The sequence below is a fragment of the Gymnogyps californianus genome, chromosome 1 (genome assembly GCF_018139145.2).
Source record: "Gymnogyps californianus isolate 813 chromosome 1, ASM1813914v2, whole genome shotgun sequence".
NCBI lineage: Eukaryota > Metazoa > Chordata > Aves > Accipitriformes > Cathartidae > Gymnogyps > Gymnogyps californianus.
Window position 1 is genome coordinate 157265378 of NC_059471.1, and position 71334 is coordinate 157336711.

Genomic DNA, 71334 nt, shown 5'->3' on the forward strand with positions numbered 1-71334 from the left:
TAAGTGGAGATCGCTTTTACTAGAATTTCCAGAAGTTAGTTGAAAGTAGCAGGAAGATGAGCTTATGATGGCTTTATGCTCATCATAAAATGGATCCTCTTGCTCCATGAATGAGTCTTTAGGATACCGGACCTCCAATGCTTCTTCCAGAGAGAGGAAATCCCCACGGCGTGCCGTGGGGCAGGTGGGGGTAGGCCGGGCACGCAGCTGGATCCCAGCGTGAATGAATGGTGTCAGGTCTCAGCCAGAGAATTTCTCTGTTGCACCTGCAGACCCCTGCTGTGGCCTCACACAGGCCTGGCTTGAGAAATACCGCTAGGATAAAAATCACAAACCAAGCCCAGGTGTGTTGCCTGGCCCAAGGACGAGCGATAGGGCAGGGTCCATGAGGCTGAATCCTCCCGTCTTTCCCCAAACCAAGGGGCAGTGGTTGAACCCACTTACAAACAGCCTCTGGCCAAGTGTCAGCCCCCAGCCTGGGTCTGGGGGGAGCCTCGGCTGCGAACAGCGTGGGTGCCCAGGACTGTGGGGCTCGGTGCTGGAGACACAGCCCCCTCTGCCCCCTTCTCCCTCGCTTTCCTTGCCCGGACATCCCCCAGTCAAGCGCAAAAGCTATCGTTTGGCCGTGCTGCTGTTGACGGCAGTGGGAATTGCTGCGCAGAGGAAAAGAACGGATAACGGGAGACTTGCATCTGGAGAGCATGAGGCAGAGGGATGCTGATGTGTTTTAGGCACCCAGTTTAATTTCAGATTATATGAGATGGTATGAGTTTGCTCTGCTGGGCTCATCAGCTCAGCAAAGAGGCAGAAGCAGCGGTGCAAAAGAAAGGGAGGGGCTGGGCTGCATGGGTGGGAGATGGGGAAGGAAGAGGAGGGCTGGGATGGGAGGAAGGCCCAAGGGATCTCTGTGAGCTAGTGGGCTCATTTGTCTAACTGCATCCATATGTGCCTAACATTAGGTCGTGAAAATCTGGCATCTGAAAAAATGGTAAGTGGCTCCTTAGTCTGCTCCCAAAATCCTTCAAAAGCCTGAAGTACTTCACATGACTTGTTGAACTTATAGCCCTGCCAATAACAAAAAAAAATATCTACCGAATTGGGGCTGGGCTTAGTTTGCTGTCACTGTTTTATTGTAGGGGGTTCTTGCCTCTCACAAGCATCTGCTTTTAATATATGACGTAATTGCTAAGCTGGTACAGCAGCTCCTTAAAATTAAGGTTCAGATATGGTATCTTCAAAGAGAAAAAGAGACGAAGCATTTCAGTGTGTGCCAAATGGTAAGTAGTGTTCAGAGAGTTATTTCTGCATCTGATTAAATTATAAAATAGTTATCCACACATGAAAGTTATCAATATACAATTATTTCCAAGTGATTCTTAAAAGAGGCACACTGGGTATGTGCCATCTTAGGAGGTTCAAAACCATCAGTTCCTTGGTTTTGTTTGCATCCTCTTTTTTTTTTTTTGCATTCTCTCATTTAAATGGTTTTTGCCAGGGAGTCTTAACTGCCTTTTCAGGTAACCACCTCTCTCTTATATGCACTGCTGAAAATTCTCCTTTAACAAAAAGTTACTAGGTACAAGTAGTAGCTCGTAACTTTGAGCAGCATTAAGAAGTATCCCAAATTTTTCTTTTTAGTAGCAGCTTTGTAATTGTTTCTTCATTGCACTTTGCCTGAGTAGGGAGGAAACTTTTATATGTTGAATTCATATGCTGTCTGCTCCGGAAGGAAAATTTTCGGAGCCTGGGAGCAACTCTCTGAAATTACTGTCTTGGAAAAAAATGACTTGAAATTTCAATCTAACAGATTGAGGTGTCACCTACTTATGTTACAGCATAAATGTTTTAGTATAAATGCAGACTATTTATGTAGTTATTAAAATATTAGTTACTGAGGTCAGTTTCTTGTATTTGTGCTGCTATTAGAAGGTTATGAAGATGAAGTTGCTGTAGAAAGGTGCTGCTGAGCCATCTGAAGCAACATGGGAGCTGTCAAGCCAGACAACACAAAATTGCCAGTTATTGTCAATATTTCCTTTTCTGGTGGGTACAGAACTTGATCTCACTGCATCCACTCAAGAGACATTTTGGACGAGTTTCAGCTGCTTGGCTTGTAAAACGTGGCTGTTGCTGCTGGTTTTGAATAGAGTAAGAGCAGACTCGTTCTCTGATGCAGCACTCCCCAGGCCCCGCAGTCTCCACGTTCTCATCCCGAAGCGACGGAGCCTGTTCCCCCGTAGCAGAAATGCTTTCCAGCTGGCTAGAGGTGAGATTTCGGATCACTTTCCCTTCTCCTCCAGTGCTCAGCTTTTCCTACCGGCTGGCTCCAGGCAGCTTCCTGCTCACCAGGTTGCTTTTCCCGGTGTTTTACATCACACAGGGAACTCGGGCATCTGGGTGGGTTTGGATTTCATGGCCGGGGCCAAGGAGTCAGATGCTGCAGAAACAAACCTGTGCATCCCGGAGTCCTTTATCTGCGCTACGCTCTTCTCGCCCGTGATGGGAGATAAGCTCTGATGGGGTTGACTATTTGTCTTCACACGGTGCAGAGAGGAGTAAGAATAGTATATACTCCTCCTAATTTGCTGTTGCATAAAATAGTGACCACGTTTTAGCTGCAGTTGTATTTCGAGTGACACAGCATTTATATCTGAACTGTGAGTCTTAGGTGTGCTGCTGGAAGTTGCTTTTATTTGCTGTTACTGTGCCCTTTTGGGTGGGAGATCTTGTCATCGCAGTCGTGTCATTTCAGACAGATTCCCTGCCCTTGTTTACTGAATTATTTTGTTGATTTAAAAAGGGGTCTTCTGTAGTTCTGCCTCTTGTTTCTGCCATGCTAAAGACACACCCGAAGCAAATACATCTAAGAAATTAGTTTTCTGCTGTAGTTGTCACTGGGCGAGCTACAACCAGTGGCTAGGTCCATCCCCTCAATTTGGGGAGAGCTGTGTACAGAGGCAGGGCAGGGAACTGCTTTAAGTTGTAAACCACCCTTTCCTGTCCTTTTATTGCGCACACTGAAGATGTACAGTGACAACAGTTTAGGAGCAGCAGGAAAGTACTTTAGTCGCTGTTACCCCAATGGCAGGGGAGGCCTCACGCTGCACCCAGTGATTTCTGGAGAAAAGTGGTCTGCACCCCTGAAGAGGACCAAAAACCTGGGCCGATTCAGACTGGGAGTAAATTGCTGCTAAAACTTTGTTTGCAATGCACTGTTGTCGATGTGCCTTCTGCAGGTGAGCACGGAGCCACGTATTACTGCAGTTTGTTAGCCAGAAACCAAACCCTTTCAGGCAGCTCTGTCCTAAAAGTCAGCTGCTGTCTCTGATACTGTACAGGCTGGGCCAGATTAAGTATTATTAGGCATGCACAGATTAGATTAGCAGCCTGAAGAATGCTCCTCTGCCCAGCAGATTTAAACCCCTCAATAGTTTTCTTTCATACAAAAGCAAATCCGGTGCCATTGCTCCTGATAAATGGATCCTCTGGCCCAGTGTGCCGCAATAAGATATTCCAGGAAATAACCCTGGCAAGTTGCCTGGAAGATTTCCTAAACCGGTGTAGCTGACTCCCTCCGAGCTGCTGCGCACTGCCTCACCTCTCTCCCTGCCTCGGCAGCCATCCTTGGAAACTGCAACTTAAGAAACTCGGTGCAGCTGGCACCAATTTGGAAACTGTCGTGCATAGGGGCAAACTGCCCTCACTCCCAAGGGCGTTTGGCCTTGGATGTCAGCGCAAGCTGAACCAGCACTGAGTTTCTAGAGAGCTTTCCATTAAATGTTTACATACTGAGGGTCAGAGGTGATGTTGCAGTCCATTATCACACCAATTTCACAAATCAATAGGTAAACAGATCAATATTCGGTTGCTGAATTTTTTCAGCCTTTTAAAGGGTGGAAGTGTGAATGATTACGCCACAATAACCTCTCTTATTTTCAAAGAGGAGAAATTGGTCCATGTTTTAAACTAGGCACATGTCTTTAACTGTACCACAGCCAAAAGGCATCCTTCCACCACTGCTCTCTTCACCAAACCAATTTGAAAGGGGAATGTAAGAGTAACCATTGTCCACATTATCAATATTTAACTTCTTCCTATAGGACTGCTTGGACCCTACATAAAATATAGTCTCCCTTGTCCTGGTTTCGTCTGGGATAGAGTTAATTTTCTTCTTAGTAGCTGGTACAGTGCTGTGTTTTGGATTTAGTGTGAGAATAATGTTGATAACACACTGATGTTTTAGTTGTTGCTAAGTAGCGCTTATCCTAAGTCAAGGATTTTTCAGTTTCCCATGCTCTGCCAGCAAGCAGGTGTGCAAGAAGCTGGGAGGGAGCATAGCCAGGACAGCTGACCCGAACTAGCCAAAGGGATATTCCATACCGTAGAAGGTCATGCTCAGTATATAAACTGGGGGGAGTTGGCCGGGAGGGGCAGATCGCTGCTTGGGCATCGGTCAGTGGGTGGCGAGCAACTGCATTGTGCATCACTTGTCTTTTCTTGGGTTTTTTTTTTTGTTATATTCCTTTTCATTACAAGTATTATTATATTTTTATTATTATTAGTTAGTATTATATTTTAGTTATTAAACTGCTCTTATCTCAACCCACGAGTTTTACCTTTTTTTTTTTTCCCCAATCCTCCTCCCCATCCCACTGGGAGGCGGGAACGGGGAGCGAGCAGCTGCATGGTGCTTAGTTGCTGGCTAGGGTTAAACCACGACACCCTATAGCATTATTCATCTTCCAGTCTACATACAGGTGTTTTTTTCATCTATAAACGTAAGAAAATTCACTTCAAATTTAAGTGAAAAACTTCCTTTCTTCTACTTTACTCAGTACAAATCAAAACTGAAAAAAGTCTAGCCTGCACCATCTGGGAACGCAGTGACTTAAAAGCAAATTGTCTTATCACTGTAAATATAACGGAAGCAGCAAGTCTATGTGACTTAACTAGAACATTAATCACATTCAAAGCTCTGCAGAATGAATTTTATAGCTATAAGCAAGGCTGCTGCCATCTCTTATCATGACAGCAAGGTGCTGGGGAAAACACTAGCCCTTGGCTCTCCCCTTTGCTCTCCGTGTTGCTTTGCATTGAGGAGTCTCCTGTGTGCATGCAGTTGCCCATATGCTTCCTCTCCTCCCAAAGGCAAGAGAGAAATCACCTATCTATGCTTACAACATATTAATGAGCATCATCTTGAAACTCTGCAACAGGGACCATCTACTAATCTGACATGATTCACAGTGTATCCAGGGTGCAGTTCAAGGAAGACAGCTATTTAAAGTACAGCCCACCTAATTCAGACTGATTTCTAGCTACAGGCAGGTAAGCATGGGTCAGTAGGTATTTTAGGATGTACTGCCTCATGCCAAGACTCCCTCTGGGTTCTGGCTATACCACCCAGCCATATATTTTAGTGTTCAGTAGAGATCAGAACAGAGGAATAAATGAAATAGTAAAGATGCATACATACATCAGCAAGACTGGTAAAGGCAGAGCCTCAGCTCCCATTAAGCCTGTAACAAAAATGGGATGTAGAAGAATGCCGTCTAAATTAGCTTTTCTTATAACTGCATCTTGACTAGGGATAACAGTGTTTCTGTGCTTTTAAAGACACCACGAGCACTCTATGAGGAAAGATCAGAAGGATCAAGTCACACAGAAACTAATTTAAAAAATTAATGTAGTAAAATTTGCTTGTGTCATGGAAAGACACCTAAAAAAAGTCACTGTGCTTGGAAAAAGGTCTTTGAACATCACTGCTATTTCAAGCAGCCCTTCTCAAAGTTTTAGCATAGGCTGCCAGAGCTGTCTCGAGCTCAAGTTCAATTTGGAGTTCTGTTAGTTCAAACAACACATTCAGAGAACCAAAGACAGCAGTTTTGTAAAAGCAGATGGGATACAGCAGGAACGGTCGCTCTTGGTTTGGGTCTAAGCTACTTCTAAACTTTGAGTACTTACAAACAGAAAGGTGAGAACACATATCAGTTGTTAAACAAAAATAAAGACTCCACAGTAGTTGTGCTACTACTAATATAAATTAGGCAAGTGTTTCCTCAGACATATTTTACCAGCACTACAGTACCCTGCAAACTTTATTAGGTGAATGGTTTCAGAGAGATATCAAAGAAAGTGTTGTACTATTACTTCTACATGTGTGTTTTCAGGAAGTGAATGAGCAAGTTGGTTGCAGTTTTGTCCCTGGACCTCGGCAGGTGAGGTGGAGAAGAAAGAAAAAATAAAAACAAAGCAGCATCAGCTCCTTCGCTCACACGATGGTGTGTAAACTACAAACCCAAAACACTTTAACCTAAACTCACAGAAGAGACAGTGGACTGAAAAATGTAGCTGGTTTCAAGCAAATGTGATGGGTGACCTCAGCCCCCTTTCTGCACATCCAACCGCCAAATCTCTCCTAGCTTCTCCTTAGCTGAGATCACAGCTTTTTCCATTGCAAATCTGGGAACATCAAGAAGAGGGTATGACGGCCTGAAATAAATGGAATACAAACAGAAGGGGCTCATGTAGGGATTGTGTTATTCATTTTTACATTTAATGAAAAACTTCATTTGTTTAGTCACAGCTGCTGAAGAACGACAGACTGCCACAAAACCTAGAACATCCGTCCAGATCGCCACAGAATACACTGGATTGCCTCCAGAGGCTCTGCCAGCATGTAAGAAACACTGTTCAAATCTGCACGTACATAAAATTTTTGTTTAGCAAGGAACTGGCTATTTTGGGCTTCCAGGATGTCTTAGTTTAAGCTATTTTCCCAATATTAAACTGTTACTTTAAAAAAAAAAAAAGACAAAACCAGCAAGAAATTATATGGCAACAGATTCAAGGTGTGGTTTGCTTAAATTAATGACAGGTATGTGGAAAGATAATTATATTACATTTCAGTCCACTGCAAACAGTAAAAATATCAAAGGTCCCAAAATTCAGTCTGCATAAGATATATTACTAAAACCACCACCCCTATCCTAACAGGCTAAGACACTGCATCTAACAAAATTACCCACCCGATTATTAAAGAAACAGCAATGTTACTAAGAACAGCTCACTAAATATACAGAACTACATTATGTAGGTAGAGTTTATTGCAAAACCAGGAAAGAGACAGCAAACTAGAAGTCTGTCTTCCATTTCAGATTTGTACCACTTGTTCAAGTTTCAGTCACTCGCACACACGCGCGCACACACACGCAGCCTGTACACAGAAAGTCACTAACACATTTGAGTTCCCACAGTCTCACAAGAAACCTCAAAACATTTCAGTAAAAAGTTAAAATGAGATCTTTTACCACAAGGACTATAAAATCCCCCCCACCCTCACTACCCTTATATTTCTAAGTTTTGGATTCTAAAAACCATACCTAAAAAGGAAGAGTTATTTCAGTAGCACAAAGACTACCTCAAATATATCAAAGTAAGTCTAAGGAGAGATAATGCAACTGAAAAAAAATAAATGAAGACCTGCATCGCACACAGTCAGTGTTTTCATCAACACTGTTGATAAGCTCTAAGTCTCTAAATGTAGTAGAGCACTGTTTGTTTTTGATTAATAATTAATAATTTTAATTCTGAAGTTACATTAAAAAAAAAACCAGTTGTAGGAATTCTTTTGAGCTGCTAGTTTCATGAAGAAAAAGTCCCTTTCAAAATTTCAATAAATATGCTGACATGTAAAGTTAGTGAGGTTGTCATGCAAGACAAGTTACATAACCAAGACCGACTCAATCTTTATAATAAAGGGAACTTGCATTCAAAAATGAACTTTACCCTTACAATTTTATTCAAAGGGTAAACATGAATTAACCCAGCTGTTTACCTGAATTACAAAAGTAACATGATTCAATATGAAAATAAGAAACTGTCTACAAATCTCTGACAGTAATAAATTGCAATATACAATGCATACAGGAGTTATACAGAGCAACAAACTCTTGTACAAAACAAAAATACTTTAATACCTTTAAAATCCAATTTTTTTTTTTTTTTTAAAATCATCATGAAAAAGATTTGAGTCAGAACTCACACCTCAATTAGTCAAGCTTCTGGTAGCTACATTACAGCTATTTAATATACAAAGAGATAAATCTCTTCACCAGTCATTAAAACTGCCTCTTCGTTAGAGTTGCACAGCTTTTCCGTCTCGTGTTCCCACATACAAAGTTTTCTTCAAATCATGAGAACTGAATTTGTTGAACACCAGAGATCTAGAGAAAGAAAATGCAAGGTTACATTCAAATGCACCTTTTCTGAAACTGCATCGCAGCTAGCAGCCTTGAATTGTCACAGTGTTGGAATGTCATGACAGCCACCACTGAAGGACTAAATAAAATTCATTCTCATTTTTCAGAACAGGGCAGCTGAATTAGCATTTGAATTTTAGCAGCAGAAGGGAGAGTAGGGGACGGGATACAGTACCTGTTGATATGATGTTGTGTAGACCATAACGTTCTGCTGTTGGCCGTCTGTAGTTATTAAGCCTGCTGGCAACTGGTTAGCTGAAAGAGCGAGCATTTTAAGAAAGTCAGATGGGAACTACAGGATACACAGAGCCTTGTTTGATGTGTCTGTCACCATTAAATAACCTTTAATTGTGGTCTACTCCAGGACTATGGAGCCATTCCTCTCCTGACAGCTACCATCCTACACTGTGTATAGACACACTTGTTACTGAGTGTTACAAGTAAACAAGTTTATTCCCATTAAGAAGAAACACTTAAACAAAATTCAACTTAATTTTGCATCAGATAATCTAAAAGTAAGACTGCGTCTTGTTCTTCCCCTGTACGTATCTGAAGCAGAACACACAGCTGTACGCTAGCAAATGGAGTGGAGTTTGCTTTTTCAGTGGTCAGGATGGCAAACTCCAGCATCCAATATCCCAAGAAACCTGGAGAATTCAGTTTGTTTTGTTTAGACATAAGGTTAGCACTTGAGCATACACATGCGTGAGGAACTCAATGAAATTGTTGCGCTTCTTTATAACAGGATCCATCAGGGACTCTGTAATGTGGAAGCCCCATGGAAGGCAGAGATGAACAGAAGACAGGCAGTGACAAAAAAAAAAAAAAAAAAGGCACTGCCAGAGCCTCAGATTACGCTGGTTAACTTCAGCATGCCCTTCAAGGTACTCACGAGAGCTCTGAATTTCATACACGAGAGAGGAGGCCAATGAACAGAGTAAAAAGTACTTCTGAGATTTAGAGAGAAAACACAGGGAGTGATGCTCTAAGATAAACCTTTACAATAACATGTACGTTGAGCTCTCTGACATTCAGAGTAGGTATGTTACAACTGCTACTTGGAAGCAAAGCAGCAAAAGTTGTAAGTTAAGTCACTGTAGCATAACATTCTCCGCTAGAAGACAAACAATGGGGCCTTTTTCTTTATGAAGTATGGCTGTTACTATGTATACATAAGACGTATAAACCCATAAAAAAATTCTGAAAACACAGTATAATCCTAACAGCTTTCATTTGAAAGCTGATGCTTGGGTGTTTTTGAATTGGGTTTTTGGCTGGGTTGTTTTTTTTTTTCTCTACCTTCATTGTACTAATTTTCAAATACTTAAGTTGCAAGTTAAGAGTTGCATTAAGATCATGGTGAGAAGTGGCTCTGGCAGGTCCAAAATTTTACTGCCCTTCGATGCGTATGTTCCACATCCAACGCAGTTTAATGCCAAGCCTCTGACCCAGCCCTGGTATTAGGCTAAGACAAAGAGCTAAGGGTTATGCCACAGTAGCACAGGTATTACTGCTACTGCTGCAGCGAGACCATTGTTCTGAACAGACCTATAGCTGCCCCTATGGTTCTCCTTCTTCTACTACTACTGTAACATCTCCTTTGCATCCTGCCAAGACTTAATATTCGCCTCCAAAGCTGCTCTTTGCAAATCACAGCAAATTAAGGCTTATTTCGTAGAGCACTCTGAGGCTCCCAGGCCTGAGATATTTGAACAAGTGACTAGGAGCAGATCTTCAGCTTTCTGCTGTTTAACAGGGACCATATCAAATTTGGGAAGGGGACAGAGGATGCACAGATGTAAGGGGATTCCTTTTTTCTGGTTTCCATTTTCTGGTGGGCATTGTACTCAGGCTAAGCAGAGCACGAGCATCCAGAGGAGAAACTTTTTGTGAATTTGCCTCTTTGCCCATACAAAACAAGATACTGGACGCAGACACCATCAGAAGTTTCCAACTATATATTCTCCCTCAAGTCTTGAGCTGCAGTTTACATGCTTGAAGTGCAAATCAGAATATATGCAAAATAAAGCTTTTAGAACAACTTCTATATATTGATTTGAGAAGCTTCCAAGCTGGACAGACTCCCAACAGCTGCAACCTAGAAACCATTAGCAACATACACAAGGTAAATAAGTTGGGCCTATAGCTGTGCTAGTGTCTTACTAGTTTTTAACCAACAGAGCTATTACGTATGAGTGAGTATGGATAAGAGTTTACTATTTGCATTGCCTAATCTTTAATTATAAAATTACAATAGTCATATTAAAAAAAAAAGCTTTCTGTAAGTCCCCTGCAGTATTTAGGTTTAGATTCTTAATTTCCAGCCAGTTTTACGAGTGTATCTTCCAGGCCAGAAGAGACCCGAAGAGTTGGTATGTTTTACAGAGCCAAGTCATCATACTGGGAGAAAAGTGTGTTTCAGACCCTGAATACATCATTTCACTCCTCAGGCTTTGAATTTTTGCTAGTTCAGTAGTTTACCAGTGATTTTAAACAGAAGATTTATCAGGTACTTGAAAAACTCATCAGTAGATACAGAGCTGCGCCTCCTAATTCTTGTATCAGCTTCAAGATTACCAGTCCATAACATTTAAAAGCCAAGGTGACGACTACATCCAAGAATCTAGCATTAACAAAACCAAGGCAAAGTCCCAACAACTGTCAGGCTTTAATTCAGAGTATAAGGAAGAAAAACTACAGTGAATGCATATGATGCTCCTTGCCCTACACCTCTTAGTTGCCAACCTGTGCATTCGTTTCAATATAAGAAATACTGAGTGTTTAGAATTATACGAAGATGATGTTCTTCTCTGGCTCATTTCTCAAAGACGAGCTCCTCAAGTCATCAAGTGGAGTTTATTTTACTTTTTCCCCAGCAGTCTTGCAAGTAGAACGAATGTGGCCTAAATATGTAGCTGGGGGGGGGCGGAGAAAAAAAAATGTTTGCACCTTTCATTACAGTCTGCGTTTAAGCGTGGAGAAAAATACTGGCACTAATGTATGCATTTAAAAATATTCCACAGTTGACATTAGCTGTTACTAGAGTGTCATCATTTGTCACTGTATTACTTCATTCCAACCATAAATTCTACTGACTGGGAGGAGTTTATCTGAGCACAGGTTATCCTCCAGACATCTCAAATGAAAATCTCAATGGATCACAGGTGTAACATGTGGCCAGTCCAGGATGTATTCCTCAAGTAAGAATTCTGATGTCTAAAGGAAGTGCCGTTTTTAGAAAAGCCATAGTAATAATATAATAAATTAAAAAGTATTACTTACTAAATGCTTCCTCTGTGAGCTCCTCACTTAGACCGTCTCCAGTTGTAACTGTTCCCCCAATTCCCTTTTCTCCTTTCATTGCCTGGAAGGGCGCGGGGGGCAGGGGGGAGGGAGGGGGGGGTGTGGTGTGGAGAGGGAGAAGAATTTGTGTTAGAGTACAGTTGGCTTGAGATTGTTTCAAGACCCCAGGAGCTCTAGCCAAGGTTTGGAACTTGCAGAAGAGTCACTGTGCAGCAGCTGCAGTTTGAAATCCAAGACCTATAAAACTCTATGGGATTTAAGAACGTGTATAGAACAAGAATATATGAAGGGTGTTTTTCATCTTAGCCATACTCCTCAAACAAAAACTGCAAACTAGGATTGTGTAGTTTTAAGAAAGGCTTTCACTTTCTGCAGAAAGTCAAAGATCTGCAGTAATCCAGGAGCAGTTAAGAGCATTTACAAGAAATCACAGAATCTCAGAACTACCAAGCATGTGCAACATTTGCTTACCAACCACACACAAGTGCCATCATCATACAACTAAGAGTTGACATCTAAAACCAAGACACTGGATTTCTTTTCCCACATCAAGGACTACAGCCAGAAAGGGTATCAGCACAGAAAGCCAAGGCTCCCAGTCATCTGCATGCAGTTTTACAAGTTTGATGCTCTATGCTATTACTTAAGAACATCTAAGAAAATAATATAGGTATAAAAAGTATTCTCTGCAACTGTTTGATGTAGACTAAATACTAAGCTACAAAAAATATTTCACTATATATGGTACCCTGAAGACAGAACTAGCTGGAATGGAGGTTTAAAACTAATGAGCAAAACCATCCATTCCATCCATACAATTAAAACCCAATCCCACTACTCTGCTACCACAGCATATGTGTCTGCAAAAATGGACACTTCAGAATGAAAGTAGCATGGACCCACTTCAGACTTCTCCAGAAGTACTGAAACTAGCTAGGCACTACTTGCATTTTTAATTAAAGCACATACAGTACTTTGATGGCATGTGCAACTGCTACACAGAACTGGAAAAATACAGCACACAGCGGTACGTCAACTTGTAGATTATACCTCCTGTTACTCAGTTATCACAGCAAATGACCTTCTGGGAAGGGGAAGCTTCAAGTGCTATCAGCAAATTAAATATCATTAGCAAGCCTGACCCCATTAATTATAAAATTTAGGTTTACAGAACAAAGAAAGTCTGAAGAGCATCTCTATCTACAGCGCTGCCGATTTAGACATACCTGCTTCACTCATGCCAATAAAACCAAGCAGCCATATCAACAGAGGGATCCACATTTAAAAAAAAAAAAAAAAAGAATTTGAGTTTTTTTCCCCAGGATTATTTTAATCCTGAACAACTTCTTCATTCAGAACTATGAGGAAGAGAGGTCACTGGATAAAAATACCTTTGATTTGTTTGGTTAAATCTGGTATTCTGAGGTAAAAGAACACCAAAGTAAAGAAGCAAGCAAGCATAATTCTCTTCGGTCTCCAGACAGGAGGCGAGGGGCAGACCAGAATAAAAAACCCAAGCAGAAACAACTTCTTTTTCAAAAAGTTTAAATTGCTGAAAGGAAACAAAAAAAGTCACTTTCTGCTACAGAAGGGATAAATTAAACTGCTTGGATCACATACCTAGCATGTACTATGAATCAAAAGCAAACTGAGGGACAGGCTAAAAAAAAAAACAAACCACAAACATTTAAAAAAAAACCATTAGAGCAGATAGGCTTCCATGTGAATCATTATTCCAACGTGAGAAAAACAACTTTTTCTTTTGCAGATCTGAAGCCCAAACAAACAATAGGCATTAGGCTAGTTCCTCAGAGGATGCAGTCTAGTACAGTTTTATTGACTGAACCCAAAGATCGAATTAAGTATTCTTAATAGGCACCTTTAAAGAACAGAGTGATTTACTACTAGCAATATATTAGAGAATTTATTCAGTTGAAAGCTTTAACTACTTTGAATCAGCAAGTCCAATCAAAATGCTTGCTTACTTCTTTTTTCTCTTGATATCCTCTGGAATGCTTTTAAACATTACCTTAGTCCCTGACAATAGCTGTGAGATACTGTGCAAGTTATCCATTAAATAATCACAATGACAGGGAGCTAAGGATAAACACAACCAGGTTAAATAAATGAGGAAATACTGAAGTATATACCAACCTCTCTGAATTTTTGGAGGTATAACTTCAAAGGTTCAACATAGCTATCAAACCCCAAGGTAGACATGGCAAAGAGAATATCCTCTCCATTGATGGTCTTTCTTTTCTCTTGGTGACACCGCTCACTTGCTTCTGACGTTATAAAGCTGATGAATTCACTTACACACTCTTGCACGCATTCCTTTGCGTCCTTAGCAATCTAGTAAGGAAAAAGTATCATAAAATGACTAATCAAAACACAAGAAGATTAAACAAAAAATACACTACATAATAAAGGAAACATCCCAAAACCTGATGATAATACCCATTTAGGCAACACCTATATGTAAGGGAACCACTGGATGTCATCACTGCTCTATGTAAGCACAGCTGCAACATGACTTTAACTTAAGTTTTACTATTTCAAGCAGCACAGCCGACTGCCAGGATCTCCTGAAGTTGCAACTATGTTCTGTACAAGCTTTTACATGTAGATGCATCTCAGTACTGCTTACTTTGTAATGAACAGGTTTAAAGAGAAGGCGTAGTTAAGCAATGTCATAGCCCACTTCCATCTTCCTTTTAATAGACCCAGCAGTTCCAACCCCACTGCAGGACATTGCCACAAATTTGGCAATGACAAATATTTTTATCCTGACCAGATTCAGGGACTAGAATATATGCCTAGCAGCAAGCCTCATTAATGCTTTAATATTCTGGTATAAATTTTCCAAATGAGAATTCACATGAACAAACATATGCCCCTGGCAAGAATGACATAAGTAAATTTGATTATGGTTTTCAGCTGGACAAAAGTAATTTACCTGACTTAAAATAACAGCAAGCATTACTCATGATTATTTGGGAAGCCGACAGGAGCCAACTGAAAGATGATAATAATTAAGATTCTTATTCTTCACATGAGAAGAACCTGTTTGTATTCAAAAAAATAATGAAGCAATAACCGTATGTAGAATCTTCACTAGTTCCTCTGATATTTTCAGGCACATAGGGTGAGATTTTCAGAAGTACTCATCAGCCAGCAGCTTCCCTTGCAGTTTTTCACAAAAACCTCCCTGATTTTTCAAGATAGCTCGACATCCCATATGCTAAATTCTTGCAGAAAAATCTCATCTTGATCACTAAAAATTTATGACAATATGGACTACTGAAGAGATTTTCGCAGCAAAGATATAAATGTAACACCCAGATCTCCAGAAAGCCCTGAACACTATGAAAGTACAAGCAGATGCAAGTAAATTATGTCTTGCTTCTATTTAGAGTGATCTCAAAAAAAGAAAAGAAATCAGCTTTAGCTAGAGGAAATGTTACGGGGCAGGAATTGTATTGGCATACAATAGAGAAACAGCAAGTAACAGGAGCCCTGCAAAGGTTTAAGATAAACAGGTGGAACGGTCAAACACTTATACAATCACCAGCTCAACAGAATGGATTAAAAAGTCTATTCTTAGAAGAAATAAAATAAATCTTTCAATATCTGGCCTTATCTATGACATGGTATAAGGCAGACTTCTTAGGTCATTTTGGCATTTGGATATGTGAAGATTTGGGCAATGGAAGACTAACCATTCTCTTTCCTTCAGGATGAGGACTGGATTTTTATTTCGTCCAAAATGGTTCACTTATTCCAAATCTTATGCACCTCAATAAAAGCAGATTACATTTTGTAAGAGAGAACTGCATAGAAAATATTCTTACCGATACGGGATTGTCACCAAGTCTGACCTGTTATGACAATTTCAGAGAACACATCTTAGAAAAAGAAAGTTCTTGAAAGCCCTATGAAGAGCACTGTTCTGGATACTCTAATTACAGCAGTTACTAAAAGCTTTCAGAAATCTAAAAATGGACTTGGTCTCAATCACCTCCTGCTCAGATTTTTTTTCCTCTTCTTTTATAAGGCTTTTCTCCAATAAACCAGGATCATTTGGAAAAACACATTGTTCTACCAGCTCAAGTTCACTCAGAGGAAGGAATAAAACTTATTAACACACTTTCTTTACCGGACAAGGGTATTACCTTTCCTGTTTGCGGTATGGCATTTTTCATTATCCTTGCCACATTTGCAATTGGAAGATATATATCTTGTTCTCTGAAACTCTCTTTTGAGCCATTTGTATCTTCGTGATCATTCATGCTGTCCTCTGTGTCTAATGAAATACAGAAAAGTTAACAGAAATTGTATTTGATAGACAGCAGGCAATAATTAAGTCAGTTTAAAATCTTACACTGAAGGATGAAGACCTTTGAAAGCACAGTGTATTAACAATGTAAAAACAATTAAAAAAACAGATGCAAAACCAAGGTACCTTTATGGTTGTTTGATATCATCTTTATCACATTATGCACAGAAATGTACGTGGCTGCTGAACACCAAGTGTTCTTAATGCCATGTCAAAATACAAATTGTTTCCTAGAACATCAATTTTTTTGTCATCACCTCAAAGGACTCAGTGTCAACATTGAAAAATCCAACCCCCACCTTCAGACTGCAGAAAAAACGCTTTATACAGTGAGGCATTATGAATACAAACAATTGCAAATTATTAGCTTGAGAGAAGAGAGCGGAGAACTATACAAGAACTGGAAGGAAATATATATACACACACAACGTATACATACACACAGAGAAATAGTAGTATTTACTGTAACATTTCTTACCATCATGAGGCTGTATCACATAATGACTGCCACCAATGTAATCTCCAGTAATTCCTAACTGAGAAGCATCCGTTGTGGAGCTATCACCATCCATCTACAACCAGAAGAAGGAAACCTTTCAGGTATGTTTGTTAAACCGTTAAGTGCAGCTATTGCTGAAACACAGCACTTTCATCAGCTTAGAACTATGAGACCAATTTATACAAAGCATAAATATTTTGTCATTTGAGAACAGTGTCCCCTCTCTCATTACTGAGCTTTCTTGACAGTGGAAATAGTGAAACTGTTTCGTGAAGCTTCCCCAAAAACTCAGCCAGAGGCACAGGCCATGCACAGAAACATTTGGTTCACGCAGCACATATATAGCCACCTTGTGTCATGCCCATGAGAGTCCGACCAGAACAGGTCAAGGCATCTGAACAACCCTCCAAACCTACGCCAGCCCCCTGCTCACTGAATGCTTTACCTACAATTATTACACAGAGTGCATCCTTCACTCACCATTACCCTCCACCCAAACAGCTTGTGTCAAGCCCACTGACAAACTTCTCCTAGCCAGACCTCAGAACCAGCTCTGCACCCTCATCCTCCCTGAGACACCAGTCACTCCTAGGTGCCTTCTGAGTCGTGTTTTCCTTTGCCTTCCCTGGTCCTGCCCTGCCTCGCTCCTCTGGGCATCCTTCAGTGCTCCTCTCACAATGTTCTGATGTGCTGGCCAACAAGAAGTCTTCTCCTTAAGGCTTTAGAGACGGGGTCACAGTTTAATAGGTAATTTGAATGCCAGGAGAAAGAGGGAAGCCAGAAGAGCCAGCACTTCCCTCCCTGGCTAGGGACCTTTGTCCCGGGAGGCACCAACCATGTTTCAGCTGGAGGAGTCTGGGAGAAGCCTGACTTCACCCTTCCAAATGGGACAAAACTACCGAGATCATCAGCAGCCATTTGCTGGCAAGTCTCAACATCTACTAGGAAACCTACTTTGTGAACAAGTAAAGAGGTCTCACAGGGCTGCTCCGAACGGAGGCTGTGGCCCAGAGGCTCCTCAGCAGCCTGCTGTCTCACCACTCGGAGACATCGCATATATTGTGCTTCCTCGTTCTGCAGAAGAGGTGAAGATGCCTCCCACATCCCTTGGAAGTTCACACCTCTTTAGTGAGGACTTGCCACAACAGCAATGCAACACATCAGTGCCTTTTCCATCCACATTTTGCTACCACACACAACATGCAGATATACGTGCATTCTTGCAACAGCAAATGCTTCAGCCCATGTAACCTGTTACCGTATTATGTTTTGCCTTTTTACAGGAATAACTAATTTCCTTAAACACGATCAGCAGGTGCTCAGTAGAAAGCTTAGACCTATAAAAAATCATGGCAGACAACAGTTCCACTTCCGAAGGGGCTATTTTTGCAGTGCCAAATGTAAGTTTGAATTCAAGTCTCCAGCTTTTTAAAATTTTTGGACAATCCTGACTTTTTTTTCCACTTGCAGGTGCCTTGAAAATTAGTATATTAAAAATAAACTTCTGCAGAACGTTTAGCTCCCGTGCTTCTTCTCATGTAAGGTGGTATTTTTGCAGTCACATGCTTTAATAATGCTTCTTTTGGAGAGAGGAAACAATGCAAAAATTAGGGCGTGAGAAGGGGTTCCCAGCACATGCGAACTCTTTCAACACTGGCACACAAATCCAAAGATATTTTTGAACATGTTTAGATGCACAGCACCAGATTCACCTTTGCCCTGAATTTTCTTGGCTATGTTTAACGTCAAACAACTCTGTTAGCATTTGTTTATCTACCCGTTTGCTAGAAAATCAGCTCTTCCATTCCTATTCTACACTTCATACAGTTCCTTCTCTGGACCAGCACTTCCCATCCTTCCCTCTTCCTACCCCAGCTGCTTCCAACGGGAGCAGCCGGCCTTACTGACGAGATACACACACAGCCCCGTGGGAGGCAGAACCCAGCTCGATTCACTCGCTGACCTACACCAGCTGCGCAGGTACCCTGGTGTCTTTGGAAAACCACCTTTGCCCCAAAGGGTCGTGTGGTCATTGCCAGTGAGACCATGCAGCTCACTTCTTTACAGAGCCATCAGCCTGAAGAGGAAGGGAGAAGCAGTCTTGTGCTATTTTTATACCTACCCAGAAATATGAGCAATTTAACCTCTCTCTAATCTGCACTTTGCCTGTGGCCACAGGGCTGGGTTTTGCTTTCAAACCTTTACGCAATGTCCAGTGCTACGCTTGGCCACAGATGCACAAGTAACCCGAGCACTGCTCACATTCACAGCAATACTACAACAGCTGGAAGTAGCCTTAGGAGCTGCTTAAGAGGGAAAAAAAACCTTCTACCTCTTCATTGTACAGAATATTACACACACACTGCTTTTTTAAAAGCACTTCTGGTCCCTTTTGATGGGCTTTTGTAAAACAGTTTCACTTCTTACACAGCAGCTCTGCCCAAAGGAAGGGTAGCGTTTTAGGCATTAGCCTTCCATGTGCCAACTTCCACGTAAATTCGCTTTGTCTGCATTTTGCAGATTCTTTGTTGGAAGATTTAACATTGCTTTTCAATTTTCCAAAGGGTCTGCAGTTTGCTTACTCAGCTCGCTGTAATGACAATGCAAGGATATCACAATCCTGCACGTCAAGATCACCAAAATCGACATCACCCATCATTAGAGAGTCGTGTCTCTCTTTTCCTTCTGCAATTTGAAGCAATTAACATTCTGCAGTTTGGTAAATCCCAAAAGCTACCTCCAAAATTAAGTTAGGATTTTCTGGCAGTCTTGTTCTCAGTTTCGGCTCTCTGATCCCTACTAGAATTTGGGTCTCCACAAAATTTAAGCATTAAGTTTACTCAGCCTCAGTACTATTTTAAAATGCCTTGATGTTTCTTCCCCTCTCCTTTTTCAGTCTTCTATGAAACATATCTTCTAAAATGCTTCCTTCTTCCAGGATTGCAATATTCTTCAAATTTCTGCAGTGATGTGATAATTCACTGGTTTTTGCTCACCTGTCCTGCAGGCTACCCCATCTGAATCTTTATTGCCAAGACCCAGCAATATTATTTAAGAAACCATCTTGCTTTCATTAGCCCAGCTTACCTTCAAAAGACAATTCCTGCTTGAATCTCTTTTAAACCTCCGCTGCATCTGTAGACAGTTTTGGCCATATTAGACTAATGCATCCTCAAGGTACTATCTTTGCTTTTATTCTTTTCTGTGTGCACATCTCCATATCTACTTACAGTATGTATTACTTCACAATTAGTGAGAATTTGAGTGGAAGCTTATCAACGTTATGAATCTAAAACAGCGATTAGCAAAACTGACAGCAAACGGCTTACAAAAGAAGAAGGCAGATCTGTCTCAGATAAAGAAAACAGGCACTGACAGCTTAACATCAACTGAAATTACTTCTGTGGGTATTACTTTAGGAAAGACTTTTAGCTGCCAGGACAACCTTGGGACAGGGGATTACAGACAGCGCAACACCCTTCTGCATAACGCTTAGCATAACCAGGTCCTAATCCAGGATCACAGGATAATTCAGGTTGGAAGGGGCCTCGGGAGGACTCTAGTCCAACCCCTGCTCAAAGCAGGGTCAGCTCCAAGTTCAGAGCAGGTTGCTCAGGGCTCTATCCAGCCACATCTTGAAGACCTCCATGGACAGAGCCTGCCCAGCGAGCCTCTTCCACAGCTTGGCTGGCCTCACGGTGAGAAAAGGAGTGGCACCTCTACACACTCCTTCAATCCAAGTAAGTTTGGTGGAAGAATTTCAGTCAGATTTGTCATTTAATTCAAATCTAGATCTAGGCATCTGAATATAGCAACTGTAATTAATATACCATCTAGTCACCCTACTAGCATTTCTTTGAACCCTGCTGAAAAACGTGGCCACTACTATCCTAGTCATCTCATAATGAACACAGTTAAACATTCAAGTATTACAGTTTTAATTTCAGATGTTCAAAACTCAAGTCAATCACCACATATACGATTGTCAGCTCAGCACAAGGTCTGTAATACATACAACACAATACAATGCTCAGAAAATGAGAAAACACTGCTCTCAATACACTGTTGCTAATTAATCCCCCCTCTAAACACCACCACCACCACACAAAAACACAAAACAAACTAAACTTTCGGTGTCCCTGAAGTTATTCTAAAAAGGCAGCAGTCCAATGTAGCATAGAAACAACACCCTGCCTACAGTAACTGCAGTCACTGGGAGACTAAAAGGACAACACTTCTTACACTGCCACGTTTTAGTAGGAAGAGCTACTTCTCTGGACGGAAGTAGATGCTAAACTTCATGAACAGGCAGAATCCTGGGAGATCTAATCCTAAGAGGTTGAGATGGGCAAGAACTCTCCTCTCAGATTTTGCTTTAGCCCCTGGAGCTATTACAACTTTCTTTAAAGAAAAGTACCTATTTGCAGATTATATATCCCATTTGCATGGCAGTTTCAGCATGCAGACATTACAATGTCTTTTAATACAAGACAGTGTCTCCTACACCTGTGCGGCTACTGAATTGCACAAGGGAGGAGGGCTTCCAACACGTTGGTCTAGTAGCACACATCTGCAAGAAGCACTTATTGCATGTTGTACATTATCCTTAGCCTTTAGTGCTAGGAAAACACTGAAGCTCCTCCATGCATACACATACTGACTGAATCAAGACTGAGCACTAAGCATATCAGAAGTGACAACCTGTCAGTCTCTAAAGTGACGATGCCATCATCTGATTTTTATCAACAATGAGGGAGAGAAACCAAGTAAGTACAAGACACTCAACCCAAATATTCGGTGATACACTGCAAAAAGCATCCGAATACAGAGCAGCAGCACAAAGTTTTCTGCTGGTGGTTTTCTGGGGTTTTTTTTTATCTCTAATGAAAAAGAATATTACTAGGAACATACGAATTAATGGATCCAGGGAAATTAACCTGAGAAATATGTTGAAAGAGAAATATTTCAGATCAAGGGCATCAAAGAAAATTCAGTGATAAGACGCAAGTGAATAAACATACAGGTTTACACTGACATCTGGTAGAAAATTTTCTGGAGGATGCTTAAAAAAATATGCTCCTGTCAGCTGCCCACAACTCAGACTGTTCCTAGAATACATCTATACTGAATTAATAAAACATCGGTATCTCAAAGTAAATCTTGCATCCTGTTTAATCTTAAGAGCTCTCTTAAGAGAGCAGTATCAGCAGCTCAGCTAAATAATAACTAAAGAAGAACGCAAGCCCAGACCTGTTAGCACTGAGGAGAGGAAGGGTCTAAAACTTACATCAGTATAAAAGGCAAAAATAGAGTCAAAGAAACAAGATTTTGTCTTCAGAATGGGGAAGTTATCTGGCAATCATTTGCAAAACTGGTCTCTTGAGGGGAAACCAAAGGCCTCTTGTGATTTAAGTACTTCATGTGGTATTTATCCACCCTGTCTCCCAAAATTGCTACCCTACAAGAGGGACAGCAGCAAATGATATGCAATGAACTGAAGCACTTGGTACACTTTCATCACAGTTGTCCCTGCCACAGAAGCAGGACAGAAATGACAACTAAAGCTGTAGGTAGTAACCACATCAGTCATTGTAGATTAATTTTGCCACCACACCTTATCACAAGACATGTAAAGCAGTACGTAACAGCAGAGACAACAAAGTTTTGAGCTTTCTGCACCCTCACTTGCTGTTCCTAAACAGAAATACAGAAAGAATTTTTAATTGAAAATACAATTTTAATTTCCTTTTATTTTTCAATGACTTCTGGAGAACCTTATTTCCCCCTGAATTCTCACCTGGCAGCAAAGCAGTGTCTCCTGCAGCAAGAAACATCAACTGGTAAATGCATTCACAGGACATCGTTCCAGCAGATGCACAAAAATGTAAAGTTAAAACCCTTTAGCACACACCTAGAACACAAACAGATGCTGCACTGTCTCTCTCCATCTCGGGCTCCTCTAATCTCTCACATTCAGTGTTTTCCTCCACAGCAGAATAACATTAGGAGAAGCAGACTGATGGCAAGAGGACCCAACAGCATCACTAAGGCTCGTTACCATCTATGCTGCGCCAGGCCCCTTCTCCTGGACCACGGAGAGGAAACCTTTCCCTTATGAAATCCAAATAGGGCATGGTTAGCTGCAATATATTTGGGTGGACTAGCAATGCATATATTTTTACATCAAGTAGGAGTGGATCAGTGATACAGAGCAAGCAGGAGAAACTGAGTTTCCATGCCTTCTCTTTTTTGGCAGTAAAAGAAAGAAGCTGGAGGGAAAAAACTGAGATGAATGGAGGAACGGAGGCAGTTTTGTTGCTTTTGCAGAAGCTGGAAGAGGGCAGCAGTGCTGAACTGACTGCACCACCACCTCCTTCCTCCTGCAACACTGACTGAAAGCCCTGTATTACCTTTCCACGTGAAGTTTTTAATGCTTTTCTAACTTTTTGGGAAAAACTAAGCTTATCTGTTTATTAAAGCAGCAATCCATAAATCCTGCCTTTTTCTTTTATAAGTTTAATAACATTTGTAAGTTGGTTATGTTTTTCCTTCATTGCGGTAGTACGTCAAGTGTGCCAAGAGCTTATTCCTCTCAAGCAACAGGGCAAGTAAGAGGTTTACAAAGCTAGTTCAGACCAGGCCAGTATTTTCAGTCAAAATTATCAAATTTGCTGACACTTCCTTTTATTCTACTGATGTTATTTACATGTTGTTTAGTATGCACATATATAGTTACTTTTTACAAGCATGCTGCCACTAAAACATCAATTTCCAAATACCATGTTTCTCTAAAGTACTACTGCAGAACTCGGTACTGAAAAGTTTCTTTCTAAGCAAAATTTTAAAGGTGAAGTGACATTAGAGATTTGCCTTTGAAAGCACTAAAGGAAGAGCCTTGCAAGCCTTTTTAAAACGTTGACAAAACAAGATATCTGACTTTAAAAGTTTCATAGTATTTAACGTTTCTTATCTTCAAGTATCTTGAACAATCTTTTTCACTCAATTTCTATATACTGCCTCCCTTCATGTAATTATTACCACAAATAAGAGGTTATCTAACTTCGAACTGCTGTAATTGTCAAATATTAAAGTCTAAAGAGTAATATCCAGTATTCTTGACTTCTTTCAAATATAATTTCATAGCTGTAAATGCTAGCAGCCAAGACCATATATAATCCCCCACTCAATGCAGAGCACAAGCAACTCACACAGAGCTCACAAATAATGATTCAGATTAAACCATCTTGGGTCTCCTGGAGAATTACAGATGGATCCTCCCTTAACGTTATAACTGTCATGCCATAGGCCACATAAGCAAAGGAAAAAAAAAAAGTAATCACTAAGCTTATTGTTTAGGAACGTTATGCTAATGATTATGCATAAACACCATTTCTCCATTCCTGCAAGCCAATTAAAACCAGACTGTGAATAATGCCCAAAGCGGCTCCTTCCGTTTTGCTTTTCGCTACTATTTTGCCTGAGCTTCTCCTGAAAAAGCTGCAATGATTTTTTTTTTTTAATTGACAATAACTTCCATCTATCAGCAAGATAGGCAAAGGTTACTACATATAAGAGAGCCCATTCAAGGGCTGAAATCCAGATTTCTATGTCCCTCACTGCCTAGAAATGTTCGGGTCATCAATTATTTTGCCCTCCCAAAAGCAATCCAAGCACACTAGGTAGCTTTTACATGACAGTTCTTTGCAGAATGAAATCTTTTTGGTTAAGCCTCGAAGAAATTGGTAAAGCTAGAAGTTGACTGATTTTCTATTGCTGCAGTATTGCAGCAGGACCTAGGAAGCTTTCTTTAACCAGCGTTGCTTCACGGCTGCAGAAACATTACTAGAACACATGAAATTTTTTTGTTTTCCAATATGATTGTCTGTGAATAACCTACACAATACTCTTCAGGATCACCAACTACGTAATTTCTGGATGGAGCAGTGGCCGGCACACACAGGTATGCCCAAGAACACTTGCCAAACACACAACAGTTGTGTAGATACTGAGAATGGCACAGTCCCGTCTCTCGCCTACCTGCGTGTGTTACGGGATAAGCTGTGGATGCTGCTCGGCTGTGCCAGCCGATCGATCTCACTTCCTGATTTCATGCCCTTCAATGATGCAACAGCAGCCAGTGCAGGGGCACGAGCGGGAAACCTTCCTACTTACACAAATAGCCTTAAAGTCTTCCTCTCACCTAGCCTGCATCTCTGCAATAGAGACCTCGCCTATCACGATCCCTTGTTTTCAAATCGAACAAGACAATGCGTCCCCAGTTATTTAGCAACTTTATTGTTCGTCACCTTGGCTGTGATTTCCGTGCTGAATGCAGCAGCCTCCCGGACCTGTGGGGAGGAGAGGCCGCACACCTGCACCTGCCCGCTGGCTGGGAGCTTTTTGCCAGAGCCCTCCTGCACACCACTGCCTGTTGTTCCCTCCCCGAAGCGCCGTGCCCGGATCGGGCTGCCCGCACGGGCACCCGGGTACGCTCACCACATCCCGGGGCCTCGCCCTACACTCTTTATCCCTGCAAAACACCGCCAGACCTTGAAGGAAATTTCGGTCTCAACAACAACGGCGGGGGCCGAGAGGCCGGGCCACTCTCGCCCCCGTTGCCCGGCTCCCGGCCCGGCGAGGGGCCGTGGGCGTGGTGGGGGCCCACCAGAAGCGCGGCGGGGCCCCGGCCCCTCGCTCCCGCGGCGAGGGGAGGGGGCTCGGCGGGCTGCGGCGCTGGCCGGGCAAAAACAAAAGAGAGCGGGGCCCCCTCCGCCCGCGCACGGCGAGGCGCGGCCGCCACAAAGTCGCGCCCGTCCCCCCCCCCCCGCCACCGGCCGCCATGCCGCCGCTGGGAAGCGGGGCCCTGGGGCAGACCGAGCGCGGCCGGCGGGCCGAGAGGGAAATCGCCGCCGAGGGGGCGCGGCGGCCGCCAGACCGGCCCGACGGGAAGCCGTGCGCCCCGCGGGTGCCCCGCCGCGACCTCAGCGGGCGGTGAGGGGTGCCGGGCGCCCCGCCTGCCCGCGCCCCAGCGGCCGCGGCCCGGCCCGCGGCGGACACGGCCGCCGGTCAACCGCGCTCCCGTCTCCGCCTCCTACACCCCCCCCCCCCTCCCGCCTAGGCCACAAAATGGAGCCGGAGCCGGAGCGGGAGGGGGGGGGCACCTCCTCACGCCTGGCCCCGCGGAAAGAGGGGGACACCGGCGGGGGCAGCCGCCCGGCCACCCCTGCCGAGACCCCCCCCGCTGCCGCCACCGCCACCTCCCCGTCCGCCCGCTTCGCTTCGCTCCACTCCCCCGGCCGCGCGGCCCCCGCGCCTCCGGTCGCACAAAGAGGCGAGCGGCCGGTGGCGGGGCCCGGGGGCTACCGCCCCCCACTTCCTGGTCCCCGCGGCGGCGGCGCGGCGGCAGCGCCGGGGCCCGGGGAGGGAGACGGACATTTCATTCGAGCCTGCAGTGGAACCGGTTACCAATCATTGGCCGGAGCCAGGCACAAACCTCCAGTGCGGCCCTGGTTGGCTCCCTCCGCAAATCGGCTGTTTGGTTGGACAGAAAATGGCTGCGAAGGAACCAGTCCCAGCGCGGAGCCCCGCTTCCCGCAGCCGGGCTGCCCTCCCTCCGCGCCGCCTCCCCGCCACGCGCGCCGGCTCTTCCCCTCAGCGCACTCCCTCCCGCCGCCACCGCCCCGGCCCTGCCCCGCTTCCTTTATGCGGACGGAGGCGCCCGGCTTGGGGGGCCGCCGGGCCCGCCTCCCCCCCGGCGCCGAGGGGCGAAGGGGGCCCCGCGGCTGGGCTGAGGTAAAGCCGCCTGTCGGGGTGCGCCTGCAGGTTCCTTTGCCTGTCCCCGGCAAAAAGGGTTCTCTCCCGTGGGGTGCAGGGCTGGTGGTGGTGGTGGTGGGGCAGTGGGGTCGCTGACGAGGCGCAGCTTTTCCCTGGGGCTGTGGTAAAGGAAACCCTGGGAGGTGGGGAACGGGGGAGAGAGTGGCCGTCCCGGCTGTGTCCCGCTGGCCTTTTCCCTGTCGTCTTCCCCCGATCACTTCAGCGGCAGGGGTCTGCTGTCAGTAGGGCAGGCACCGTTTTTGCAGAGGGTCGAGAGGTTCCTCAGCTCTATTCAAAGCTGTCCTGCACCTGCTTCTAGGTTCATCGGTTGAGCGGAAAACATGTTGCGTGCCCCAGTGACTTCCTAGTTCTCACATAGACTGAGAAAGAAGAGGCTGATGAAGAAGGTCGATGAAGGAGGAGGATGGCCCATGGGACCTAGGTCCCAACCAACCGTTTCGTGGAATAAAACCTTGGGTGAGAGGATCTGTGGTTCTGTGTTGCCCCTTGCCTCTGCAGAAAGAAAATCTCACTGCAAACCTGAAAGGATCGTTTCCCCCTGGTGATACAGGGCCTGAAGAGCACATTTTCCTTCCACTTTTAGGCTTTGTTCTGAAGAAATACGAGCTGCTGAGTGAAGATGATAGTTGGACTGACTTCTCCACTGAGATTTATAAACCTCTCTTATGAAGCATTTATATGAAACACTTCATAATCCACCAATCCTGCCATTCACTAGAATTGGAGAGAGGGATTTTTCTTCTAGGTGAAGGCAGCCAAAGACATTCCACACATCTGCCATCAACACGTGTGTATGTGCAATCTCCACAGTGGAGATAATGAGTAATTTTTTGTGCAGTTCTTAATAACCTGTAGTCATTCTTCATTACTTGAGGGTCTTAAGTATTTTACCTAAACTGGTATGAAACTCATGTTTCACAATGGCCTCTGCTAGCATTCTTCTTCTGGTTAAAACCTGATAAATACAGTACATTCCTCTCCTAGCTTTCTTCTGGCATTTGGATTTAAACAAAGCAAAACTCAATAAACCTTACACATTTCCACTTGGTTTCACATAACAACATTAGTTTCATATGTTTCGATATATCATAAAGATTCAGATTCACTCAAAATGTCCATGTATTTGGATTGTTTTGAGTTTAAACTGAAACATCAAATGAGACAAATTTTGCATGGCCTGAGGTTTTTACTGCAAATGCTATATGCAGCTTGATTCTGCCTCCTGGGTACTGTGAGCAATAATTAGTTATTTTCTTTAAAGTGCCCGGAAGATGTAAAGTAATGAAAGAACATTCACTAACTTTGGGACCTTAGGGAATGCATTTTCCCCTTTATTTTATAGCTTGTGTTCACTAGATATTATACCATGACAATACGCTATTCATCTTGCTGTGCAGTTTTAAGATCTTTGGATGGATTCTCTCATCTCAGCCCAGAATTTCACAAGTGAGTAGGAAGATGAAGGCTGACCAGTGTGCAGGTTCTTCAGGGCACAGAGCAGACAACGCCATTTTTTTGAGCAGCTAGTCGATATTTTGAATCTTTCCTTGAAAGCATGGCCCTCAAATCTTTCTACTGCATGTTTTTCAAACTTGAAACAAAAATATTAATTGTTGCTCCTGAGGGTTTTTGCTGGCATTTATCAGTGTTGTATTGATGGAAAAACTACTTATCCACTTATTTTACTCAATGCTTTTCTTTAGGATAGCATAGTGGGAACAAGTGTTCACCGTTATTGGTGACAGAACAGCACTCTGGTTAAACTTGTCAGCCAACTGAAGCCAGGGAATCCAAGCCAGAATTCCCCTTTACATACATTTTATCTTGTGTTCCTCCATGAGTAACAATTTCTGTCACACATTTATCATGCAGTCTTTAATTGGTTTATTATTTTATCCATATGCTAAGTACATTCTCAAGCTCCATGTATTTGCAGCACCATGTGTCCTATTCATGCCGCATATCCTGAAAAGGTGTATTTCAACATGTCTGATCTGCCTCTTCCCTCTGTACAATATCAGGGGTGTCTTGTGTGAACCTTGATAAATCATCTAATATAATGCTCGTTGCTTTGTTATCTAGCTGCTTATCAGTTACAGTCTCAAATTCCCCATCATGTCATTTAGATTTTATATTCTCCAGGTTCACATATAATTCCTCCAGTCTGCAGTGTGTTCCTCATACTCTGTACCCAATCTACCTCTCCTTTTAGCTCAGCTCAAATTCTGTCTATACAAAAAGAGGGGAAGAATGTTCAAGAGCAGGTGGAGTTAACTGCAGTAAGATGTAAGAGAGAATTTTGTGAAGTTGTGATCTATTTGGTGAGGTTGTCATTTTGTGTCTGAAATTTTCAGTAAGGAAATCAAAATCTTCCAGTATCTTCTGTTCTACTTAGTAGGTGTTAGCTAAGAAAGCTGTCAAAGGTGAGCAAGTATGCTTCTTTAAACCAGAACAGATATATCTGCCTGCTCCAAAATGTGCCTTACTTGTGGTCTGGACTCTGTCATTTGGAAAAGTATGTGTTTGAAGTAAGAAATTACATTTTTTGTAGAAATAGCACTGGTGTAGTGGGGGGGTTCATCTAACATTCTCCAGCGTTCTCATTACTGTGACATTCTGAGTGTAACAGACTGGAAATAGGTCTGTTGTCAAACTGTAAACTCCACGGTGCTTCAGGAATTTATTTTCATTCTTAAGAGTGATCTTTCTAATGCTCGTTATCTCTTTTTTTTTGTAGATTAGAGCATTCTTATTTGTGTTAGACAATCCTAATGAAAAGATACTTTGAAGGTGCTACAGAGCCAGGCAATGCTATGTGAAAAAAGATTGAATGCGGAAATCCAGAAGAAATTATCTACAGGTAATTAACCAAGTCACAGTAGGATGAGATCAGATGGAATTAATTGAAGTTCAGGACATTTTTATTTTTCCAAGGATCAGTAGCTCTCAGTTGTGTTGAAAAATTCTTTAGCTACACAAGTGTACCTTGCTTTTAGATAGTATTGCCCCTTTAACAGTAAAATTTCTGCTACGCTTGGAAGGAACTAGGTGCTCAGGTGGCCTTCATGCTGTATGGTCCCACAGCTCTGAGAGGGAGTCATGTATAGGATCTGTACTGTGACAGTATCCCTGAGAGGCAGAGCTATAACAGTAGCCAGCTTTGACATCCACGCTATGAGGACCAAAGGATGTGTTTATTCACAGCAGACTGGTATCCAGCCAAAGAGGGGGCTGGGCAGAGTGTGATTCTGAAATTACTACATCTCATTTGGGAAGTATGGTCCGAAGAGCAAGGTACAAGCTTGGATTCAATTCCCAGATCTACTGCACACTTCTGGTATGACCTTGGCAAATTACTGTAAATCCAAGCCATCAGATTTCAATTGAGAGGTGCATAAATACCTTTGAAAGTCTGAATTTTAATCATGTTGTGCCTCAATTCCCCATCTGCTGAATCAGTAGCAATATTACTTTCCTACTTTGAGCTGAACTGTGAATGGCTTAGATACTAGGAGAACAGGAGAGGTAAGAGTACCACAGGTAACAAATGACAAGTGAAGCCATTTCCTGAAGACTTCTTGAGACTGAGCTCCTGTGTGCAATTTCTAGTAAGAGCTGAACTCATTTTTGAGCCTTTCCCTCACCACTGCTCAACTTTCTTTCTTTCACAAGACGTACAGAAATGTAGTATGTTGAGACATATTCCACTAAGTAAATTTGATTAAACTTGGCCAACATTTCAAAAGTTATTGGGGGAGCTAGGACAGATAGGCAGTGCATGAATGCCTAAGTCTTGTTCCCTTAGATAAAAGAAATATCAACTTATTGTTTTCACCAGTGGAACAGGTAGTCAAGCAAGTAGATCCAAAGATACTGTTTGAAGTTTAGATGTGCTAGTTAATCACAGCCAGGTGGGGTTAAATGTGGCTAGCAGCAATCCCTTTGAAATGTACCTGGAGCAGAACTGACTTGTAATCGGGTAATGTATATGTTAAAACATGTCTAAAACATCAAGTATAAACATTCCACAAGAGCAACAAAGAACTTCAAAGTACACGTGCAAGGTGATGGTCCAGACAGAACCATTTGAAGGATTAGAAGAGATCTTGGCAGAAGCCTCTAACTTGTCCGTGAATAATACAGCAACAGCTGGAGGTGAAACTATAACAATATCTTCCCTGCTTTGTTTTCAACAAAACAATGCCACAGTTTTGAGATGCAATCTGACAGGAGCCTTGCTTCGCAATTGTGCCATTACAGCCTCCTGGATAAAAACATTTGCATTGGTTTTGGCTCTTTTCAAAACACAGGGGAAAAAAATCAATGCTCATTTTAAATAGAAAAGGATGAAATCATTTCGCTTTTTCAAACCTTATGACAAGTAATACAAAGTATAAAATGAAAAACCTAAGTTGCTCTAGTAAAATTTTAACTTAATTTTTTGTAGCTAAATTTGTGACACATTTGCAAGTGTAGTTCACGTGGGTTTATTTGTTATCATCTGCATTCAGCTGCATTCTGTGGTTATGTTTTCTCCTATTATCAGCTACATGTGGGATTGAAATTTCTCAGTAGCATAAGTGTGGTGAAAGATGTCATTTAATTCTACTGCGCAAGAGGACAAGCAGCTGCTTAATGGCTATGCAGTGAAACCCTACATCTCCCATGGGTGGGGAAGCTGGGTTCCATTACAGCTCTGTTTTGGGTACTGCAGAGGGAGCACAGAAGGCAGGTCAGATGAAGATGGGAAGTGAGGAAATGTGGACTATTGCCCAGTTCAGTTCTGATTACAGTTACAGTTATGAAAGCTTTGAGACTTGTCAGTGCTGACGTACTGGAGTTACAGAATAGGGGCTCTGGAGGACTACAGAACTAAGTTTTGCTCTGTACCATGAAAATTTCTTTTCCTAAAGCCTATGTTCTCACATTTTGTCCATACGGTTAAATTGCACAATGGTAGTAGATTTGATCACTTAGTTTTTCTTGGTGTGACTGGAGGAATTCAGGACTTTCCTGGAAGTATCAGAGGTTTCCAGAGGCTGTGGCCCTTGTCAGTATTTGTAGTTTCCTTCTTGTAGAGGTGATTATATGGGATTCCAAACTGCACTGATTCAAAGGCCTGCGTGCATTACCACTGTGTCAGCAGCATCACTAAACCAAAAGCGTTCTCTTAGAATCTGGTGCACTGGGTGGATCTTAACTGTGCCCCTTAACTGTCACTCAAATACTGAGAGATACTGTCACATTTGCAGTGTAGGCAGAGACATAGATTTCTTCTGTCAACTTAAACACGAAAGCTGGAATTCTTCTCACTTGAATTTGTCCAAACTAAGGGCTAGGGATAGGCTCACTCTTTAGAAATGCCTGTCTTTGGAAGGATGAGTTACCATCCGGACATGCCTGTCATTCTCTGTTGGCTACAGAAGGAGCTTAGAGCAAGAGCTTATACAAGGGGCCAAGCTTTTATGTGGCTGATGTCAGGTAAGATGAATCTAAGCTTGCAAAAATGACTGGTGGTATTTCGATGACATTAATATTCTGAAAATGCAAGGACTGTTAATGTTAATTAATAATGTTAATATTTAGGTGATTTTGCATTCAGCACCAAGAACTCTGTACTTTATAAGGAGGTGGCCCTGTGGGCTCTTCGTTTACTGAGACAGCCTTCCTCCCAGTTTATATACAGGACTATATAGAAATCTTTGTGGGAACAGAAATTCCAATATTATTTTAATGATCACTCTTATAATAGCCACAGGGAGCTGGGAATCAATTATCTCAGAAACAACTGAGGGACTGGTCCCATTGATGTACCGTTTAGATTATCGCAGCTCTGTTACAGGGTTCTTCAGCAGCAATCATGCACCGAATATGTTTGCTATAAAATATCTTTATCGAGATTTCAAGACAGAGTAAAACACCTTACATTTCATCTTTATAAAGAACATTATCAGTTAATATCTTAATGTAATTACTATTTTTATTAGTCATTCAAGTATTTTATAGACTTTTTACACATTAATTGAATTTATCACAGCTGATCTCTTAATCCTAACACTGGTAGCTTATGCAGTCTATGCTGTATAATAGTCCAATATTGAAAACAGGACGCAATGTGACAGATTTTCAAGACTTTCCAAGTTCTACAGATACTTCTAATGAGACAGTCTTTGCTGTCCTGCTTCTTAACAAGGCAGTTCTGAAGATCTGCACTAAACTTTCATGTAGATGGAACTAACAGACAAGCCCAAAGCATATTTAAATCAGTGCTTTGGTATCGGCCTGAAATAGGCTTTCAGTCTCCCAGTGACTTCAGTACGCAGACTTCTCTCTGACTCCAACAGGGGTTTACGTTGGTGTCTGTCTCAAGGAGATATTACAGGATCCAGGGTGTCCTTCAACTGTATGATCCTGAAGACCGCTCTCCTATGTGTGTCCTTGCTACTGGAAAAGGACAGCATGAAGATTATTTATGAGGAGGACAGCAGTAGAAATTGAAATGTCAAGCGTTTTCTAAACACAGAGGAAGATAGAGTCTCTCTCCCAAAGAGTTTAAATAGGGAGAGAAAGGCAAAGACTGACAAAAAAGTGTGTAACATACAGGCAAGGCGGCAGGAGATCACATTATTAATAACTGGAATATACTACATTTTTCTTCTGTCCTCTTCCTTCTGCTTTCCATTCTTCTTACCATAGTCTGCTTACGTTTCAGTGGTCCAACACTTGACCTCTTGTATGGGTGCAGTTCAGTCAACTAAGAATAAATGATAAGATAAATGGATGTACTTCGGTTTTCATAAGCCTGATAAAATGTGCCCTTTCTAGGCAAAATTTAAACAAAAAGAGGGCAGATACTTTTTGGATCTGCCCAGAAGAAAGATTTAACATGGGGAACACTGTAAGAGCAAACAAAGGGCCTTTGTGGAGAAGCACACAAACAAAGTAAAGAAGTAGGTAAATCTGGAGAGAGGATGATCTGGCAAGATAGTAGATCAGCCAAAAGGAAAGAGTTTTATAGGACCTTGGAGTTGATCACAACCTGGGATTCAGGAGACAGCATGAAGCCTGTGGAAAAACGGGAAAGGAGTTATCTTTTAAGAGGCCAAGATCAGGAGTGGTCCGATTAAAATAAGAGTTAAGGAACGTTAAGTTCTCAGGCTGTACTTTAAATGGCCTGAAGGTAGTGTTTGTGAGGAGGTTGTAATAACTGACGTAAGAGGTGATGTGGGCCAGCAAAACTGTAGGAAGAAGCAACAGATTTGGAGGAGTGAGGTAAAGAAGGTGAAAATGAATGCTAGTCTTCGGGTGCAGCATCAAGGTTCTGTTCTGCAGTGACAGACTCTTTGCTTATACGTGATCTTGGATAATTCTGATTTTTGGATGCACTGGTTTTCAAACTTACGAAACATCTCAAATGTAGAACTTCATTTTTTTCATTGCTTCAGTGGATCTTCACCACAGCAACATAAGATCTTTTTCTTTTCTTAATGAAAGGAAATGTGATTAGAACATAATTGCAAAACAATAAGCAAAATGAAACATTGTGAACAATTTAAAGGACAGTAACAGCACTCCAAGGTGTTTTTTTAAACTTGATTTTTCTCAGATTGACTGAATTGCCAGCTGGTAGTCCCCATTTAATGAAAATATTGAGATGGGGTTTGGTGGAATAGAGTTCCTTCCCTAAGCTTGTTCAGCAAATTATTTTAATAACTTTATTTCTGAAGCTATAATAATCCCTGAATGCCCGTAACAATTATTATCCTCATTATCCTAATAATTTTTGCTGTTATAGGTATCTATATTGAAGACATAATTTCTAAAATCACAGCAGTCATTCCCCCAGTGAGTTCAGAGACTTTTTTCCACTTACAATCTTAAGTTTAGTTGTATTTTTTTTCGTATTAGAAACTCCAGCTGACACTGGAGATATCACTGCAGAGTGGAAGAGTAATACAGCAACAGAAATAGGAATTGCTGACGTCCTCTGTGCAAAAAAGCTGAGGAGGGGGAGGCAATGCCTCTTAAACCTCAAGACTCAAAAGTTACCATCCCGTTCTCTTTCTTCCCTCTCTTTTGGTCCTTCGCTGTCGCTCGTTATTACTTTTGTGGCAGAGTACTGAGAGCCGACGTGGTGGGGGTCCTGTACTAAAAGCGTTAGTAAGATAATCACAACTCTGAAGGGGTTATAGGATAAATAGACATGACATCTACATTTTACAGGGGGGACACTTGGCATGAGTGACTTACGCCGGACCACAGAGCAGCCCGAGGGTCACGTTAAGAATTGGACTAAGAGCTCCCGAGTCTATAGCATGCATTTCGCTGCCGTGTGTTAGCGTTACAGCAGCCTTCACGCTCGCTCAGCGTACAGCCCAGTAGTCAACCTGTGCAGCTGAAAAGAAGATCCATCCACCAAAAACATTAACGGTTGGCTTAGCATCTTTTTAAAGCCTTTCAAACAATTGTCAGCATTTGCCATAAGCGAGAATACGGATCAGATAAATTGCCGTGTTTGGTGTAACAAGTCACACACTCCCACATGAAGAGCGAAGAACGCTCAAACTGGAGGTGACAATAACAGCAGACATTTGTGTGCGGGTTTGTTGGTGGTTTAGAGGGTCGGGGCTTTCACCTTACCCTGTCTGTCTGCTCGGTTTATGCCAGAAATCCTTCTTGGCAGGCACTCCTCTTGCCACATATTTGTGTGAAAGCCACCACAATGGGGCCACGACCTGGGCAGCACTGTAAGATAATGATGACAAATAATATCCAGAGCCCAGAAGGGAGCAGTGTGATAAGCCTCATCAGACTTTCTGCCTCACACAGTTAATCTTTCAGTTAGAATATCTTCTTTATATATATATAGATTTCTTAGTGTGAGCCATTAATTGTGAGGAAAAAAACTTCTAGAACACCTCCTGCATGCTTTTCTAACCCCAGCACCCCTTAGGTCGCAGCAGGCGGGTCCGCTCGGCGGTGGGAGCCGGCCGCGACCTTCCCCCGGCCGTCCCGCGGCTCCGCCGGGAGGGTCAGCCCCTCGCCCCGTCCCCCGCAGCAGAAGACGCTCCCTCCCTTCAGGCAGCGTTTCAGTGCCAGGAGCCTCCCCCCGAAGCGCCCCAGCCGGCGCTCGGCCGCCATCGCCCCCTTGGCTGTCCGCCTCACGGAAGAGATAAGAAAAAGGAAGGGAGAACTGAAGGGGGAAGCTCGCCCGCTCCCGACCTGCGGTTCCGGCTCGGCACCGCCTCAGCCCGCCGGGCCTGGCGCCGACGGCCGCCCTCGGTTCCCCACCCCCCCCGCCATCTCCCCGCCAGGGCCCGCCCGGACCCAGCGCGGCGTCGGGAGCCGCAAGGGGTCGCGCCAGCCCCGGGGCTGGGTTTGCGCCCGCGTCTGTCGCCGTAGCGACGGAGCCGGGCTCGGGGTGCCGCGGGGCTGCGCGGGGCGGAGGAAAGGGCGGCCGCGGCCGCGAGGGGGCGCCGCCACCGCCGGCGGGGTGGCGGGGGTGGCTGCGCGGCCGCGGTGCTGGACGCTGAGCCGCGCCATGGGCAGCGCTCTGCGGAAGAGCAAAGCGGTGCGGCAGGCGCCCGGCGGCGGCCCGGAGCGGCGGTGCCCAGCAGGTAGGCAGCAGACAGGCAGCAGGCGGCTGCCGGCGGGCGGGCAGGCAGGCAGGCAGGCAGGCACCTACCTGCGTGGTAGCACTTCGCACCGGGGCGGTGGGCTCCGAGTGCGGCGGTGCGGGAGGGCGGTAGAAGAAAATGACTTTGGTTTCCTGGTAAAACACCCGGGAGATCGGAGCAGGGCGCAGCTGGGCCGGGCCGGGCCGGGCCGGGCCCCCCTCCCCTGCTGCCGGCTGGGTGTCTTCAGGGCGGTCTTCTGGGTACGGGCGTACCGCGCTGCAAAATAACTTTAGCGTGCCTTCAGCTGGTGTGACCATAGATCCGACCGCGTGTGTTGGTTACATGTTCCCAAACACAATCTCTGGCGCTTGGTTTTTCTCCTGACTTACTTTATTTGAGGCCAGCGTAGATGGCAGTGGGGCTGGGCCGGGCTGTGTGCATCCTCTCACTTAGAGAAGGAAGGGGAGATGCTGTGCAGCGTGAGTCGGGGTATGGGACCCTGGCCCTGAGGACGTGCAGGCAGCAGTGCTGGGAGCAGGTTCCCAGGGCACAAGCTGCTGCCTGAAGGGAGACTGCGGCTTGCGTGAGCATGCACCAAGGAGGGAAAAAGATTTGGAGTTAGATGGGAGCTGAACGGCCCTCTGGTCCATGGAGGTAATTTCTGTCTACCAGGATTGAGGCATGTTGCCGCAACAGCAATGGGGAAGTATGTGTTTCGGCTGTCCGGTTTGTACCTCTTTGGAGTCAGAACTTCAGTCTCTGATGCTCCTTAGACATAGTATTAACTGTGCTCTCACGGGGTCTGTAAAACCCGATGAAAAAAGAGGAATAATGAGCTTGAAGTAATAAATGCTTGAAAATTAACCTATGCTTACATCTGGCGCTGTACAGCAGTTCTGCATAAATGAAAAAGCACTCTTAGGATGTAGTATTTCATTGAGCATCTACCACTGAAGGAGTGTTTTCAGCTCTACCAAATCCTTGGGAAAGGGGTCTGTTTTTAAAGATATTTTTATATACGCAATAATTTGAGAACATTGAAGCTAAAGCACCTCCGTAGCTTTAAGGTGTTGTATAATATTTTGAGCCTTACTATTCAGAATGGAAATTGTCAGAGACATGGCAAACAAAGAATAAAGATGCCTGTGCAGTAAGAATTTGCGTAAGGCAGGAATATAGCAGGAGTTGACAAATACAAAGATGAGGTTTATAAGTTAAAACTCATGAAACAGGCTTATCGTTATGGCTCCATATTACTTAGTATCTTTCAATTATACCAACATAAAATCCTCCAGTCTGAGTTAAAAGCCTGGCATTGGAGCACTGGATGTTCCTTGACCCGAACAGGAAGGACTGGAAAAAAAGAAAACTCTCAAACCACTGTCAAGAGAGTCCAGTTGTCCATCTACTTTCAGGGCAGTGCAGTGCCCTGAGACCAGTTAGGGTTAACCCACAACAGTTCCCTTACCTAATGCTGCTGCTGCCACGTTATGATTTAGAAATACCCGATTTAGCATTAAAAGAGATACTGAAAGCTAGGCAGGTGTGGTAGCACAGAGCAAACTGCTATGGAGTTACATCCAAACCTAGTTCCTCTGGACAATGATGTATCTGCTGACACAAACTCAGAAATGAAGCCTGCATCTTAACGAGCTTTTTCAGCCTTATGAAGCTCACTCATTTAGGCGAAATGACTTAAAAGAACATACTGTTTGGGCTTCGGTTTATATGCTCTGCTATATCTTTGGTTTTTCAATTTAAGACATTGCTACTCCCTGCTGCCTATTCTACAACTCTGGCAGCATCTTAAAGTAATTTTCCAGGAAAGTTGGTTTAAACTGTGACATCAATGTTTATATTTCAACATCTAGACAGCTTTGCTTCTGGGATGGTCACATACCAGTGGATTATTATCTGAAACCCGACGTCCGTTTCCTGAAGGAACAAGTCAAAGTTTTTTAATATTCATCAAGGACAAGAGATGAGGGGAGTTGTGGGTGCTGTTGAAGAGGTTAAATAGAAGATTAAAACCAGATAATTACAGAAATGCAAATAGAGATACGTAATTTACTTTAAAACTGAAACATAATTCAAATAAGCTAATTACTCACTGTTTAACTGACTCTAAAACATGAACAATCTTAAATTAACCCCTTTCTGTTGTTAGTCATACCAGGCAGTAGGGTTTTTTTTGTATCTAGATACATCTCTTGGACAAGGCGTATCTAAACTTATGTGTGTAGTAGGAGGAAGAAATTGGGCCGTTCCTAGCTGTAAGAATTTCTTAATTACTCTCTGGATCTATTCCCACCCTTCCATCATTTGGTCAATGGGAATAATAAATTCAGAGTTACTAATTTGCTTTGAGATCTAAGGATGTTTAAAAAAGCAAACAGGAGCAAGCTGGCAATGAGCGAAACTGGCAAGGAAAACAGTGGCCAGCACAGGAAAAAGTAAAAACGTTAAGATAAAGTGCTTATATATATTTTGCATAACATAGCTATTAAATACATTCTCTTGTCCTTAGCTTGTTCTTTCAAAAAGGTTATCCTACAGTCTTCAAATAGCATTCAGTTTACATCAACAATTGCATTTTGCGTATGCAGTATTTATGACATTTTGTGGGTGTAAAGGTATGAAAATTGGAAATAACTCAGAAGATAATGCTTTTCCTGATTTTTTTGTTGATTTATCTCCGCACTACTTTAATTTTCTGTATTATAAACATGCATTTTACTGCAGAAAGGATTAATGAGAAAAATCAAAGCTATACAATAAGGGGCTAAACTTACACATCTCAGAATTAAGATAGCTTGGGTTGCAGCTTTTGCTTTATAAAACATATTATTTGTTTCTGTGGGACTCTACCTTGGTATCGCCTCAAGTGCTGCTTTTTTTTCCTCCAGATCCTCATGCTAGTTGAATTTTATGAGCAGCTGTGTTTTCAGTTCAGTTTGACTTCCATGTAAGTTGAAATTGCTTGGCTCCTTTCAGGACTGGGCACTCAGGACACGGCACACGCTCACTGGTGGGCCTGGAAAATTATAGTAGACTTGGAATGAAATTTGGGTTAGATTCTACAAAGTGAATTAACAAAGTAATGTTAAAATCATTGCTCCTCATTTTTAGTGCTAATATGAGAGCCTCTGAATACAGCATAATTGTGAGATAGAATAACAGTGAATCCACTTGGGTGGTCCTACTTCTGTGCTGGAGTACAAACACCGATGGTGATTAAGTTGCATTGACGTTTATGTGTGGTGAGTGTGTGAGTAATGAGGCCCCAAATATTTTTATTTTTGCAGTATTTCCTGCAAATGTTTTGACCATATAATTTACATGTGAACTGCTGAGGTGTAACAATAACAGATTGTCATAGCACTCTTTGTGGAAAAGAGTAGAGTGGACTTGACTCCTGGAGGTGGCATCGTGGTTGCCCATGTTCTTCCTCTACCCTTGTTAACAGTTGTGCCATCCCCTTGATTTCTGCTGTGGACGGGAACAGTGCTTGGCCCTCACAGTGTATGGTACTGGTCCCCTTTTTTCCAGTCCATTGTTATGGTTTCTCTATTTTCAAGACTTCCTTGGAGAGAAAACTTCACCACTTGTTCCTGTCTCGAGGTTGTTCCTCCATGAAGCCCATCTTGGACATCCTTTGGTAGGGTGTCTTGCTATTGTTTTGATTGTGCTTGTAGAAAACAAACCAAATACCAGATGAAATCATGCACTGTGGCTTATTCAGTATGCTGAATTGGTAACTTACTCTCCTTTTTCCACTGGTTTAAAGTGAGTGCACTTTACGACTGCTATCTCCTGAGAAAGTTTTATCTTTGATGCCTCCTGTTTTTGATATCTGGTTTTTGATACCTGCCTATTGTAATGCAGCTGCCTTCCAGTCTGTAGCATCCTGACTCATGTATTTCCTGTGAAATTCTTTTCCAGTGCTTGTTCATGTTTTCCTCATTCATACTTTTCAGTAACTTCCTTTTTTGAATGTGGTGTCACATTGTAGGTCTTCCTCACAGAGCCATCCTCTAACTTGCCAAGCTATGTCTGACGCCATCTCTTTTTCCTCATCTTCAGTTTTGTTTTACCTTCTATTTTTCTTCCAAAAACCTCACAGCTGTTGTTTTCCTTAGCATATTGCCTTTCCTATAGGTACTCTTTCTGCCTTGTACTGTTGATTATGTAATCGGACTCATTTATGGTAAACCCTGTGGAACTGTGCGACCTCCTGTAATTTTTGGCTATTACAACGCTATCTGACCCAGCACTTTTATTTGCATAAAAGAGATACAAATGCAAAGGGAGGAAGTAAGTAAAGCATGCAAATACCTCCATTTCCATAGAAAATAATAGCAGCTTAGTCTAGTGTAGTCTTAGCGAATCTGCTAATGAACTGGTTTTACATAGTGAACTGAGATATCATCTCATTTCATCTTCTATTCTAGCAAACTTGCCTGTTTTACTTGTTGAGTCAGCTGCTTGGAGAAGAAAGTGTTGTTTGGCACAGTCACCTCGCCTGTGTCCTGGCGTTGCATCCCCAGTACGGTGGGAAGCAAGCTCTGAACTTCCTTAAGTCCTCCACTGTTTGCACAGCCTGACACAAAGCAGGCACGTCTCTGTAATTCTAGCTCACAAGAGTGTAACGTATTTACTGTTTTCCACCCGTCTTTCATAACCGTTCCAGCTAGACCTTTGTCAGAACCTGTATGCATCAGATTGGCTTGTCGTATCACTTAGGTGGCAAGACAGTTTGGAGGGCAATGACCTCTTAGGTTATCCTGCTTCGCTCACCTCATAGAAATGCTATGTCATTGTTTGCTGGGCTGCTACAAGCAGGATTAAATTGTTCCACCCAAGTCCTTTTGTTTTTCAAAGACAAGAAACTTTGATTACTCTGGACTAAAATAAGTGGTTGTTCCCCCCCCCCCCCCCTTAAAAAAGCCCTGCTTGGGGGGGGGGGAAACCCCACAGGCTTCTGAGCCCAGTACCCAAGTACTTTCCACGGTGCAGTACCTGCCTTAAACTTCATGTCCATTCTGGGAGATCGCCTGCAAGAAGCTTGTGTTCCTTTAATCATGTTCACTTTTAATACTGGCTTGTTTGACAAAAAACCTGATTGTGTGTGAGCTGTCTTCCACCGTTGTTTTATGTTCTCTGTGACTCAAATGCAACTCTGATTACAAAGAGACATGTGGGAATGAATAAATGGCTTTAGTTGTGGTAGAGACAATAAAGGCATGGCCGATGGCGGTAGGGACTAATGAATGGCACCAGCACCAGGAGATCCTGTTCCAGCCCTGCTCAGTACTGTTTGACCTCTCTCTGCCTCAGGTGCCACACTTGTTCAAGTGTGGCTGGTAATACTTCCTCCTCTTGTCAGAGAGTTGTTTGTTTACTGACCAGAAAAAAAAGTAGCATGAGAGTATTAATCACAGTTTGTGGGAGCCACAGGTTTGTGTTGGCCACAGGAATTTCATGAAAAAAATCAGGAAGCTCAGCTTTTTCAGGTCATCCCAAATGAAGGGTGAGCCAGTACGGATGGCACTGTGAGCATGATACACCTACAGGTAGTCATACCAGAAATCGGCTTCCTTTGTTTTGATTTGGATTAGACAAAGCATTATACTAATATGGGTAGATCCAAAAGCAACAGTGACTTTTGAAGGGAATAGACAAAAATCCATGTTAAAATTACCGGTATTGTAAGATGATGTTTTCCATAAAGATTGCATATAAATATTTATATGAGATGTTACAGCTTTTACTACAGTTCCAGAGGCAGAGAAGCTTTATATTAAGTTTTTCATAACCTAGTTAATTTAGTTCACAGTGAAATAAAATGGCAGATGGAAATGGTCAAAGATACCTGATTAATTTAGCATTACCTGCCAGTTTACTGAGGAAGAGATAATCTGAAGTTTACCTGTGTTTAATTTATGCAGTTTGTTCTGTTTAAGCCAATAGAGTTCGTATTGCAGATGTTCTAGAAATATTTGAGGTCAGCATGTGATGTTATGCTCACAGAAAACATCCCTATTAGTGCTAATTAGAGCAACTTGGCTAATTCCTGTATGGTTTACTGTAAACAATTACATAAGAAAAGAGTAAAGGCTGAAGACTTTCTAGGGCAAGTACCAATTGTCTGATACTGCTAAGGACTTTGGTGGCGAGGGCACTACTAGAAAAGTCTGCGAGAAAGCCCGGGTCTTCTCTTGTAGTGAGGTTTCAAGTTCCATAATTATTATTGCAGAAACATGTCTTGTAGGTCTTTTCATAACAAGCCAAGGAGTACAATGATGTTCCTGTTGAAATCAGTAAAGTACTTTTTCATATTACGGTTGGTCTTCCGTGGTAGCTGCATGGATATTTAGAAAAGCAGAAGAAATGCCTGGAAGTAGGAATTACTTCTTTTGCTAGGTGCTAGAAACTGAGGCCAACTTCAGAACCCCTTTTGCAGACTATCAGCATGTGACAGGTTAGGAGTTTGAGTGCCTGGTTGTGTAGAGGCTGAGAAGGAGGTATTTTAGTGTTGGGCTTCTTGCCCTACGTTAGCAACTCTTCTCATTCTCCTTGGATGCAAAGGTGGTGGATTGCAGCCCTCAAAACACAGTGCTGACCCATCTTGAGTGAAAAGCAGATTGGAGGATGTTGCTGAGTCAGTCCCCAGATGTTCATTAGAAAATTGAACTGAAAGGGGTGAATTTTGTCACTTAAGGCCTTCTTTTGGGTGGGAACTTTTCCATTTGGTAGAGAGAGCTTTGAATCAGGCCCTCAGACAGATGTCACTTGAAAGTTTGTCTTTCATTTGATCTGGCATTCGTCATTCCTCCATCAGTATTTCTTCTTTGGCTTGTCTTGGTTTTGTAATTCCTGCTCTGCTATGTAGACGTTAGGTTAAAAGTTCTCAGTAGATTTTTATTGTCCTTTGAGAAAACAGCTCTGTGAAGCTTTCTGTCATTTTCTGCCTTTTTCATATGTATACTGCATGTGATTTGCTGAGAATGATGATGTTTTTTCTCCTCTGGCTTAGAGGACTTAGGTTGAGAAGTTCCCAGAAGAAAATTTGTATCTACATGTTTTGCCACTTATGAAAATGCTTTTAAATGCCTTTTATACTGAAATAGTTGTGGTAAAAAAGAATTTATGTTTTCATGAAGGAGATAGGTGTTTTGGACTAACACTACGGACTGCAGTCCAGGACTCTGTTAACAGAAATCTGTGCCAAAGCAGAGCCCCCCAGTTTCTGTTTGTGTACCCTGTTTCAACTAAGTGCAAAGTTAAGTTATTCCACATTATGTCTTGATGTTGATCCCATTCAAGCTGTGCTTTATTTAAATGGAAGAAGTCTTAAGCTCTTAGATATGAAAAGCGGATTAACAAGAATACAATGAAAACTAAAGCACTTTGCAGGAACACATTGAATAAATATAAGCAATAACATAATTCGGCAAACTTCTGATATCTTAGGAAAATGCACTTTTTTACCTGTCAGTCTTGAAGCTTGGTGGTTTTTGAATTTGAGAGCAAGTCAGAATCAAACTTTTTATGAAACACCTTGTTCACATTGTTCATTAATTCGGTAGGCTTAGGGAAATGAGTGTAGAAAAGGACATCAGGGATTACACAGACTGATTACACAACCAGTCTCTTAGTGAAGTTAGGGCTGGTTTGGATCTGCTCTCATTTATATCAATAGTCAGGGATTGCTAAGAAAAATGCAATAACTTAATGAGGTAACCCTTACCAGTGGTTTTAAGGGCTTCTTGGTCAGACACGGAGAGAGCATAAAGCCAAGAAAACCTGCGCATCTACTTTCTGATGGGATGCTTCCTATCACAATCATTTCAAACACTTAAACACGTTTTGGACATTTCAGCAATATGTCAGGTAAGTCACTGGCAGAACCAGAGAAGCATCAAGGCTATTTTCTGGGCTTATGCATATTGTGCTTGCTTTGTGCTACATGAAGACTGCATGTGTGGGAAGCCAGCAGATAGTAAAACAGACTTGTGATCCAGGGAGAAAAGGATGAAAGTGATTTCACTGTTCAGTCTCATCTGTTAATGTTTGTGCACTCTGCAGGTGAAGGAGCTATTCAAATGCTCAGAAGTTCTTTGTTTTTCACTTGAACTGCACCAAACAGATAAGCGGGCAAGCAGTCTTAAGGACTGAGTGCATAGGTCAGTCTTTCTTAACTTCTTCCTCAGTGCTTGCATATGCAGGCAGTGAGATTCTTTAGGAAAAAACAGCCTTTAGCCCTGGGAAAGGTGCATGTTTTTGTGGTATTGGTGAAGTGTTTTTGTTTGTTCCACTCCCCATGGAACTTCTTCCTTGCGGGCTAAAATTACGAACCATGCAGAGTATATACAACAGTTGCAAGCTTCTGCTTATGTAAGTAGGTGCAATAGATGCTCTGAGGTAGGGTTTTTCACCTTCTGGGTTTTATTAATATTTGACACTTAGGAGGGAAGGTAAAGATTTTGCTCTAGCTGTATAATTTCTGTGCAGTGATCACACATGGTGCTTTACACATGTTAAGGACAAGTAGCTAATTTCAGAGAGGAGGCTAGAGGTACTTGTAATTGGGTGTAACATGTATCTTGGTCCTGTGTGTAGACAGCAGGATTCAAGGCTCACATGTACCAGCCTTCAGAAGTAGCATTCATGCGACATCAGTGGTTCACTGTTGATTAACAGCACTTGCCAGTGAGCATTGAATTGTGTGTGTGTAAATTATGTTGGGTTGGCCTGTCTTAACATTATTGACTTGTTATGGGTTCAGACTTTGGCTGAGTTCAGGTGAGCAGGCAAATCTACCTTTAGGCTATCTTTATACTTCCCCTGACAGGGCAGCCAAGCGCTGAATCAGCACTTGGAAAGAAAGAGAACAGCCACAGGGCTGTGCTAGTTTATCCTGTCAAAGGTACCAGTGGTTCTTGGCCAGGATCAGCAGAGCACAGCACATGCAGCCCTTATCTAAGCAAGCCCTGACATGTCTTCTACAATAGCCAACTCCGTTGCTTCTCTTGGTCAACCATAAGGCTGCACTGTGTCTCTGTCACAGTAAAAAATAAAGCGTGTGAGGTAGGTTGAAGGTCTAACTTAGACCAGAGTACAGTTTCTAAGTATTATTTTTTAATTTCCACCCACTGATCCTGGCCCTCAGGGGAGCGCGGGTGTGTTGTGATTCCTGTAGGGGCAAAGGCAGTTTAAGAGGTTCTCATCGTTCCCTGCATCCTGGCCCAGGTTTCTATTCCTTCACAGTTTTATCAGTTCAGCTGATTGCAAGGCAGCCTCTCAGCGTGGATCTGTGATACGATCCAGGCTGGAGGCATGTATTTTAAAGGCTTGGTTTTTTCCCCTGGTTGTAATCTGGATGATATAATGGCTCTGTTACCATCACCTCCAAATGTTTGAGTTTACGCAACAGAGGAGGTAGTGACCTGTGTTGAAAGGCCAGAAATGAGCAAATATAGGAGAAGGAAAAGCTGAAAGTTTCTCCACCTAAAAAGCTCACTTGAGCATAAGGTTCATTGTCATATGAAATAGCCTGTACTTCTTAGATGCCTGAAGATAAGGCTGTAAAGCAAGTTACATGCTTGTTCATAAGCATTACAAAATTAGAGGCATCTTCTGAACTACTGGAGTAGAGACAGCTATTTTTTAACTACGTTGTTTGTCAAAAATGTGAAGTTTGTTCTTGTTGATAATGTCCTTCTGTGTGATACAGAAAATGTAGGTAAATCAGCGAAGACCTTTGCCTTGAAGCGCCGCTTGGAGACCTTCATGGCGAGTAGTTGAAGAGCAGGTGCTTTCCATGGGTCCCCACGTCCTGCTTCAGCAGCCTGTTGGATCCCTGGGTGTACGCTTTTGCAGAGTGAGGCGATTCTTATCCTGGAGCTGTTCTGCTCATGAAGCTGGTCCAGGCTGTTGTGTTGGGCTGGTCACGTTCCCGCCTGGTCAAGGCCTTCTGAAACCAATCGTGCCTTTTTTCACCCCCGCCAGAAGGTACACGACCGACAGTCAAAAGTTCAGAGGCCTTGGTACAAGGGAGGGCTTTGGTTTGTGAGGAAGCTCACTCTAAGTAAGGAAGGATATGGATTAAAAATTCCATAGCTGTTTCACTGTATTTATTTTTTTTTGTCTGCTCAAGAAGTGGCAGTGAGGCTTAGTGTAGTCTGCTGCAGAAATGGATTCAGGTAAATGCTAAAAAGGTGGGGGGTTTTGCTGGTTTAACAAGCTGCTGAGCAAAACTGGCAGTTTTGCTGCTACCAGTGAGAGGAATGTTGCTGCCTCCTCTTCCTACTGGTCTGTATGGGTATGCCTTCTGCCTGGCACCAGCTGCAGGGCTTACAGGATCCTTCCCTGAGCTGGCTGAGCTTGTTAGGCTGGTGGGAAACTGTCCACATCTTTTCTTCTCCTGGGTTAGTTTTCTCCTAGATTAGTGAGTTGATTTAGCTCATGTAAGGGTCTGTTGGCTGCCAGAGTTGGTGCCAAGTATGCAGACAGCAAGAAGAAGAAAAAAAACGGTGTGGTGGAAGAGAGTAGGCTTGTCCCCTTTTGATAGTAGTGATTTGTTAGATCCACCCCACGTTAAGGAGCACTTGGCAGGTCGTAGGGGAGGTAGCACTCAACAGCCACCATCTTCTAGATTGGGACTAACAAAAACCAAAGATGGCGGTAGTGCAGGGTAGGAGCCTCACTGGATCTTCCTGCAATGGCTGTGAGTTGCTACAGGCATGCTCAGGTAACGCTGATGCTTATGGGCAAAGAGTCGTCCTCACCACTACGTCGCTGAGGATTATCCAGAGCAGCTCCATGGTCCAGGTCCTCCTTAGCAGTCTCACTCTGCAAAAAGGTATCTGCTGATTGATTTCTGGAAAGTATCGATTCACCAGGACTGTGGGTTATTGTAATTGCTGTTAATGGAGGGAATTTTATGGAGGCCAAGCACGTGACGCACAGAGCACTTTTTGCTTTGTCATCCTGCCTGTGGCAGGTTGCCCAAACCAACAAGGGAGAGGCCCCTAGCAGCAGCAGCCTGTATACAAACTCTTTCAAGTCTCTGCCAGAGGTTATGGTTGCCTTTGGGTTTTGGGGCTATTGCTAAAACTAGGCACCTCTAGCACAGATCTACCTGAAAATAATTAGAGATGTTTATATAAATGCCTGTGTTGTCTAATGACTAGATTTTTATCTCATTGAAGATACAGTTTTAGGTGAACATTCCTGAGGTTGTTCGAACTTGTTGTAGGAATAAAATATAAGGCTTCAGTTGCTTCAAGTACATGCAGGACTGTAGCTTTGATAATATATTGAAGAAAAAAATTCTCCTTTGTGAAGATTGTGACTAGTGTTCAAAACCTATGTTCTTGCTTTTCTTTTTTTACATGCGTGTGTATATACACAGATTAATTCCTGCGTTCCTTCCCCAAGCTAGAACAGGCCAAGTATTATCCATCACTAACATTACTATTAACTATTGTGTTACGATTCTGATCTTTAAACCCCTTTACCAACATCAGCAAAGTACTCTTCCCAATACCTTTGTGAGACAAAAGAATTTTATCACCAAGTTTCAGAGAAGAAGTCAGAGACGACAAGATTACAGACCAATTTTCAATGACTGCCTTTTTGCATTTGTGTGCATGTGTGTGTGTGTGTGTGTGTGTGACTGCTCTTCAGGTTTGTGTGCTCAGTGCCCAGGGAATGTATACGCATTCAGTATGGCTGTTTGTCTAAGTATGTCCACATGTCAGAGTTTGCTAATTAATGCTGGTTGTGCAGTCCAAAGTATGTATGTGATTAAGTACAAACAAGTGTGTACTGACCCATTTATTGGAAACTAAGCTTAACGTAACTCAGAGTTATGTGGAGGAAGGCAGAGCTGGTAAAGGATTCCAATCAAGTATTAGATTTTCTTCTTTTTCTTTTTCCATGCCATATCAAATAAAGTATCACCATGTGTACAGATGTTAATTTCTTCCTTTCCACTAGTATGCTTAACCTTTTCTATTGGAGATATATATCTCCTATATATATATATAAAATCAGTTATGACCAGTGGGCAAACAGATCCTTTCCAGACTTTTGAGTACATTTATTTAGAGGATTTCATAGTACAAGCGATACCATATAGCAGAAATTATTGGGGGAGGGGGGGAAGAGTTGCATGGAAAAAACAATTAATAGATTGAACTGAAAGAAGTTTCCAGGGAACTAATTGCAGGAGAAAAATAAAAACTTTAAATTCAGTTTAAAAAGTACGAGACTGAAAAAAATGACAGCATATCAGCATAAGAAAATCACTTTCTGGGCAAGAAAGGTAAAAATCATCATTTTCCCTTAAGACTGAAGTTTCAGGCTTAGCCACAGCAAATCTTATTTTCTTGCTTTGTTCCAAGCATATTGTTAGATTGGCAAAAAGTATGGAAATCCTAGCCAACTCTTGCATGGGATTTTATTAAAGAGAAAAATATAGCAAGTCATCCTAACGTTGCAAATGACTCATCAGTTGCCTTAGGAAACGCTCCCCTGAGATGGGCATGCCGCTGATGAGGAAGCGATGAAGCCGCCAGGCCACTCCCCCAGACAATTTCGCTTGAGGAGTGCAGCCTTCATAAAGGACGTCTCTCCAGTCACTATGTTATTTTATTCTTTATTTCACAGAGGGAGCACAGAAGCTGCAAGAAGGGCAGTGCGAAGCAATGGCAGAAACTTCACAGCCAGTTGTTTTTGTACGGAAGAAGCAAATAGATCATGAGAAGACTTTAACGGTAGGAGGAGATTCATTTTAAAGTCTATAATTTAGTTTTGACATTGAAAAATAATAAGAATGTAGGCTTTCTTTTAAAAATTGTAGTTGTTGGGAGAAGAATGGAGGAGATTCGTTCTCAGGATGGGATCATGGTCATGAACAAGTTCCCCCGATAAATGGGAAGCAGAGCTTGTCAAGATCCTGGCTGCTTTGGAGCAGGGTTCTAGGAGGTGGTTTCAGAGGGGAAGGTTGTAATCTACTTTGTCTGATCTAAACTTTTAGTATGTTTTCATGAAGAATGATTATGAAGAACTAATGAAAAATGAACCAAACAGTAGGGAATAAAAGCTGAAGTTTCTTAATCCATGTGAAAACATAAAGCATTTTTCTTAAAAGAAAAAAAAAAAAGTAGCATGATATAAGTAGTGATCTAAGCAAATTTCCTGAGTAGGTATTGTGGTTTCTTTATTTGCATCATAAAGATACCGTTCTTGGTAGTTGGGTCTGATGACTGTGTGGGAGTTAGTCTGCCTGTAAGCTTCACACCATCCTGTTGCCACTGAGCAAACAAGATGTGTTTTGGAAAAGAACGGCACACTTTCTCTAACTTTGTGTCCCTAAATACGAATAAAGTGAAACTGCATATCATAATACAGTATATACTCCTTTTTCACTCTTACTCTGATTGCAGTAGGAAGTTTGAGCCTGGCCAATGGCTGTGTTAGAAAAATAGAAAAAAGGGGAACCGAGCCCGAAGTAGATTCAGTGGTAGGTGTATATATTGGGCTGGTGGAGCAGGAGGAGAAGAGGAAGGAAGATGAGGTATTTTTGGATGTCTTCACAACAGCCACAGGTGTTTTCTAGGTTTTGTTTCTACTATTAACATGCTATCCTGGGTTGTGAAATATTGTTAAAATGTAACTTTCTACAGGCAGATGTGCAGTCTGAATTTCTGCTGACATTGCTGTGTAATTTGCTGGAGGGATAGGGGATTTTTGTCACTGATATGGCTGTGCTGGCAGCAGTCTCTAGGGTAGATGCAGTTATACTTACAGAGGGAATAATCTAACCTCAGAGGAAGGCAACAGTAGAATGGGTTGAGCACAAAGGGCTGCTTAATGCAGAACAAAATTAAGATGAAAAGAGAAGGGAACCTTCTTTGGGTCTTTTTCTTTCCTTTAATTTGCCATGACTATTCCAGTAGTACTGAATCAAGTCCTACCTAGTTAGGCAGGTACAAACACTTGAATAAAAGCGAGCAGATTTGTAAAGTGACTAAGTATGGGTTTCTTTATATACTTTTTTGGTCTTAAAAGTTTTGTCATGACTTTAGTTGATACTCACTGATTTACGTCAGCTGAGGAACCTGATTTTTACTCGCTCCAGATCTTGTCCTGCAGTTTGAGAGGCATTGAGAATTTTGCCAGCAAAAATTATGTTCCCTTATCACAATATTTGCTGCTGAAAATACTAATTTTTGAGTGCTGTGGGTAATGTTTTAATGTTCCCTGATCCTTTTTGTTTTCTCTGTTCAGGCACATAAGGAAGGCAATCTTCAGAAACTGCTGGAAATGAACGGGCATACGCCGGTGGTGCATTCCTACGACTATGATCTCATTGTCATTGGTGGGGGCTCAGGTGGTCTGGCAGCTGCCAAGGTAAGAGAGAGAAAATACAGATTTATACTTTCCTTGTAAGTAGGTGGATGACATCCTCAACGTCTTGGATCTGGGTATCTTTAACACTGTAGGGGCATAACATTTCCGCCTGATCCGTGGGATTTCTTTTCAGGTTAGCCCCAGTTATACAATATTCTTTTCCTTATGTTCTGAGGAAGAAAAACATAAAAATGTCACGGTATACTTCTTAATAGAATGAAACTTGGTCCCCACTAACGGGAGATGATGCTGTTGGAAAACAGCAGGTAGATATCTCAACAGTGTTTATTAGTAGTTGAATTAAAATTCAACTCATAATTGAGAAAGTTTTTAAAACTATTCAGAATTAACATCAGGAGGTTTCTAGTTTTATCTGAAAGTAGTATCTGTTGAGAAATAGTTGCGTATGTTGTTTTAATTCTTGACAAGGGGGGAGATTTTGTGATTTGTGAACTTGTATAGTTGCATAAATGGAGATGTTGCCTATACTTAAACAGAGTTAGGATCTCACCCTTCATTTCGAGGGTCTGGTACTTCCTGCCTGTAGCCAAATAATTTATGATTTTTGGTTAGGATATTGCTTTTAGAAGCATATCTAGAATTAATTAAAAGAATCCACAGTGGTGCAGAATATACCAGCTCTTAGAGTTGTCATTATCCCAAATATTTGAAACTTGCTGAAATTTAATGTGTCAGTAACTCTCCTTTACATCAGTAGTTAGGCATATTTTGCCTCTTCTTGCTGTGGTAGAATTAACTATTTAGAAGTGAATTGAGCATTCCTAGAAATAAAACTATTTCATTGCTCAAGATCTGGAGCTGGATTATTCCTCCAGACAGGAGGCATTTCTTTTGTTCTTGAGAAGTGAAGGAGGCCACTGAGGAGTGAAAGAAAATTAGGAGAAAATACTTCAGCATAGCATTGGATTCACACTAAACCTTGGTCCCTTAGAAGAACTTCTGTTATAATGGAAGAATGCAGTGCTGAGTGGTGGATTGTAATGTTCTGTATGTCCATAATCTATTTTGGTAGTTTACTGCTTGCCCATCGATCGGGGCACTATTGTCATGGCGTAGGATGGAAGATAAGATAAGATCTATAAAAATTCTGAGAACCCTCAAAGAGAAGCAGACAATGGTTTTCAGAGGATAGGGATGTTTTAGGACAGGAGAGAGTAACGAGTAAAAGGGAGCTTGCAGTAATGCAAAAACAGTTTGCAGTAATAAAAAGCCATCTGTTGAAATTTCCATAAGGAGACTGCTCTGCTTTGTTGTATATATATGGAAGGTTGTGAAGCTACAGCAGTGATGTTTATTGCATCATTTTTCAGCTGTGGGACAGAAAAGGTGTGTAGCTAGGAAGATAAATTGCCTTATTCCTTCAACTCAGCGTATAAAGTATATTGCTTCTTAGTGTTCTCAAGTGATTGTAGAGTGGAGCAGAAGATGGTAGATCAATAAAGTCAACATCACTATCAGTAGTAATGTGTGTATTTCAAATCAGTTTCATGAAGTTGAAGTGAAACTGTTTTACACACGTAAAATTCTGAGTTAGATTATTCATTTTTTTTGGTGAATTAACAAACAGTGCTTTAAAAAGCAAAACAAAAGGAAAAAACCCCACCTACACAGCTCTTGCACCAAGTTCCAGGTATCTACAGTCAGGTTTGCAGCAGTTTAACTAGGTTGATTAAATGCATGCTGCACACATGCAGCTTTGTGTGCACATCTTCCTTTTCCTCTCTATATTGTGCTCAGAGCTTGTTATTTTGGAGGCATGTCTCCATGGTGAGTGCAAATGCTGCCAAGCTGACTCTGTGCAACCCAACCACAGACCCAGACCAAAGTGCCAGGCCACTACTATCAGCTCGCACAGAACAGCTCCAGCCTTATTGTGTTCATGCAGCACTGCACTGAACCCAGTGAGGTTTGAAAGCCTACAGGGCAGGTTTTGTTACTGTGGGCATATCACCCTGCAGAAGTGGTTATAGCTGTTTGTGATCTCTACCGAGCTGGCGATGCAATACTGTGCTGTATTACATGAGCATATAGCTGGGTGTAAGCTTGGGAATCCATGTGTTCTAGTTAGCTAACACTAGTAAAGCTCTTTTGAGCTGTGTATAAGAGTTGTCATTATAAAGGAGCATTAGTAATGCATCTCAGTCCCTAAGCACCTTTCTGAGGAATTTTCTCAGAGGTGCTACTAATGAATAGAAATTAGCTTCTTGGCCAACCTTGACCTTTATCACAAGCAGAAATCCAGCACATTAATATTTTCCAAAGGTGTCTACAGCCTGCGTTGTTTGAAATATGATTTGTATTTTGCATGAAGTAAGATACATTTAAAATTGAAATTCTGATTGTCAACTATTTGGATTAACAAGTATTACTGGTAACATAATGCTGAAGGCTGTCCAGCTCCTCCCAAACCAAACCCAAGGCCTTAGGGTAATATCCTGTGCCTTATTGCTTACATGTCTAAGAACTCATCGTGTGATGCAGCACAGTTGTGGTTACTCCAAGTATCAAAGTTATTTTGCTGCATCTTGTGGGGGAATCTGTCATTGTTGTTTCTCAGCTATGTAGTGCTTACTTAAGTGTTTTTCTCTGGTACCAGTTATTGCCATCGATTTTTGCCTTTTTCTTCAAAAGCACAGAGGGAACAATGGAATCAGTATAGAAATTCCAGTTCTCAGTATCATTTACACACATTAATTGTGGATTTGCTAATGAAACTTCTCAGGTGAAATACCATGAAATAAACCATCACTTTTCTAGTCTGGATGACATCTGCACATCCTGACAGTAAAGTCAACTTGCTGCAGGTTGACTAGCTTGAAGAGCAAGAGCTGATCCTGACAACTACAGATGGTACTCAAAATCGAGTGTTCCCTTCTACTACAAGAAAAAAGATTGGATAAGCACAGTTGTAATGCTTGGCCATGTAACTGCTTATGTCATCGGGTGATGTCGTTTCAAACAAATGTTTGAGAAACCATCTTTGAATGGAAAACTGGATTAATGAAGAATTTGTTAAATATGTTAAAAGTAAATGGCATGTTGGGAAATAGTGTGAACAAACTGACAGGATGGAGGAGAGAAGAGGAGGTTTGACTCCCAGAGTCTTCTGTGTATCAACTGGTGCTGTGCTGTTGTGTAGCAGGATGAATGCCTATTTTTTTTCCTACTGAGTGTACAGATTAATTCAGAAGATTAATGACTGTCTGGCTGTTCCCTTGCAAATCATTCATTATTACTTAATTAAAAGTCACAAAGCTTTTCAGCAGTGCATGATGTTATCATCTACTCCAGATTTAACCTCTAATATTTAGATACGTGTCTTATTTAATTTGTTTTGCAGGAGGCTGCCAAATATGAAAAGAAAGTGATGGTGCTGGACTTTGTCACGCCTACGCCTCTGGGAAACTCATGGGGTAAATTTCTCTTCATTGCAAACCTGTTACAAAGGAGCTTTACTCAGAGGCTCTGATTCTCCTTTGAGATCAGCCACACTGATGTGAAAAACACATTCTGTTTCTTTCTCAGGTCTTGGAGGAACATGTGTAAATGTGGGCTGTATACCTAAAAAATTGATGCACCAGGCAGCTTTACTGGGACAAGCCTTGCAAGATTCACGCAAATTTGGATGGCAGTTTACAGAAGAAGGTAGAGAACACTTTTTTGCAGTTTTGTCATTTGTGCTGAAAATCCAGAGGTTCTTTTCACAATCAAGTGCTTGTTGCACTTAAGCATGCGCTGGCTTTAACAATGTGAGGCAGCTTCAGAGAGATTACACATAAACTTAAGTGCTTTTCAAGTCTAAAGCCACGGGGCTTATTGCCTTCCAGCGTTTGATCTGTTTATTAATAGCTTCTGATCATGTTAGTATTTGATAAGATTGCTGTGTGAATAAAAGCAATAAGATACTACTCCATTTCTGAATGTAACACAACATCTAAGGGAATACCCCAGAATGTCCCCTGTTAGAAACTTCCTTGTAATTGCAGGCAAGGATTTCCTTTCCCTCAGTCTCTGTCACTACTACATAAGAAGATTCATTTTACTTTGTATTAGCTCTAATGTGCATGGTTATAGGTTGGGATTTATTAGGGTGTAATCCTGTAGTGGGGAACATGCAGAGGCACCTCCCAGAGATGCATAGTCTTCATTTGTTGAGCAATGTCACCTGCTGACAGCATGTGCCAATAGAAAACTATCGATAATGCAGTAAGTCTAAATTTTCCATGTTTTAAGTCGTATCTGTTCCACTGTGACCTCTCATGTTGTCTACACTGATGTAATTCTTTGAATTTCAGTAGAGTTACTCTGGAATAAAAAAGGAATAAGACAAAGGTGACTGGGTCGTGAAAAAAATCTGTCTGAGAATACAAGGTTCGCTATGGAAGAAGAACAACTCACAGACTGAAAGATGAACCTTTCTCTTTTGTTTCTAACAGTTGAACACAACTGGATGACTATGACAGAATCTGTTCAGAATTACATTGGTTCACTGAACTGGGGCTATCGGGTTGCACTGAGAGAGAAGAAAGTCACGTATGAGAATGCATACGGAGAATTTGTCGGGCCACACACAGTTAAGGTACTCCCTAGCCATGTTTGCTGGGTCTTCCTATAGTACTTTCTGAATAGAGATGCTTTTCAAATAGAGTAATTTTTCCCTTGGTAGGACTGCGAAATACTTACTTTGGACTAATACTTTGTCCACAGGCAACAAATAAAAGAGGAGTTGAGAAGCTGTACACGGCTGAGAGATTTCTCATTGCCACCGGTGAACGACCACGCTACCTGGGTATACCTGGAGACAAGGAATACTGCATTAGCAGGTAAAAACAGGGAGGAATATGAAGTCGTTCACCGTCTGTAAATGCTTCACCTGTAAGAGAAAGTGATGAAGCATGAGCAGGGCTGCTTGGTTGCTGGTTTTCTTTCTTATGTAACTTTTTGTTAGGGGAAAGTAAGCACAGGAGAGTGGCTGTAGACAGATTTTAAGGTGCCAAAAACATTGGTGTCTAGTAGACACCACAGGACTGTGGGTGGCTGGCTAGGGTGGTTCTGTTTCTGGCTGATAACAACAGTAACTGAGAATACCGTAAATCATTTGGGTGTCCATCATAAAATTAATTCATCAGCTCTGCCCCAGTTACCAGTACACCCACTTCCTCTTTATTCCTTGTGGTCTTTCAGTTCACATACTCAAGTTTTTTTGGTAATGAAGAGCCCAGTCTGCTTGGAAGAAACCTCCCTGCTCAAATACCAAGGAGAGCGGGAGTTGCGAAGCAGTTGTTGTGAAGCTGGTAGACATGTGTCTGTCTTCATGCATTGGGGTGGTCTTGAAACTCAACCCAATTTTTTTCCAGCTACTCAGTGAAGTTAATTCAACTTTTGGGAAAACCGGTTTCAAATGTCTGGTTAATTGATAAGACCAAGCAATTCTAGCACAATTTTGAAAAAAAAATGTGATATGCAGATGAAATGTGTTTTCATATCAGAGTAACTTTTAAGTTACTTAATGTAGAAGCAGAGGTTGGAATTACAGGCTTGCAAACCTATAGCAATGAAATAAATAACTGGCATAATCCCTGTGAAACCAAAACACCATGTTGTATGTTTCCCTTCTAATAAGTAGTAGTGAAATTAAAGGTAACAGATAACATAGCCTGTAAAGTGGTGCTTTAAAATAACATTAAGGTGGAAGAGTCAGGAATGCCAGAGTTAAAGACTATCAGATTGAGGCTGTCTGTGTAATCTTCACTGGGATCCCTGGGGGATAGGAACTATGATGTAGCCTTTAATTACGCAATCACATTTTATTCCACCACCACATTTGCAGAGAGCATCTTTGTTTAGCCTTTGCAGTTGCTGGCTGAGAAAGAGACACTTATTTTAGATTTAAATCTTTGGAGAATTGCATTGCCAAACTCTGTCTAAGTCTCTGCTGAGCAAGCGTGATGCCTCCATGAATCCCTGCTTCCTTGAGAAGCCCTGGTTTTATAGTCTAGGTCCAAAGTGTGATAGAATTGATGTAGCTTGATGTAGCAGTTGAAAGAAATGGAAAGCAGGCAAATAAACATGTTTTCCATAATTTTGTATTTCTGTCTCTGCCTGTTACTGTGGTTTGCATTAATTTGTTTTATTGTCTGTGTATATTTGGCACTGTGTGTAATGCTTTAGCAAAAGGATAAGTCTTCAAAGAAGTGAAGATGGTATTTTTATCTTAAAGCTGAACCCCTTCCTCTTTCTTTCAGCTCCCAGGAGCTAAAATTTGCAGCAAAGTATTTGAAGCAAGATTCAGAGAAAAAAAAACAACCTACCTTTTTTTAACAATTTGTCATAAGTTTCTGTAAAAAACCTCAAAATTTTTGTGGTGATTCAGAATTTTCATGCTCTTTTTTTATGTGTACTTCTAATTAGAACTTTTTAATCTGTCATGTACTGATCTTGTATTCCAGCTGAATTTCCAAAAAAATTAAGTTGTTGGGTTTTTTTAGTGGGCAGGAACAGGAATAAAGTCTTATTCTTACAGAAGAAATTAGATAAATATAAAGCACAATACATTCTTCTGGTTGTCTCTAACTTTCTTGTCTTTTTTCCCCTCTTTTTTTACCAGTGATGATCTTTTCTCTCTGCCTTACTGTCCAGGGAAAACCCTGGTGGTTGGAGCTTCCTACGTTGCCTTGGAATGTGCAGGATTTCTTGCAGGTCTTGGATTAGAAGTCACTGTAATGGTGAGATCCATCCTCTTAAGAGGATTTGACCAGGATATGGCAAACAGAATTGGCGAATATATGGAAGAACATGGAATCAACTTTATTAGGGAGTTTGTGCTGATCAAGGTAGGCTCAAAGTGGTACATGACTAGAATTGATTGCAATATACCTGTCATAATGTTTTAAGATGCAAATTATTTTAGTGAGTACAAAACTTGAATTTACAATACAGGATCTGCTGTGATATAGTATGGGTTGATTTTTGTTTTAAACTGAGTAAGTCCATGAATCTTAAGTAATTGCAAGGTACAATTTAGCCTTACTATTAAAATTTTGTGGGATTCCATAATTCAATGTTTTTATCAGAATTAGATGGGTTAGTATATGTTGCATTAAAAATGTTGTTACTCCTGCTCATCCTGGTCCTGCAAATGTTGAATATACTTAAATTCAGCAGTTGTCCTGAAATCTGTGAAACTTCTTGCAGGCTCATAATTAAGCAGGTACCTAATTTCCTGTAAGATCAGGGCCAGTGCGTCACAAATGGTCATGTTTTTCATTGTCAGTTCTCAAATTCTCAGCCATCAGATACTGCTCATGTGCCCAGGACCAGTTGACTATCCAGAAAAGTAAATGGGCTTTAGAAGTATCCATCTATAACCTTTACTTGGCAGAGTCCTTAAATACTTGCTCAATTTTCATTGAATTCACTAGGAGTACTTGTGCAGCTAGTTATGTATACGTACAGGCAAATTCAGGTTGAAAAGCAGATTAGATAAGCTCTGGAGCTTTTCTAATGTAAAATTGCCTTATCAAAGACTTCAGAGGGTGCTGACTATTTTTCTTAATGTTTTTTTCACAATAATTAGTGCTTAATTATAAAATGGGAAATAATGTGTTAAGCAGTTTTCAATTTGGCATTAAGCCAGCATGTTACCAAGTTTAACACTTTGGGGATTAAAGCATTAAATCCAGTGAACACTGCTCATTTTCACCCTTAGCATTATCAAGAGTAGCTTAAAAAATGCTCTTGCCAGTTACCACACTGTGGATCTGACCCTCTCTCACAGAGTGTAAGAGATTTGCTGTGAGAAGTCAAAGTGCTTGTTTCAAGGAATTTTGTTTTTATGCATGTCTGCGTTGCAGAAATCCTATGTCGTTTGAAAAGCAGGGATGATTCTCTAGCTTTTGTTTCAGACATAGCTTTTTGTGGGCTCTAATGGGGGATGAGAAAGAAGGAAGCTGTTTTTACAAGCAGATCATTTCAACTAAATGGCAAGCGGGCTCCTCCAGATGCTCCCTGTGAAGAGCAGTCCATCACCCTAGTCACAGAATGCCCTTTTGTGTATTTTACCCTGTCCCTTCACTACATGTCTTTGATTTCAATGGGAATAAAATATTTGGCCCTGTTCCTAGTTGAGAATATCCTTAAACTTAAATTGCTGGATATGTTTTTTAGCAGGTCTTCTCATCTCTTTCAAACATTGTTTTTGAAGTTATGCATGTTGTGCTTATTAAAACCCTTCGTTGGGATGTTTGAAGACAGAAGATGAATTATTATAAATAACGCTGCCTTTGAACAGAAGCAGTTTAACACAGTGATCCTTTAAAGTTGGTAGGATGGCACAGAAGGTTTGGGCTTTTTTAAATTAAAAAAAAATAAAGGACAGAGGAAGACAGAACTTTGTCAGAAACTTTGCTTTTTCTGTCTCTGAATACTGAATATGAAGTAGGAACTAGGGCAGTTGTTGAAAAGTACTTTTTCATCTGTAGAAAGAACACTAAAATTTCCCAGAATTAAGTTAAGTGTTGCACACTTACATGACTCTTGTATGTACAGCCAGCCATAGGAAGCAGCCAGGCACCTTGCCATTTCCTGGGAGGGTAAGGGGAGGACTGTAGCTGAGGATATCCAGTCCTTTCCTCTCAGTCCAGTGAATATTAATGAGGACAAAAAATAACCCACCTATGTAGCTTCAAATTCCATTCACTTGTTTAGTTGATTTATTTATCAGAGGAAAAAGGAGTGTTTGGAAAAAAAGCCAGTGCTATTGCTCTTTCTGCTTTATTGTTTTCTGGTATATGGGGGTGTGTGTGTGGAAGGGTGTATATTTTGGGTTTTGTTTTGTTTTAAATAAACCTTCATTTTTCATTACTCTGAACAAAGGGCACAGTTGCAAAAAGATTCACCTTTGCCTTTTTTTTGCTTTGCTTTGCTAGGATAGACAGTAAGCTGCTGCATTACTTGAGAGACAGTGTGCAGCTGGATCCATAGCTAAAACTAGGAATATTTATTTCAGCTGACTCTGGGGAACTCTGAAGAGGTTTTTTTTCTTAAGCTGATGGTGTTTTTTCAGCCATTTAGAGAGCCAGCTGCTGCCCTCTTCTGCAAGGCCGTGGTAGCTTTATACGTCGGACTAATGTCATGGAAACAGGGCAAATGCCTGTACTGCTAAGGGCTGGGCTGTGACAGTGGCTTCCCATGGATGGAAGGCACGATGGTCCTCTAGGTGCAGTTGGAGAAAATCTCTGATGGTGTTTCCAAGTCTTGCAAGAGTTCCCTTCCTCCTCACCTCCTCTGTCCCCAGCTGATACCAGCAGCTCACATGGTGGGCTTGGACAAGAACTTAGCTATCAACCAACTTTTATAAACAGAAATGAGGTCATACTGTGTTGGTCATAAGAATAAATACATAGAGATAAAACAAAATGTTTAAATATGCAAGTAGTAATCATAAATCTAGAGAAAGGTGAAAATATCTTTAGAATAAATGCTTAAATTTAGGTCATAGTCTCAATGATAAGATGTGGTGGGACAAAGATACATTTGCATATCTTTATTTGAAACTAAACCCTTTTTTTCTTTTTTTCTTTTTTTCTTTTTTCTGGGTTTTTTTTTTCGTTCCCAAAATGTTGTAGGTTGAGCAGATTGAGGAAGGAACTCCTGGAAGACTGAAAGTTATAGCCAAGTCCACAAAGGGGAACCAAATAATTGAAGGGGAATACAATACTGTGAGTCCTGTCTATATACATGAAGAATGTGAAATAGCCTTCCATTTAATGTTGAGATTTTGTGAGGTGTTTTTATCCATAGTTGAGATTTTTAAAAATTATTTTAATCATTACAATATGTTAATTGCACACAATCAACAGGTAATTAATGTGACAAAAGTCCCAGAATCCATGGGCATGAGTCCCATATGTCCTGCCAAATCACTTCCATGCTTTTGAAACCTGTTTCTTAGCTTAGGGATGTAGATGAGCTTGGTCATGTGGAATCAGTTGCAGGATTTTTCCCCAGTGGGATATTTGTCATAAACGATAAGTAATGATTTATAATAGCTTTCATAGTAACTAAAGCATGTTCTGGAGTTAGCAGAAAACAATGGTCTGTGCAAGAGCTACACAAACAAGTGTCATGTCTTCTCAAGACCTATTGTTGACACAGCATCTTCACAAAAACAACTAACGCCCTGTGGCAAGTCAGTCAGGGAACTTCATTACACACTTAAAACAGTAAAATTGCAGTGTGCAGGTATGCCATTATATGTTTGACAGACTGTTTCCGTCACCCTTCACTCCGCTCATTTTCTTAGGCCTTGATGCTGAAAGGAAAAAAAAAAAGGTTGTGAATAAAGTATTTGGGACTACACAGAACGCATAAAGACAAGCATTTGCCAGCCTGGGATTTTAGACTGCAAATACTGTGTGCCAGTGACCTCATTTACCTGTATAGTGCATCAGTCATCCCATAACAAGGACATGCCTCTGCATCTGAGGGCTAATATGGGAAAGTTTAACAACAGTGCTGTTGCACAATGTTGTAATACTGTTTTTCCCGGTCCATAGTAGTGAAAGCTTTTTAGCTAGCAAATCAGTGCTATCTTTTCATTAAGGAAACTTCTGATTTCTTATTGCTACTACATCTTTCACTGAAATGCTGTCACTCCTCATATAAGCTATGAGCTGCGTGTGATGCATTTTAAGACCTTCAGCTCTGAAGATCTGGCATGCTTGATCATCTGAGAGACTTGAAGTGGATCTCAGATTCCTTCAGCAGAGTTCTGAGTTCTCGTATGAGAAGCATTGTGTAATTACCTGGGCAGTTATCCAAGACTGCAAAGCACATAGCACTTCTCCTTGTTATAGTAAAGGCTGGAACTTGTTTTGCCTGTTAAGGTAGCCAGGTTGATAGGATGGGTAAGAATTTGGCCTGGTCTGTCCATCATTCTGAACAAATGTTCAAACAAATAATATTCAACAAATAATATTCTTTGGCAGTGACTTGGCTGAGATCCTATATAAGTAAATGATATTTTCTGATCAAAACAAAAGATTATTTTATGGCCTTTTTATTTGCCCAGGCATCTGAGTTTCCTTCCTAAAGAGCCCTTTCCTTATGGAGCATTTTGGGGTCACCTGCTCTGGTAGGGATATGGTATAACACTTTGGTATAAAAGTGCGAGGAAATAAAGAATCTGACTGTAACCTATTTGTTTAGAATACTCTTGGGGTATTTTTCCAGGGAAAGCTATTTGGCTGTATTTAATCTTACCATTAAAACCTGGTATTGTTAGGTCATGGTGGTGGTGTGGCTTGTCTTGAACTCTATGAATGTACAATGGGTAACAAGCGTATTCATCTTAATGTGACCAAGCCTTAGATACTAATCCTTAGTATATAATGAAAATAAGATAGCCACATGCAAATGCACTTTTGAGGTTTTAAAAAATCAGTAACGTGCATTGCTGTTTTGCAGGTGTTGCTAGCAATCGGAAGAGATGCATGCACAAGAAAAATTGGTTTGGACAAAGTTGGAGTGAAGATCAATGAAAAGTAAGGACAGATGTCTGTATACCACTCACTACTGAGCTTGTGTCATTTACTGTTGCAATGGTAGCGGTGCATAGATATTCAAATCCTTTGAGGAAAAATTTGTTTCCTGTTTGCATACGCTTGGATAGGAGACTACATAGCAGATAGCTGCATCTTCTCCCATAGTACTACCACGTTTGCTTTTTTGATTTTGAAATGTCAGTTCCTAAATGCTGGGAGTCAAAAGTGTCTGTTCCATTCTGTGTAGGTTCACAGGTCAGTCTCAGCTTCTTCCAGTGACGGGGCTTTCTGGGATCTGTCAGTTGTTCCTTGTACTCTCTTATTGCCATCCCCTTGGTTTTCTCTCTGCCACTCTTGGGGCAGAGATCCGTTTGTTCATACAGGCTTTTAGTGTGGTGGGGTTTGTTTACATTTTTAATGTAAATGCTACTATATGTTTATTTTGAAATATAAGGTCAAAGTAGCATTCCTTAAACTCACAGTTGGAGTTGGTGATGTGTTTTAGGTTTTGGAGGAGTTTATTTTTTGCCATAGAGCAACCCTTGGGAACGGTCTGTGTCCTGTAGAGGAGCATTTCATGTTTAATGTAGTGAGGTCGTTGCACCAGGGAGTGGAGCTATCAGTAACATTTTCAATGTTCGTAACTAAAATATCTTCTAGGCATGTGGGGCCTAGACGATCTTCCCTTTGAAGAAAAGACACAGGACCATGAACTTGACTTGGTAATCTATGAAAAAACAGTGCAGAAGGCAGCTTATATATGAACACAGTGACTGATGTTGCTGAAAGGAACTGTTGCGATGTTCTAAATAAGTGGAAATTTTGGTCCACTCAAAATTGGCAGACCCACGTTGTCTTATAGAACAGTACACATCTTTCTGACATCAGGACACCTATTACTAGCTTAACAGAATGAACTATAAAATTATTAGCATAAACTGTGTATTTGTTAACGAGCAAAATTGAGAAAGTTGGATTTTAATATGGGAATCACTGCTGGGCCCTCAAGTAACTGTGTGTTTCTGTGCCTGTCTGATTAGGTTTCCCTGTTACATGTGTTTCCTGCAGTGATTACTGCACTATCTCATTTATTAATGAAGTAGGAAATATTAATAATTAAAAACTTCCATTAGCTCAATACACTTATAGCTAAAAAGCTTGCTGGCTGTCCCATAAGTAGGGTGTCTAACAGCTTGACCTGTCTCTGTGTAGAAGCCTGAAGGGTAGGTTTATAGAAACTGCTTCAGCCACTGGACTGGAATTTCAGTAGTGGAGAAATTCTTTTGTCCTACAGCTTGAGTGGGAGAATGTCTCTTCCTGTCATTCCTCAAGGTTGCCAGTACACAGCGCAGCTGGTAGTAGAGCGTGTTTGAGGAAAGGATTTATGCCTCACCAAAGAATTGATTCAGGAGATGAACTGCAACTTCACAGGCTACCTCCTTATCCAGTGTGTAAATTCCTGTAGTTTTGGTCAAATATGCACTACTTTACATTCTTGCCCAAGACTGTAAGATTGTGAATATGAGTTCTTTCCCTCATACTTCAAATATGTGTCTTTCTCTTAAAGCTAAAGGGCCTAACTCCTGCGAGGTTATTTACGCCTCCAGTCTTCACAGCAGAACACTTAGATCTTTTTTCTTGTTAATTCAAATTGCAGAACAGGAAAAATTCCTGTCAACGATGAGGAGCAAACAAACGTGCCGTATATCTATGCTGTTGGAGATGTACTGCAGGACAAGCTGGAACTCACACCAGTGGCAATCCAGGCAGGAAGATTGTTAGTTCAAAGGCTTTATGCTGGGGCAACCAGCAAGGTAAGGAACCAGTTGCCACAAAACACTGTCATTGCTCTACTTCTAAGGGCAGCGAGCAAGTCTGCTTGTTTATGGAAAACTCAGTAGGCTTTTAAGGATTAGCTTTGATGATCACTTTAATTTTCCCCTTGCAAAGATATTACTGCAGATATGTTCTGCTAATTGTGTAGGATGAAATTAATACCTTATGGATTAAGTAGTAGTCTGGTTTTTTCCTATTAAGAGGTTTTTTTTTTCTCTCAGAGTATAATGATAGTAAAATTAACTGAGATCATTTAACTTGTTTTTAACTCTACCGCCTTCCCTAAAAGTCAGCAATCGTTCCTGTCCCATTAAATGCTTTAACTCTAATTCATAGGCAGTTTACTAAACCTACCTACGGTCCCTAAATAGAGTGTAATAGGGGTTTGTGATGCTCTTCATTTTCAATGTTGTTTCCACTAATTTTTTCACTTCTCATCCATATCTTTTCAATGTAATACATAGTTCTGCTTGAATATAGACGCAAAGGAAGATCAAATGTGCGAATAAATCAGCACGTACTTATATCTGAGAAGTTGAATTCATCAATTCAGTGTTTACTTTTCATACTAGTGCAATTGTGGGTTTCAGTCAAGTTATGCTAGTCCAAAATAGGAGTAGCATGGGTACTCATTTACACCTTATCTTTAAACCAGGAGGAAAGGAGAGTGCCTTAAAGAACTGTTATCCAAGCACCATTGATGTGGGTGCTTGTCTCACCTTCATAACCATAGGGCATGAGCATAAAGGTTTTTCTCTTTTAAAGCCTGCTGTATTCATATCAAGTTCAACTGTCGGCCAGATTTAGAGCTTGATTGAGTTGTTTATTTTAGGTTGGCAGGTATTGTGGTAACAGAATCCTGAATCAGTGCGCCTAATGTCATTACATCAGCCTGGCAAAGTTTAAGAAAACCGTAGCTGGAGCCAGAATTTTTTTCTTGCTATGATACTACGGATATGTCTTAATTTACATTTTATGCCAGATAACTGTCTCTCAAGGTATGAAAATCCTTATGCTGCCAAAGAAAGCATCATCTCTTTCAGTGATTCCAAGAAATGAGTAACTACTTAGATGGGATCCTGGCTTACATTGCTGTTCTAACAAATCTGGAAAGGGTGATTGTATGAAACGTAATGAATGGTTAGGTGGGGAAAGAATAGTAAGCAGCATCTTAGTTGATCCCCAGTTACAAAGGAAATTAATTAGAGTTGAAATCCGTAGAAATTCAAATTACTCGAAATTAAATAGAGATGACCATCCTGCTGTCGTGGTTTAACCCCAGCCAGCAACTAAGCACCACGCAGCCGCTCGCTCACTCCCCCCCCACCCCTCGGACGGGGGAGAGAATCAGAAAAAAAAACCCCTCGTGAGTTGAGATAAAGACAGTTTAATAGGACAGAAAGGAATGAAAAACAATGATAATGATAATAATAATATGACAATAGTAATACTAAAAGAATTAAACTATACAAAGCAAGTGGTGCACAATGCAATTGCTCACCACTCATTGACCGATGCCCACTTAGTTCCCGAGCCGCGATCCGCCCCTCCCAGCCAACTCCCCCAGTTTATATACTGGGCATGATGTCATATGGTATGGAATAGCTCTTTGGCCAGTTTGGGTCAGCTGTCCTGGCGGTGTGCCCTCCCAGTTTCTCGTGCCCCTCCAGCCTTCTTGCTGGCTGGGCATGAGAAGCTGAAAAATCCTTGACTTAGTATAAACACTACTTAGCAACAACTAAAAACATCAGTGTGTTATCAACATTATTTTCCTACTAAATCCAAAACACAGCACTATACCAGCTACTAGGAAGAAAATTAACTCTGTCCTAGCTGAAACCAGGACACTATGGCAGAATGACTAATTTGGTGGATATGGAGAGAGCAGTGGATGTTGTTTACTTTGACTGTAGTAAAGGCTTTTGACACTGTCTCCCATAACATTCTCATAGACAAACCGATGAAGTACAGGCTAGGTAAGTGGACAGTGAGGTGGATTGAAAACTGGCTGAACTGCCAGGCTTAAAGGGCTGTGACCAGCATTACAAAGACCAGCTGAAGGCCAGTCACTAGTGGTGTGCCCCAGGGTTGGCTACTTGGTCCAATACTATTTAACATCTTCATTAATGATCTGGAGAATGAGACAGAGTGCACCCTCAGCAAGTTTGCAGATGATACAAAACTGGGGGGAAGTGACTGATGCACCCAATGTTTGTGCTGTCACTCAGAGGGACCTCGTCAGGCTGGGGAAATGAGCTGACAGGAATCTCATGAAGTTCAGCAAGGAGAAGTGCGAAGTCCTGCGCCTGGGGAGGTGTAACCCCATGCTCCAGCACAGGCTGGAGACCCACCAGCTGGAAAGCAGCTGTGCAGAGAAAGCCTCCAGGGGTCTGGAGGACAACTTGACCGTGAGCCAGCAATGTACCCTCATGGCAAAGAAGGCCAGTGACATCCTGGGCTGCATCCTGCAGATGCGTTCTGGCAGAGCATTGCCAGCAGGTGGAGGGAAGTGACCTTTTCCCCTCCCCTTGGCTCTGGTGAGGTGGGTTTGCATTTTGTGTCCAGTTTTGGGCTCCCCAGTACAAGAAGGATAGGGCAAGTCCAGCAAAGGGCTGTGACTGTGATTAAGGGACCGGAGCATCTGGCACATGAGGAGAGGCTGAGACGGCTGGGAATTTTTATACCCTGCGGAAGAGATGGCTTGGGAGGCTCTTATATCAACGTGTATTTATATCTGAAGGTAGAGAATAAAGAAGATGGAGCCAGATTCTTTTCACTGGTATAAAGTGCAAGGATGAGAGGCAATGGATTCAAACTGAAACATGGGAAAATTCCATTTAAACATAAGAAAAAACTTCTTTACAGTGAGGATGGTCAGGCCCAGAGGTTCCCCAGAGAGGGAACCTCTGGAACACTGTAAAGCTCCAGTGAAGTCAGGGGTCAGTGTTTGCCTCTTATGGTATGTGATTAGGCACACAGTATCAGCTCTAGTTCTAGCTGTCCCCTCAAATGGCTGTAGTTCATGTCTTTGGTTCTTTGGCATCGCCTAGGCCAGAGTTGATAAAAAAGATGATGGGTTTTGATGGTGGTGTTTTCTTTGCAGCATTCCCAGCTAAAAATAGCATGCTTTGTAGAGGCAGTTGAACAGTCTACTTTTTGTCTGTTTTTAAAATGTACCAGACCTTTAATCTGGTACATTTTTAAAACAGGGCACTGAATTTCCCCTTCCTTTTAATCTATGCATGTTAATGTCAGTGTGGCTTTAAATTGTCTTTCTGTTCTTCCTCTAGTTAACACCTCTGAGAGGGACAACACCAAATCTGTAGTTTAATTTAAAACAAAATTTTTAATTAAAAAAAAAAATAGCTTTCAGAATTCTGAATAACCCAGCTTTTCTTCCTGTCTGAATTTCAGACTGCTGATATTATTACTGATGTTGTGTGGTTTTGTTGTTTGTTTTGAATGCCACACAGTGTGACTATGTGAATGTTCCAACCACTGTATTCACTCCTTTGGAGTATGGAGCCTGTGGGTATTCTGAAGAGACTGCGGTGGAGAAGTTTGGGGAGGAAAACATTGAGGTAAATGCCTTAGTTTCATCTGGATTTTAAGTTCCCAGTTTGTAATTTAAAATAATGTTGAGAGTCAATTAAAACAGCATTCTGTGTCCTGATGTAAGGGCAGGAGGTGACTAGGTACATTTTTGTCTTCCTTGGCAGTTCTAGACATGTTATAAAAATAGTCCCCAATTCCAGTAGCTCTAGTTGCAAATACGTTCTATTTTTGGCAAACAGGGCTTGAAGGTGGAATATTTGGTTAAAAAAAAAAAAAAAGGTTTCTTTGTGTCTGCAAATACTTCAGGATAAATTAAAGCTGGTTATGTGTTGCAAGTAATACATTGGTTTTAATGTCAAAGTGGAGCTTTTTGTAGCTGCAGTGTGGCAAATTCCTTGCCATGGTGGTTTTTACTTTATAAAGCCAAATGTTGTTATGCTCATTTTTCCTGTTTATTTTGACTATGCAAGGAGGTATGTGCTTAATTTTACTCACGTGAGTGATCCCTTTTCATTCACTGGGATTGCTGGTCAAGAGTGAAATTAGACATATGTAAGCACTTAGTGCCTAAGGCTGTTCTTACAAAATACTGTACAGACCACATTACAGAAAGCATGAGGGGAGGGAGTCTGACAATAAACTGAACTTTTATGTCCCATGAAGATCACCCGAGGAGCATTATTTGGGGAAATAAGCAGATAAGTGGTGGCTCATAAAGTTAAGAACTTGTCTCCCTCTTAGCTTTGTCAATTATATTTTTTGACTTGGACTGTGGAGAAAAGAAGTAAATATGACTTAAAATGGCAGTGTGTCGAGTACTGTTAACCTGACTACAGGGCAAGGGTTTAAATTCTGTTCTCCCCACAAAGTTTGTATAGACACAGTCAAATTTTTGTTATTGAGTCAAATTCTTGCTGTTACATGTGTAACACTGGACCTTTCTTTGTGGAAAATGTACTTTTGCATTTTCAAAGCCACTTTTGAAAATATGCATCCAGAAGTATTTGTATTGTGGCTAAGTCCTAATTTAGTTTATTCTGACCTCTCTATCATGTCACCATATTGGCTTTTGCAAGCTTCAGTAGGATTATTGAGTTGCATCTGTCATTCAGACCTGTTAAATTTCAGTTTCAGATAGTGATGCTAATAAATGCTTTGTAACCCTATTACTATGGAAAAACATTGAGCTGTCTCTCCTAGTTTGTGAAGGGACATATTTTTACTGGAGTTGTGATCAATTAAAAACTTCTTTCAAATAGTAATCAACCTGAGGTTAGCTTGTAATGGGAGCTGTTGAGGGTTCTGGGTAGAAGTGTGCCTCAAAACACCCTGTCTTTTTCTGAGATACGTGCTATACAGGTGGGTGAGCAACCTTGTCTGCAGTTAGGAATCTGTCCAGTGATGTTGGCTAGGGCAGACAGAAGAATGTGGTTTGGGTTTTTTTTTTTTTAAATGTACTTTCCATTTTGCAGTGATACATAATCTAAGAAAGCATGCAAAAAGCCTGCCCTGATCTCTCCTAAACCCAGGCTCTGAGGCTATTTCTTCCCTTTTTCTGCTCTGAGAAATATTTTTGCCTTCATCCTGGGTAGACCCAGAGACAATACAGTTGTCCGTGAGGGAAGCTTGTATTTGTCTAGTTTAATGAGAGCATGGTGAACTGCATCCTGGAAGTGTAATACACTTATGGCTTCTTTTTTTTTTTTTTTTTTTTTTTTTTAATTATTGGGTGACACTAGCACTTGTTTTGTAGAGGCTTCCTTCTTTGGTGTTCATCAAGGGGAAAGAGTCTTACCCTGATCTCAAGTATTCCAAATTCTACGTGCATGGCTGATTGCTAACAAAGAGTTATTAGTTAACGGTTCATCCTTGTGCTGTGTCACAATTGAGAGTTTTTACATGTGTGATTTCCAAAAGCAATTGCAGTCGGTAGTAAAGCTCTGCCTTTGGAGGTAGATGAGGCAAATTAAAGGTAGTGTGGCAGTTTTTGGATGATCATGCTCTCTGCTGTGAAATTACACAACTTTTTTTTTAACCTGTGTTGTATTTCTAGGTGTACCATAGTAATTTCTGGCCACTGGAATGGACTGTGCCGTCCCGAGACAACAACAAATGCTATGCGAAGATAATTTGCAATATTCCAGATAACGTAAGTGCATCTTTGCTTCCCGGGAAAACAGCAGCTACACGTTCATCATAGGGACCATTGAATACCACAGCTGTAAATAGGTTATTTTTAACAAATTAAAAATAATTTAAATTTTTCTACCTTTTGAAATGTAATAAATATTTATAGCAGTACAATACTTTTATTTATGCAAAAATGGCCCTTAGTAAAACAGAAAATTCTGCCATTGCTATTGGTATATGGTATTTCTTCCATATATGTAAAATAAGAAGTAGAGATCTCTAAGACTATTCATTAACTTTGAAAAGTGAGCAAATCAATGCATGTAAAAATGGTTAGAAGTTTTATCAGCTTATCTTACTCTCCCCTCCCCAAACTGGGACATTCTTTTCTGGGAGATTTTTCTCTCTGAAATTGAGGTCACTCAGAAACCATCACAACTTGTAACCTCTGCAAATCCACATGTGTCTGTAAAACTCTTGAGCTCGTTCTAACAGGATTAATGTATCTTGCCTGCACAAATCTCATTTAGGGTGATAATGCCAGGATTATCCTTGGACTAGGATAAAATTTCCTGGCAATGGAAATGTACAGTACCTGCTGAAGCACAAGCAGAATTACTAATTGGTTCAAAGAATTGGTATGCCCCTCTTTGAATGATCATCATCTGTTTAATAAAAAATTAGTTGATTTTAATAATATGAATTATTATGAAGAATAATATGCTATTAAAATGTATTTCTGTTAAGATAGTGGCATAGAGTTATCAGTCCTAAAAAAAATTTTAATCTATTTTACCTATTTTCCTTTATCATTAGTTACAGATTTATCTTCCTGCAGTCTTTCTAAGCATCATGTCACCATTTTGTAAAATTTGCAACCCTGTCTGATTTTGCCCATCTCCTCTTTCTGGAGGAGTTTGCACTAGTGTGGAAGCTGGTTTAGAAGTCATGGTTATGTTCCTAATCCAAAGTTACTTAAGAATATGAAAAGGCTTAATGGTGACTTAAAGTGTTTCATTAATTTGTTTCCATTTCTTGTTCTGAAAATGTGGAACATGTTTAAACATCTAGGGGTAGAGTTGAAAGTCACCCTGGATGAAAAATAGTTCAGTAACTATTTAAAGCTGTAGTTACCTTGGTTTCATTACTATGGTTTTATTTTTACATATGTCCATATTCTTAAAGGAAAATAAGGATAATTCCATTTTAGTTATTACCTAATTATAGCTTTTCTTATTTAAATAAACTCTGTGGTAAATCTCAGTCCTCAGGCTTACTGAAAGAAAAATAAGCTTTCAGGCTACTGAGTATCCACACTCCTTTATATGTGATATTTAATGGGAGGAGCAGATAACTTTTGATACGCAACTGGGCTACATCTACTGGGCTCAGCAAAATCTGATTAATGCCCTGAAAGCCACTAAAGCCCACAGCAGCTGGCATTTGCTAAAGGAGACTTGCTTTTCTTAGAGAAGCAAGCTTTTCTTTAAGAAAAGCAGGTCAAGTCAGTACAGCTTGTTCTGTTGAGTGTTTGCTGAGGATATATGTGCAGTTTGACGTATTTTGCAATTGAACAGTAATATAGATATGTGAAGTAATAATATCTTCCTTGTAACTGGATGTCTTTCAGTTTGTTTTGCCAGTCTCTGGGTATATTATCTCCCAATGACAGTGAACACTGCAACAAGAGTAGTCGTCAGTTTAGTTATAATGCACTTCTTGCCACGTCTGGTTAGCCAGAACTTTAGCTTGTGGCCCTTTCCTGCAAGCAACTATCAAACTGAAAGTTCTTCAATAGCTACGCACCACATAGCCACCTAGCATAGGCCCTGATGTTGCAAACCTTCGTGCAAGGTGCTCGTCTTTACGTAGGCAAGCAGTCTGTTGGAATGAGTGGAATAGCTTGCCTCAATAAAATTTAAATGCATGTTTGCAATTTGGACACACAAAATAATCAAGCATAGACCATGGTGTGTGT

At 41.6% G+C, this 71334-nt stretch overlaps 2 protein-coding genes and 1 long non-coding RNA gene across 6 annotated transcripts in view; 2 read left to right on the top strand and 1 right to left on the bottom strand.

Annotated features, from left to right (window-relative positions):
* Positions 1 to 7778: 7778 nt before the first annotated feature.
* Positions 7779 to 25973, bottom strand: NFYB (nuclear transcription factor Y subunit beta). Of its 4 annotated transcripts, XM_050915387.1 has the most exons (8): positions 24706 to 24725; positions 24437 to 24612; positions 16379 to 16472; positions 15737 to 15867; positions 13719 to 13916; positions 11544 to 11625; positions 8437 to 8516; positions 7779 to 8225 (listed from the first exon to the last, which is right to left on the bottom strand). In XM_050915387.1, the coding sequence occupies exons 3-8, from the start codon at positions 16470 to 16472 to the stop codon at positions 8193 to 8195; spliced, it is 618 nt and encodes a 205-aa protein (XP_050771344.1). In that variant the 5' UTR covers positions 24437 to 24612; positions 24706 to 24725; the 3' UTR covers positions 7779 to 8192. The 4 variants fall into 4 exon arrangements, with proteins under 4 accessions (XP_050771344.1, XP_050771368.1, XP_050771359.1 ...); XM_050915411.1 differs by lacking the exons at positions 24437 to 24612; positions 24706 to 24725 and adding an exon at positions 25893 to 25973; XM_050915402.1 differs by lacking the exon at positions 24437 to 24612 and having other exon boundaries at positions 24706 to 24871.
* Positions 25974 to 26132: 159 nt separating this feature from the next.
* On the top strand, positions 26133 to 27327 carry LOC127027415 (uncharacterized). The gene is made up of 3 exons (XR_007767801.1): positions 26133 to 26191; positions 26532 to 26689; positions 26817 to 27327. It is a non-coding gene; the product is annotated as an uncharacterized LOC127027415 (long non-coding RNA).
* Positions 27328 to 48509: 21182 nt separating this feature from the next.
* The window catches only part of TXNRD1 (thioredoxin reductase 1), a 28175-nt gene continuing 5350 nt past the window's right edge, over positions 48510 to 71334 (top strand). The window contains exons 1-12 of the mRNA XM_050915027.1: positions 48510 to 48632; positions 50149 to 50271; positions 53633 to 53705; positions 53818 to 53937; positions 54729 to 54871; positions 55000 to 55115; positions 56900 to 57125; positions 59919 to 60011; positions 61759 to 61835; positions 63493 to 63649; positions 67145 to 67252; positions 69280 to 69375. Of these exons, the coding sequence (XP_050770984.1) occupies positions 48564 to 48632; positions 50149 to 50271; positions 53633 to 53705; positions 53818 to 53937; positions 54729 to 54871; positions 55000 to 55115; positions 56900 to 57125; positions 59919 to 60011; positions 61759 to 61835; positions 63493 to 63649; positions 67145 to 67252; positions 69280 to 69375 (1401 nt within the window). The 5' untranslated portion in view covers positions 48510 to 48563. The remainder of the gene's footprint in view (positions 48633 to 50148; positions 50272 to 53632; positions 53706 to 53817; positions 53938 to 54728; positions 54872 to 54999; positions 55116 to 56899; positions 57126 to 59918; positions 60012 to 61758; positions 61836 to 63492; positions 63650 to 67144; positions 67253 to 69279; positions 69376 to 71334) is intronic.

Excerpts from the sequence above, each read along its gene's own strand:
- NFYB (XM_050915411.1), bottom strand. The coding sequence starts at position 16,472 with ATGGATGGTGATAGCTCCACAACGGATGCTTCTCAGTTAGGAATTACT. Across the intron at positions 15,868-16,378 it reads TGTGATACAGCCTCATGATG|ACACAGAGGACAGCATGAAT; the intron begins GTAAGAAATGTT and ends GTATTTCATTAG. Across the intron at positions 11,626-13,718 it reads ACCTCCAAAAATTCAGAGAG|GCAATGAAAGGAGAAAAGGG; the intron begins GTTGGTATATAC and ends GCGCCCTTCCAG.